At 46.0% G+C, this 72,089-nt stretch overlaps 2 protein-coding genes across 5 annotated transcripts; one reads left to right on the top strand and one right to left on the bottom strand.

The window, feature by feature from the left end:
• Positions 1-24,322: 24,322 nt before the first annotated feature.
• LOC136620524 (class I histocompatibility antigen, F10 alpha chain-like) lies at positions 24,323-69,684 on the bottom strand. Of its 4 annotated transcripts, none has more exons than XM_066595360.1 (8): positions 69,532-69,684; positions 56,280-56,540; positions 46,348-46,626; positions 34,330-34,602; positions 31,095-31,187; positions 29,498-29,527; positions 28,365-28,410; positions 24,323-27,927 (listed from the first exon to the last, which is right to left on the bottom strand). In XM_066595360.1, the coding sequence occupies exons 1-7, from the start codon at positions 69,587-69,589 to the stop codon at positions 28,367-28,369; spliced, it is 1,038 nt and encodes a 345-aa protein (XP_066451457.1). In that variant the 5' UTR covers positions 69,590-69,684; the 3' UTR covers positions 24,323-27,927; positions 28,365-28,366. The 4 variants fall into 4 exon arrangements, with proteins under 4 accessions (XP_066451457.1, XP_066451458.1, XP_066451459.1 ...); XM_066595361.1 differs by having other exon boundaries at positions 28,365-28,404; XM_066595362.1 differs by lacking the exon at positions 31,095-31,187.
• LOC136619653 (tigger transposable element-derived protein 1-like) lies at positions 62,125-63,947 on the top strand. Its single transcript, XM_066594422.1, has 3 exons — positions 62,125-62,366; positions 62,880-63,825; positions 63,888-63,947. The coding sequence occupies exons 1-3, from the start codon at positions 62,125-62,127 to the stop codon at positions 63,945-63,947; spliced, it is 1,248 nt and encodes a 415-aa protein (XP_066450519.1).
• Positions 69,685-72,089: the final 2,405 nt, after the last annotated feature.

Genomic DNA, 72,089 nt, shown 5'->3' with positions numbered 1-72,089 from the left:
TAGGAGGAGCAATACCCGTTGGTGAGTTCCCCAAAAATCTCCCTCCACCCTGCCTATTTGCCTGGCAGGTGTAGTTTCCAGGGTAGTCAGTAATACTCTCTCCGGTGCAAAACACTTAAGTAGTTATAGAGTATTCCTTCTTCCACTTCTCACGGACAGTGTAATTAGCGGAAATGTTCGTGAAGAGACTGATAAACCACTCTTCAGCATCTACAGGGAGATTTAGGGGGACCATCCCCAAGTGTGGTCGGGCACTACCGCACACGCAACAGTTAGACTTGTTGCTCCTGTTAGCATTGTACCTCATCAACTCCAACCAGAGATTCTGGTCAGAGTAGCCAGTCGCTACTGTCAAGGTGTCCTCAAAAGGTAGGGTCGGCTATGATCATCATGTTCGTCAAGGTCTTTATCTTACGGCGGAGGGGGTTAATTATGGGCACGGGACTAAGTGAAGGCTTCCATTTGGGTGCATCTACCATACCCCTTATTTTAAACTTCCCTAAGGGATCTGTCCTCCCGTACCGGTATGTCCCCAGACTGTAAGTCCCCCCCATTCCCCGGGCTTGGATCTCCCATGGTTAGTGTAACAACCGCATTAAAACCAAGCAACATACTAAGTTCAGCCTTCCAATACCTGCTGTCCTTATTATTCTCAAGGAGGGTTATACGACTAATTAGGGATTTCCCGCTCTTATCTTTCTTATTTAAGGCACTTCGCGGTTTATAGGACCAGTCTATTCCTGTGTTACATCCCACTAATCCCCAATAACGGCAGTCTTCTCCCCAGACGTTATCAGTGGCGCAAACATATTGTATTCCCCGGGTATGTAAGTCATATAACCAGCTGGACTGAGCTAAATCTGGCCTGCGGTGGGATCTTGCGCCTAGACACGGGACCACAGTACAATAGTCGAAGGAATATGCGGCTACTTGAGCATTGAACGAGTTATACCAGAAGGTAACCATACCCTCATATTCTTCCGACTACGGATTCCAGTTGCCACCCTCCTCTCTCACTAGCCCTAACCAGAGTAATGTCTTTGGCACAACTAAGACTGGTCTCCCGGATCTGAAGCTTTCTTACAGTATGAAGCATGGATCCATGTAAGTCTTTCGGCTAGTTTCACAGCTGTGGCAGTAGTCAGAAGCACCTGGTAGGGGCCATCAAATCGGGGCTCAAGAGGGTGCTTCCTGAGGAACTTCTTGATGCACACCCAATCCCCAGGCTGCAAAATATGTGTCCCAGTGTCTGCCTCTGAGTCTGGAAGAGAACACCTGTGCATAGGCTTTGGTTAGTTCTTTAACAACGGAAATCACATACTTAGTCAACACATCAGATTGCAATTGTAACTGCTGAGGATAGTGGCAACCTAGCCTTGGGGCTAGCCCAAACAATCTCGTAGGGAGATAATGCATGATCCCCCCTGGGTTCATATCTAACACTGTATAAGGCTATTGGATGACAGTCTTTCCAAAGTGGCGACATTTTTAAGTATCTAAAGATGGTACAGTATGTAAAAGGCCTGGGATACACCCAGAGCAGACATGACATGTTACATTCACCTGCGAAGTTTATACCTCTGTCTGACTCTGAATCACTTCTGGTACCCCATATTCACAGTTTACCTCGTTCATGAGCTTCTTTGCGGTTACCTACTTGTTTGCCTTGGTAACAGGGTCGGTCTCCAACCTGTAAAAGACATCAACAACAAGAAGCACGTATTCATACTTCCCAACAAGTGGGAGCTGAACGTAGTCAATTTTGCAATCCCTGAAATGGGTAGAGTGGTCCCGGCAAGTGTGATGTGGCAAATTTACTTCTGCCCTGTCTCACCCATGGCATAGATCATGCTAAACTGGACAAATGATGCAGCAGCTACAGAGAACCCAGGAGTCGCCCATCCTCTTTCAAGCATCGTCGTCATTGCTGCTTTACTAGGTGGGTCTTTCCGTCCATCAGCTGGGCCATCATGGGATACAGGAACTGTGATAGGCAAGTGCTGTTGACTGTTCACCATACACGGTCCTGTTTCTGCTGCTCCCATATTAGTCCATTTATTCTTTCCTGCCTTGCTGGCTTGTAACTGTAAAAGTCTTAAGCATATCAAAGTCCAAGTTTTTGTCAAGTCCAAAGTTTTTACCACTGACTCATGCTGTCAGTATCTTTTCTTCTTTCTTCCACAGCTTGAGGGCCACTGCCTTTACTGTGCTGTCGGCGAGGGTGTCGTCTCTCGCTTCTCCAGTGTAGGAATCAGTGCGAACTCTCAACTTTGTCAGGTAGAAGTAGGGCCTTCCATGAGACTCTGCACCGCTGCACCATTCTCAATTGGTTGTCCTGCTAAGGTAAAAACTGTCTGGCCTTCGATATTGGGCCGTAATCATGAGCTATGCCAAATGCATACCAGGAGTCAGTGTAAAGGGTTGCCGTCTTACCTCTCGCCACTCTACTCGCCTCAGTGATGGCCTTCAATTCCACTTCTTGTGCTGAGACATGCGGAGGAAGAGCTTCTGCTTCTAGGACATCTTGTTGTGTGACCACTGCATATCCGATGTGGAGTCATCAATCCTCACCCTGGTACCATCTGCAAAAAGCTCAACATATGCATTATCAACAGAGGTTCCAGTAACTGTTTGCATACCTGCAGTTTCTTACTGTATTAGTACTAAATAATCGTGTTGATGTTCTATTTCACATGGCTCGGAATCTTGTAGCACAAAATCATTTATTTATTTTAAACCCAATAGCTGATCTACAACACCTAGATCATCTATGACCCAGATCACCTATGCCTCCCCCCTTTTGAACCAGAATACTCAATAAAAAAAGAGTAATCGTGTTCAAAACTAGTACAACGTTGAAAAAGGAAACCAAGAGGCACAAAAACAAGCACTTTGTAGGTCAAGGTGACATTGTATGCAGCGAAGTCTGAGCGAAAATATCCTTTAGATTTTTTTTCTCTTCAGGTCGCAGTTAGCATTTTTTAACATAAGGGGGCGCAACACAAGTAAAATTTACGTCACCCAGTGTAATAGTATTTTAGGGAATGTCCAGCGTTTAACTTTCACTCTCCTGTCGGAATATAATTATAGCTTCAGTGTAGACTGACACTAGAATATACAAAAGACTTAAGGAAAAACTAAAGAATACGGATGAATTAACATCCTACTCTGGGCAATTCAGTCCCTCTTTCTCACATAAAAAGTAAAATTACTTCATCAAATTGCGTGAAAAAGTTTGCTGGGTGACTATAGGGAAATTATTCCATCTGTAGGAGCCTTCCATAACATCATCTGTCTGAGCATCCATTGGAGAAGCGGGCAGTGGAAAACAGAGCCCCTGGGAACATGAGAGAGCGTCCCCTGTCATGTATTCCTGGCCTCTGTCCCCCATGCATCAACTCCAATCTTCCATACACTATAAACCAGCTTAGTCATCTACTATGTCCCAAGCTGCATCTTCACAAAGGTTTGTTTCCTTGAACTTATCACACATCCAAAGTGGCCGCATCTTGGAGCGTAACAAAGTCCGGTCAAACAAAACCTTACTTCAGACAATCATGATGTTAGCACTGGATACAGTGGCATTGGGGAATGTAGGCCTCCCAAGTGCAGCAAAATGGCCACCAGAGGCAGAAAGGGGCGGGGCTACAAATCCCCCAGGTGAGGCAAGATGGCTGCCGGAGGAAGGGGCGGGGCCAGGTCCTGTCCCGGATGGGGAGGGACCGGAAGTAACATCACACACCCTGAAAGTGAGCACATGGGGGGAAGTAACTTCAGGGTGGGGGCAGGGCTCACCACATTTGCTGCAGAGTCACACTATGTGGGGTTTTAAACATTGCAAGTGCGGCCGCCATTACAGGGAGGGTCTGTAGTCAACACAAAGGCATTACATTGTTCATAAGCAATACACATACCCCACTACATGCTTTCCCCTCTTGAATCTCTTAACTACGTTATACCAAAAAACTAGCTAAAACGCCCTTCTTTCTGCTGGACTTCCTGCTCATCTTCTGAAAACTTTCTACAATCTATCTTACCATACTCATTTCTGCTTATCTGTCCATAACCTGACATTTCTTTCTGCAACTTTTCCTGATCCTTTTCTTTGTAAAGCATTTCTACATGTTTTGCATATTCCAAAACATCCTGTACTGATCCCTCATTCTATTCTGCCTGCTTATTCTATCCTATTTGAACTTTCTAGACACAGTAAAACTCCTTTCTACAAAACACAAGACAAAGGGAACAGAGGGGTTAATTGGGAAATGCTTTCAGTGGCTTAACTTCAGTCCACTCTCTTATCAATAACCCTCCCCCAATAATAAACACTGCACATTAATTCTATAATACCGAACAGACGGGATTACTGGAGAATACCCACAACGGCTCAAGGTATATATCTCACCTACCTTTGTAACAACCCACCCTCTACTAGTAATCCCCAACAGCACTCCCTGCACACAATCTGGACAGGACATTTAGCTATACACAGAGACTGACGATTATATTCAGTGACCAAAAACCTCAACAATATCCTGGAGACGTCGGCCGTCACAAAGCACGGCTATAATTCCCGCGTATATAACTTTTCACATATGAGAACATAACACGCTCAATCATACAGGTAAATATGCGTATCATAAATTTTCCTAACCTCACACTAGTTGCCTAGGAGTAAGTGTCTCTGGCGTGTTCCCTCAGACTTAAACAGCCAAGTCCGCCCTTCTGACACATTAACCCTCACAGAATTTATCTCTTGGTCTTGTATACACAATTTTTAACCGTCTCAGACATAATATACACAGCATACAAAATACCCCTTAGGCAGGTTAAAATGGTGTTTTTTTCCGAGTAGAAAGAACTATATTACCTGCCTTTCATTGATTTATCACTCTGGATCAGAAACAGGCAGATTAGCAGTTAGAAATCAGCTCACATTGGTAGATTTTCATAAAGAAATCTTACCGTGTTCTGTAGATTTTCGGGCCCCTGAGTTCTGCGTGCTATCTGCCGATCTCTGTATTTTTCCAGAATGAAAGAAATCAAAATCTCTACTCGGCTCACCCAGAGACGCCACTGAGCTGGAATATGGTTTCTCCAGCAGGCTTCGGGGTATTTCTGTAGCTTCCAAATTGTATAGTGTGCACACATCATCGACCAGATCAGACACAAATTATTAGTCTAAACCGGGAGAGTCTCTACAATGTGTAGAGGCTAGGGCTTTTTATTATACCACATGACACCTGCCCTTTAATGGGCGTGCAACAGATTACATCAGTAACATATAAGATTCTCATTTGTCGGATCATATAGAATCTCCCGTCTCTCTGCCCACCCTTCCTCAAGTCTTGATGTAGCTTGGACTTTGTCCTAGCTGAAGGCATTTCTGTGTGCGTGGCAACCCATTGTTTAAGTAAATTCAGTGGGGGGGGGGTGGTGGAAGAGGGCTAGGAAAACACTCAGTATTGGACGAGTATACATATAACACTATGACCTTTAACTCTTAGAGGCTGCTTGTGCAACTTTATGTACTCAGCTAACATTACACCACACATCTTTCACCATCCCATTGTCTAGCAAATACCATGATAAGATTGTGTGGCCATCAACCTCCACTAAGTTAAAAGTCATTACAATAGCATAATACATTTGGTTTATACAAATCAATAGACATTTTATACTGACTAATCATCATGTCTATCACAATCTGAGCTTGGTCACCTGTCCGTTGGTAGATGGGCCAATGTAATTCGATCACATAATATACCAAGAACCTTGCATTATTTAATGTGGTTAGAGTATTGATTATAGGTATGTATACCTCTGATAGTACATTTATTTTGCTTGCTGTTGCCATTTTGGTTTCTGCTTCTCTCCTGTATTCCGTTAGGGACAGTGGGGCCGTTCTTATCAGGCCGTTCTTATACTGAAGGTAGTTGGAAAGCAGGAGATGTCACCAGAGACTGATGAGACTGGTCCCTGGGTCCGTGATCACCACTATCCAAAGTGCCAAAAAGTCAAATAAAGTTCAAGTTTCACCTCCTCTCATGGATCGGAAACCATGAGGGGAAGTGAAAATACTCCTTCCCATCCTCCGGGATGTCCCGCAGTGATCTGGTTCTTCCAGGACCTCGCTTCGCCTTCTGCACATGCACGCCTGACGGAAACGCCGAGCGTGTGCACAGAAGGGCTCGCGCCCCCAGGAGGTTTAAGATCCCTCTGCTCCCGGCCAGCATGTGCAGCCTGGAGCAGAGAGATGTTACCGGGGATCGCTGTATGCAGTTCCCAGTCACAAGATCACTGTTATTCAAAGGATAACAGTGATCGTGTAAAGTTAAAAAAAAGTGTAGAAAAAAGAAAAAAAAAGTTTAAAAAGTTAAAGTTTCATCTCCCGTCACGGATTATATCCGTGAGAGTGGATGAAATGATGTACCTAAGACCCCGGATTTATCTGTAAACCTTACCCCCGCTTCTGCACATGCGCCCGTTGTGAAAGTGGCGGACGCATGCACAAAAGCCGCAGATTGCTCCTGGCTACCAAACGTAGCTGAGAGCCTGGAGATTTTACAGGGTGCCATGATATGCGTTCCCTGGTCATGTGATCGCCACTATCTAATGGATAATGGCGATCACGTAAAGATAAAAAAAAGTTAAAATTTCACCTCCCATCATGGATCCAATTCATGAGGGGAGGTGAAATTACTTACCTAAGGCCTTCAGCGATGTCCTTCGATGGGATCTTTATCTGCTGACCTTTCCCCAACTTTGGTGCATGCGCCCATTGGCAAAATGGCGGACGCAAGTGCAAAAGCTAAAAAGAAATCTCCTTTCTCCTGGCTACTAAACGTAGCTGAGAGCCTGGAGCAGTGACCGAGGGCCGCGGTCCCCAGTCAGTTAGCCAACGGATAACGGCAATCACATAAAAGTTAAAAACAGTTGAACTTCAATGCTCCTTTCAGTTTGGGCCCCGCTGTGCAGCCAGACATAAGATTAGGGCCACAATGGGTATATTTCTGAACACAGGACAAACAGGGGGATCCATTTTGGGGTGCAAGTCTTAATTTATATGTGTGCTGTACAAAAAAAACCTGTTTTTAAAATGACATAATTGCCAAAAAAAAATCGTAATTTTTTCCTTCTTCTTTGCTTAGATTCATTCAAAAACTGTGGGGTCAAAATAAACGCGGTACACCCTAGATAAATTCAGTGAAGGGTCTAGTTTTCAAAATGGGGTCACTTGTGGGGGTTCTCTGTCGTTTTGGCCGCTCAAGGGCTCTACAAGTGGGCAACGGGGCCTAATTCGCCTTCAAGCAAAATGTCTGTTCTGAAAGCCACTGACTACTCCTTTCGGTTTGGGTGCTGTTGTGCATATGGACATAATATTAGGGCCACAATGGGCATGTCTCTGAACATGGGACAAATGGGGGTATTCATTTTGAGGCCCAAGTCTTCATTCATATGTCTGCTGTACAAAAAAAATGTTTTTTTAAATGATTGCTAAAAAAATAAAAATTGTAATTTTTCCTTTTGCTTTGCTTATATTCATTCAAAAACTGTGGGGTCACCACGTCCCCAGGCGGAGAGTTCCACAGTCTCACTGCTCTTACAGTAAGGAACCCCTTTCTGTGTTGGTGATGAAACAGATCATAGGAGAGATCCTTGTATCGTCCCCTAATGTATTTTTACATAGTTATTTGGTCGCTCCTTAGGGTGAATACCCACTACAGTTATTTTTTACTGCGAAATTCGCTGCGTTTTTTTTTCCTGCAGGGGTCTATGGGACTTGTAATGTTAAAATCGCGATCGCGCAAAATCGCGGTTTACCGTGAAATCGTGATTTTGCGCGATCGCGATTTTAACTTTACAAGTCCCATAGACCCCTGCAGAAAACAAAAATGCTGCAAATTTCGCAGTGAAAAAAACTGTAGTGGGTAGTCACCCTTAAACGTCTTTTTTTCCAGAGTAAATAATCCTAATTTTGATGCCTCTCTGGGTATTCCAGTCCCTTCATTCCACGTATTAGTTTAGTTGCCCTTCTTTGAACCCCCTCCAGCACTGCAACATCTTTCCTGAGCAACGGTGTCCAGAACTGTACGCAGTATTCCATGTGAGGCCTGACAAGTGCCTTATATAGTGGGAGGATAATATTCTCGTCCTCACCCCTATATCTCTTTTAACCCCTTGAGTGGCGGGTTTCCTACCACCCTGTCGTGCCCACCAGGGCAGGTTTTTTAAAATAGGCTAATCATTGAATTTCAACTAATTTTGCAGTTGCGTCTCAAGAGCCATAACTTTTTCATTTTTCCATTGACATGGCCATATAAGGGCTTGTTTTTTGCGGGACAAGTTGTGATTTTTTAAACAGGGGGGAGGAAAAAAAGAAATGGGGAAAAAAGAAAAAAAGGGGCCATGTCATTAAGGGTGTTAAATAATGTATTAACTTCCTTCTCTGGGTCATTATGACGCATGGATACCACATGTGTGATTGTATTTTTGATTTTTTACAAAGTAAAGGGAGACAAGTGTTTTTATAATTTTTTTAAATTTTTTTTTTTTGTCCCTTTAGGGGACTTCCACAGGGACCCATCAGGACCCCTGAACACATTTCGGGGGTCCGATGGTGACAGCCCTTTACATGCTGCAGTCACATAGACTGCAGCATGTAAAGGGTTAACACAGCAGAGATCGGAGGTTTTCTCTGATCTCTGCTGTAAGAGCTGGTACCTAGCTGTCCTCTGACAGCTAAAAACCAGCTCTCCCTGCCACAGAGACCATCGGCTTGCTTCTGACAAGCCGATGGTCTCTATGGCAACCTGTAAACTAAGCAGGAGATTGCCGGCATATCGGCAATATCTTCTGCTGGTTTTTCAAAGCCCTTGCTTTGTTCTCTGTGGGACTGTGCAGGCAGGGCACAATGTCACAGCTTGTGGCAGTGTGCTCTGCAGCTCCCATAGTGATACATAGCCCGGAAATCTTCCAGGCTATGTTGCTATGAGCAGTGGAGCTCGTCCCGGAAAATTTCCGGGCGTGCCACTCAAGGGGTTAATGCACCCCAAGACTTTATTTGCTTTTGCAGCAGCTGACTGGCACTAGTTACTCCAGTTAAGTCTACAGTCCACTAGTACCCCCAGGTCTTTTTCCAGATCACTTTTCCCTAGCAGTGCCCCATTTAGTGTATATTGGTGACATCCGTTTCTCCTGCCCATGTGCATAATCTTACATTTATCAATATTGAACTTCATTTGTCATTTTTCTGCCCATCCCCCAGGTTATCAAGGTCCGTTTGTAGCCGTATATTGTCCTCCATTGCATTGATTATATTTAAAGATGAGCGAGCATACTCGCTAAGGGCAATTGCTCGAGCGAGCATTGCCCTTAGCGAGTACCTGCCCGCTCAAGACAAAAGGTTCGGGTGTCGGTGCGGGGGAGCGGTGAGTAGCGGCAGTCAGCGGGGGGGGAGAGGGAGAGAGAGATCTCCCCTCCGTTCCTCCCCGCTCTCCCCCGCAGCTCCCTGCCAGCCGCCGACACACGAACCTTTTGTCTCGAGCGGGCAGGTACTCGCTAAGGGCAATGCTCGCTCATCACTAATTATATTGTATAATTTTGTGTCATCTGCAAATATTGATATTTTACTGTGCAGCCCCTCTACCAGGTCGTTGATATATATATTGAACAGAATGGGGCCCAATACTGAACCCTGTGGCACCCCACTAGCAACGGTGGCCCAATCAAAGTATGAACCATTTATTACCACCCTCTGCTTTCTATCTCTGAACCAATTCTTTACCCAGATTCACAAGTTTTCACCCAATCCGAGCTGTCTCATTTTATATATGAGCCTATTATGCGGCACAGTGTCAAATGCTTTAGAGAAGTTCAGATATACGAGATCGATAGACTCTCCCAGGTCCAGCCTAGAGCTTACTTCATTGTAGAAGCTGATCAGATTGGTCTGACACGATCAACTCCTCATGAACCCATGCTGGTGAGGAGTTATGCTGTTGTTCTCCTTGAGGTATTTTAGGATGGCGTCTCTCAGAAACCCCTCGAATATTTTTCCAGTTACTGAAGTGAGACTTTCCGACCTGGAGTTACCAGGCTCACTTCTGGACCCCTTTTTGTTTATTGGAACTACATTGGCAATGCACCAATCCAGTGGTACAACCCCGTTTTTCATAGTATCCATAAATATAAGAAATAGCGGTCTAGCTATCACATCACTTAGTTCCCTTAGTACCCTTGGGTGTATTCCATCTGGGCCTGGCGATTTATCGATTTTACTCCTCTTTAACCGGTTCCGTAATTCCTCCTGCGTTAGGTATGAGATATTTTGCGGGGGGTTCATTTTATTCCCCTGCATCTCATGTGGCATTTCCTTTTCGTTCGTGAATACACTTGAAGAGAAACTATTTAATAGGTTTGCCTTCCCCCGAATCGTCTTCTATGATTTCTCCTGCATTATTTGTTAAAGGGCCAGTGCTCTCAGTGCAAATCCTTTAACTCTTAATATAATTGAAGAATAGTTTAGGGTTGTTTTTGCTCTCTTTGGCGACAAGTCTTTCTGCCTCCTCCTTAGCAATTTTGATCTTTTCTTTACATATTTAGTTTTTTTCCCTGCATAATTGTAGCGCTTCTTCGCTGCCTTCTTGTTTTAGTAGTTTAAATGCTTTCTTTTCTTTGTTTATTGCCCCCCTTACAGTCTTGTCGAGCCACATCAGTTTCCTTCAACTTGCAGTTCTTTTATTCTTAAAGGGTATGAGCTGTTCACATGAGGTGATTAGGATCTTTTTAAACTTTTCCCATTTGTCCTCTGTACTGTTATTTTTGAGGATGTTGTCCCCATTAATGTTACCAATAGTAGTTCTGAGCTGATCAAATTTTTCTTTACTAAAGTTTAGTGTTTTTTGTCGCTCCCTGATAAGGTTTCTTATTGAATGACAGCTGGAAGTTAATTATATTGTGGTCACTGTTCCTCAAATGCCCCTCAACCTGCACCCCCATTATTCAGTCTGGTTTGTTAGTTAATACTAAGTCGAGAATGGCCCTCCCTCTCTTTGACTTCCGCAGAAGTTGGGTAACGTAGTTATCTTTAATTGTTCTCAAGAATTTATCACCCTTATGAGATTTGCAGGTCTCGTTATCCCATGTTATATCCGGATAATTAAAGTCCCCCATAATAATAACTTCATTATGGTTTGACATCTCTTCTATCTGCCTTAATAGTAAGGCTTCAGTTTCTTCTGTTGCTTTTGGTGGCCTATAGAAAACCCCTATCAGTATTTTGTAATTTTTTTCTCCCTGTATTTCTACCCACAGGGATTCGACATGGTTCATCTCCTGCACCTATATCCTCCCGTAGCCTCGGCATTAAGTAGGATTTAACAGACATACCCATCCCCCTTTCTGGTTTCTACGGTCTCTTCTGATGAGTTTTCATCAGCCATTCTCACTTCAAGCTCGCCCACTTTACCGATCAGACTTCTTGCATTCGTTGCCATACAATTTATATGGGTATTTTTGTTCTTTGAATTCATTTTGGTACTAATGGTACTTTTGGCTGTTCTGTCAGTTCTAACTGTACTAACCCCACCCCCTGCTCAACCCCCATTCTCACTACTTGGACCCAGTTCGCTAGCTACACTAACTACCCCCTTGTTTCTCTTTTTTCACTCTCCCCAGTCCCTAGTTTACACACTCCTCCAGCCTTCTAACCATCTTCTCCCCCAACACAGCTGCACCCTCCCCATTAAGATGCGACCTGTCCCTACGGTAGAGCCTGTAGCCGACAGCAAAGTTAGCCCAGTTCTCCGGGAACCCGAACTCCTCCTTCTTACACCAACTCCGGAGCCAATTGTTTAGCTCCCTAAGATCCTGCTGCCTTTTTAGTGTGGCTTTAGGTACAGGTAGTATTTCTGAGAAAACTACCCTGCAGGTCCTCGCCCTAAGGGCTCAGTCAGACGGGCGTTTTTTCGCGCGATTTGCGGATCGCATGACGGATGCGTGACCGGTGCGCGCAAGTCGCCCGCAAATCGCCCGAAAATCTGCTCCTAGCCGCGTTTCATTAGAAACGGGCCGGAGCTCTCCAGCGCATTGCATTCAATGGAGACGGCAATACAGCCGTCTCCATTGAAAGCAATGCGCTGCGGGCGAGCCCGGGATGAATTGTCGGTAAGGGCTTAAATATATAAGCCTTTACCTGCAATTCATCCTAAAATGTGTAAAAATAAAAAATATATATGTACTCACCTTCTGCCGGCAGCCGAAGCTCCGCGCGGCCGTCCTGCAGTGGGTGTGAAGGGGGTGTGAGTCAGACCTGCCCCCTGATTGGCTCAGCGCTGAGCCAATCAGAGGCATGCCTCACTCACACCCATTCATGAATTCATGAATGGATGTGAGTCAGACCTGCCCCTGATTGGCTCAGCACTGAGAGGCAGCAGTCACTCACCCATTCATGAATTCATGAATGGGTGTGTGAGTGAAACTTGCCTCTGATTGGTCAGGGCTGTGACCAATCAGAGGCAGATCATTCAGCAGGCGGGGATTTTAAAGCCCCGCCGGCTGAATAGTGCCGAGAAGCAGTTCAGGAGAACTGACAGCGGCCGCGCCTGGACTCCGGCTGCAGCGGAAAGGTGAGTATACAATTTTTTTTTATTTTAACACATTTTAGGATGAATTGCATGGAAGGGGTTATATATTTAACCCCTTCCCGACAATTCACCCCGCGCACGCCGGCAGCCCATTGCTTTCAATGGAGCGGCTGTATTGCTGCTCCATTGAATTCAATGGGCAAACATCGTTCTTCTCTGCCACAGCTGTTACAGCTGTGGCAGAGAAGAATGATTTGTCTTCTATATGTTCTCAATAGGGTCGGCGCTGCTGCCGCCGGCCCCATTGAGCGCATATACAGAAGAGAACAGGAATCGCAGATCGCAGATAGGTGCGATCTGCGATTTTTTGTTCTATAATTTATCGGACGAGCGCATAAAAAGCGCTCATGTGTCCGATACCATTGCAAAGCAATGGTTTTAAAAAATCGCCGGACGCATGCGTATGCGCAAATCGCGGCAATAAACTCCCGTGTGACTAAGGCCTAAGCTTGGACCCTAAGGGCTCATGTCCACGGGCAAAATGAGATTTAAAATCCGCAGCGGATCTCCCGCGCGCGGATCCGCACCCCATAGGGATGCATTGACCACCCGCGGGTAGATAAATACCCGCGTATCGTCAATAAAAGTGATTTTAAAAAAAATGGAGCATGAAAAAATCTGAACCATGCTCCATTTTCATGCGGGTCTCCCGCGGGGACGGCTCCCGCGGGCTTCTATTGAAGCCTATGGAAGCCGTCCGGATCCGCGGGAGACCTAAAATAGGAATTTAAAGCATTTACTCACCCGCAGCGGGCCGCGAAGCTCTGCTCTTCCTCACGGCCGCATCTCCCTTGCTTCGGCTCGGCGGATGTGCCCGGCGCATGCGCGCGGCACGTCGGCGACGTGCCGCCGGCGTCAGGAATTCATCCGCCGGCCGAAAATGAAGATCCGGCCGTGAGGAACAGCTGACCTTCCCCGCCCGCTACGGATAGGTAAATGCTTTTAAATTCCTATTTTCAGCGCTCATGTCCGCGGGGCAGGAGGGACCCGCTGCAGATTCTACATGTAGAATCTGCAGCGGATCTGATTTTCCCCGTGGACATGAGGCCTAAGTCCCTGAAATCATTTTTGAGGGCCCTCTATTGACCTCTAATTTGTTCATTGGTGCCAATGTGTACCATGACCGTTGCATCCTCACCAGCAATCTGTCAATCTGATCCACGATGTGTCAAACTCGAGCGCCAAGAAGACAACACACTGTTCGATGATACCGGTCTTTATGGCAGATTTCCCTATCTGTCCCCCTTATAACGGTGTGTTGTCTTCCTGGCGCTCAAGTTCGACACATCGCAGATTGGGTTGAAAGATTCATTGGAGGGGCTGGTGAGGATCTAGCGGTCATGGTGCACATTGGCAGCAATAAACAAATTAGAGGTCAATAGAGGACCCTCAAAAACGATTTCACGGACCTAGGATCCAAGCTTAGGGTGAGGACCTCCAAGGTAGTTTTCTCGGAAATACTACCTGTACCACAAGCCACACTAGAAAGGCAGCAGGATCTTAGGGAGGTAAACAAGTGGCTGCAGAGTTGGTGTAACAAGGAGGGGTTTGGGTTCCTGGAGAACTGGACTAACTTTGCTGTCAGCTACAGGCTCTACCATAGGGATGGCCTGCATCTCAATGAAGAGGGTGCAGCTGTAAGTAAAGCTAGAACTGGTGGAACAGCTAATAGGACCAGAGATAGAACAATGAAAATAAAGAATCACAACCACCATATAAGTTCTATAGCAACAAATGCAAGAAGTCTGATCAGTAAAATGGGTGAGCTCGAAGCAAAAATGTCTGAAGAAAATTACGATATAGTGGAACAACGGAAACATGTGTAACGCCCTGTGAGAGATGCCAAAAATTATCAGGGGCTGTAATACCCCAATACACATACACTCACAGTGCGTATGGCTGGAGGCCTAATCCTTGTCATGGTGTTGCCGAGTAGTAATACAAGGTGGATATTTGTAAAGGTATATATGTCAAGTCGTGACGCCACTGTTCCCTCACTGTTATTCTATACGGCGGAGTAATAAACACAGAGGCTTGTGTGTTGTACCTCTTTACTTGAAATAAACTGGTAATGACAGGCAGTTACAGGTACAGTTCACTTGCATAAAATTACAGTCAGAAGCTCAGAGGTTGAGAGGAAAACACAGGAACAATAAGGCCCTATAGTCCACGTTATCTATATGTCACCGGTCCTGGAAATTAAGTATACTCCGGAGGAGGTAGAAGGTAGGAGGCGCTCCACATACACTCTAGCAGACAATTACTGAAGAAAGGCTTAGCCTAGATGCACCCCGCACAGCATCTGTGTGGGTATCACAATCACGTACCTTTGTGTGGTGATCCTAATAGCGGACGGCGACACAAGAAAAAGAGGCTTGTAGTGTGAACGGGTACCTGGTTAAGAGAACTGGGGTTTGTTAAGCTCTCTGTCTCTCTCTCTGGAAGGGACTTATTCCTCTCACATCCACTCTCCATGTGGCACAGGATGTTGTTCCTCCTCTTCCATCTTCGCCAACATGGAAGCTGATGGTGCTTCCATGCGGCTATGTGTTAGCACTCAAGATAAAGACAACCCAGAACTTGGAACTCCTTTTCCACTCTCAGACACTCACATTTATAACCTCACTTGTACCACATGACACAGTAAGATCGATACATTTACCTGTAGACAGAGCTAACAGGCAATGATTTTATGAGAGTTAACCCTTTAGACACTGCAGCTGTGCAACACACATACAGAAGATTGACATAACAGATTTGCAAAGTACATCTACATAAGACAATACATGTATAACAATTATTAAGGGGACCAGGATGACTTTTTGAGACACTACAAATGGTTTGATGATAAGTACGATTGGGCAGTGAACTTACAGGGTTACAATCTCTTCAGAAAAGATCGTGGGAAGCAGAAAGGGGAAGGGGTGTGCCTGTATGTTAAATCGTACTTCATGCCGAAGCTACGAGAAGATATAGATGTATGAGATCAACACGTGGTATCTCTGTGGGTAGAAATACAGGGAGAGAAAAATAACAAAATCCTGATAGTTAATACTAAGTCCAGAGTGGCCCTAACAAACCAGACCAAATAATGGGGGTGCAGGTTGAGGGACACTTGCGAAATAGTGACCACAATATACTTAAATTTCAGCTGTCATTCAATAGTAAGCCTTATCAGGGATAGACAAATAAAACTAAACTTCAGTAAAGCTTCAGTAAAGCAAAATTTGATCTGCTCAGAATTACTCTTGAGGACATTAATTGGGACAAAGTCCTCAAAAATAACCGTACAGATTACAAACGGTAGAAGTTTAAAAACATCCTAATCACCTCATGTGAGCATTTCATATACTTTAAAAATAAAAGAAATACAAGTAGAAGGAAACCAATGTGGCTAGACAAGGGGGGCAATAAGCGAAAAAAAAGAAAGCATGTAAATTACTAAAACAAGAAAGCAGCAAAGAAGCGCTAAAATCATAAAAGGAAAAAAACTAATTATTTAAGGAAAAGATCAAAAATGCCAAGGAGGAGAAAAATAACCCTAAACCATTCTTCAATTACATAAACAGTAAAATGATTTGCACTGAGAGTACTGGCCCCTTAACAAATAATGCAGGAGAAACTATAGAAGACGATGGGGTGGGGGTGGGGGGAGGCAAATCTATTAAAGTTTTTTCTCAAGAATATTCACAAATGAAAAAAATGTCACAAGAGACGCAGAGGAATAAAACGAACCTCTAACTAAGTGTTGCATGCCTTAAGACCCATTTAGACACAATGCTTATCGCTCAAAAGCCATCTTTTGAGCAATAATGGCTTTCTAAACGCGCGCCCATCATGCACTTTTTGTGCACTATTCATTCATCGCTAACTTTTAGCAAGCTGAAAGCCAGCCATGACTCTTATCAGCGCTGCGCGCTGAATTCTCAGCTGGAGACCGCTGATACTATTCTTTCAGCTGGTATCCCATTTGGAGCTCTCAGAGGGATACCAGCTGATAGCTCCGGGGAACAAAGCAGCTGGATGCAGATGACAGTGCTCACGCTGACTTCTGCATACAGCAGACTGCTTAATTTACATGCTAATAAACTCTTAAGTAGCTGATTAGCTACTTAAGAGCTTATGCAAAGTGATCGCTCAAAACTGTCACTCAAACTGCCATTTGAGCGATCTTTCCGTCTAAATGAGCCCTAACACAGAAGGAAGGGCAGAGCTGGTTAAGAATTATTCAAAATTGACAAATTGCCGGGCCCAGATGGAATACCCAAGAGTTCTAAGAGAACTAAGTAACGTGATAGATAGACTGCTCTTTCTTATATTTAGGGACACCCTTGAGACCGGGGTTGTACCACTAGATTGGTGCATTGCCAGTGTGGTCCCAATATACAAAAAGGGGTTTAAAAGAGAACCTGGTAACTACAGGCCGGTAAGTCTCACTTGGAAAAATATTTGAGGGGTTTCTGAGAGACGCCATCCTAGAATGCCTCAAGAAGAACAACAGCATAACTCCTCATCAGCACGGGCTCACTTCATGTCAGACCAATTTGATCAGCTTCTACAATGAAGTAAGTTCTAGGCTGGACCTGGGAGAGTCTAGAAAAATCTAGATATACTAGATCAATCAAGTATTTGACACCGTGCCGCTTAATAGGCTGATATATAAAATGAGACAGCTCGGACTGGGCGAAAACGTGTGTAGCTAGGTAAAGAACAGTCTCGGAGACAGAAAACAGAGGCTGATAATGAATGGTTTGTACTTTGATTGGGCCACTGTTGCTAGTGGGTTGCCACAGGCTTCAGTATTAGGCCCCATTCTGTTCAATATACTTATTAATGACCTTATAGAGGGACTACACAGTAGAATATCAATATTTGCAGATGATACAAAACTATACAAAATAATTAATACAAAGGAGAACAATATACGGCTACAAACGGACCTAGATAAATTGGGGGCTTGGGTTAAAAAATGGCAAATAAAGTTCAATATTGATAAATGTAAGGTTATGCACAGGGGCAGAAGAAATGGATGCCACCCATATACACAAAATGGGGTACTGCTAGGGAAAAGTGAGATGGAAAAAGACCTGGGGGTACTAGTGGACTGTAGACTTAACTGGAGCAATCAATGCCAGTCAGCTGCTGCAAAAGCAAATAAAGTCTTGGGGTGCATTAAAAGAGATATAGGGGTGAGGGACGAGAATATTATTCTTCCACTATAAGGCACTTGTCACACCTCACATCTAGAGATGAGCGAGCATACTCACTAAGGCTAACTACTCGAGTAGTGCCTTATTCGAGTACCTGTCCGCTCGTCTCTAAAGATTCGGCTGCCGGCGGGGGGTGGGGAGCAGCGGGGGAGAGCGGGGAGGAACCGAGGGCAAATCTCTCTCTCCCTTTCTACCCCCCCCCCCCCCGCTTCCCCCTGCTCACCGCCGCAACTCACTTCTCACCCGCGCCAGCAGTCGAATCTTTAGAGACGAATGGGCAGGTACTCGAATAAGGCACTACTCGCTTGAGTAGTTAGCCTTAGCGAGTATGCTCGCTCATCTCTACTCACATGGAATACCGCATACAGTTCTGGACACCGGTGCTCAGGAATGATGTTGCAGTGCTTGAGGGGGTTCAAAAAAGGGCAACTAAATCAATAAATGGAATAGGAGGACTGGAATACCCAGAGAGGCGGTCAAAATTGGGATTATTCAGCCTGGAAAAAAGATGGTTAATAGGAAACCAAATAAACATGTATAAATACATGAGGGGACAATACAAGGGTCTCTCCCATGATCAGTTTATACATAGGACTGCGACGGTAACAAGAGGGCATCCGCTACGTCTAGAAGAAAGCAGGTTTCATCACCGACACAGAAAAGGCTTCTTTACTGTAAAAGCAGTGAGACTGTGGAACTCTTCGCCTGAGGAAGAGGTAATGGCAAGATCCATAGAGGGGTTCAAGAGGGGACTAGATGTCTTTCTAGAGCGCTATGATATTACAGGATATAGACTTTAGGTGACCAGCAGGGTTGTTGATCCGGTTCTTGGAGTCAGGTAGGAACTGAAACGTTGATCCATGGATTATTCTGACTGCCATTATGGAGTTGGGAAGGAATTTTTTCCTCCTTATGAGCAAAGTTGGCATCTGCCTCATTGGGGCTTTTTTGTCTTCCTCTGGATCAACAAGACAGGGGGTTGAAACAGGCTGAACTAGATGGACATTGTTTTCATTCAGCCTAACCTACTATGTTACTAATTACATAGTTTTGTATCATCCTCAAATATTGCTATTTTCCTGAATACAAGGTTGTTCATATATTTAAAAGAAGAGAACCCAATACTCTTCCCTCTGGTACCTTTTTAGTAAAAGTGACCCGATCAAAGTGTATGCCATTAATACCCACTCTCTACTTTCTATCATTGAGCCAGTTACTTACCCAACTACACACATTCTCGCCCAGACCAAGCATTCTCATTTTATATATCAACCTTCTGTATGGCACAGTATCAAGTGCCTTGGAAAAATCAAGGTATATGACATCCAGTGATTCTCCCAGGTCGGGTCTAGAACTTACTTCTTTGGAGAAGCTGATTAGATTGGTTTGACAGGATCCACCACTCTTATACCCCTAGTGATAGGGAGTTATACAGCTATTTTCCTTGAGGCATTCTAGGATAGCATCTCTTAGAAACCCTTCAAGCATTTCACCAACAACAGAAATTAGTCTTACCAGCCTATAGCTTCCTGGTTCACTTTTTAACCCCTCTTTGAATATCAGCATCATATTAGCTATGCACCAATTCAGTGGAAGAGACCCCATTGCTATACAGTCCTTAAATATAACAAACAATGGTCTATCTATTACATTACTTAAATCTTTTAGAACCCAGGGGTGTATGCCATGAGGATCTGGCAATTTGTCTATTTTGATCCTTTTAAGGGTGCGCTGCACTTCTTGGGTTAGACTGGTGACATTTAAAGGAGAGTATACTTTATCACTCTGCATTGCACCTGACATTTTATTTTCCTGAGTGATATACTTGTGAAAAAACAGTTTAATAGATTTGCTTTCTTCTCAATACCCTCTACAATGTTTCCTACATTATTTTCAAGAGGCCAACGCTGTCAGTATTTATCTTTTTACTATTTATATAATTGAAGAACAGTTTAAGGTTCATTTTCTTTGTCAGTAACTGTCTCTAGATTTTTATGGTTCAAAGAGTTTTATTGGGTTTAAACTTAAAGTTGGCAACACTCTGCCTCGAAGACCCCACACAGGGGGATATAGTCAATTCTTAAGCTATCCAGGGGCTCCACACCTTTTCGAATTGCTGGAGTTTGTCTTGTCGTATGGCTATGAGTTTTTCATTTAAAAGGGTTGTTGATGCGGGTTACTAGGAGTTCGATTGGGAGTGTTAGTTTGCGCCACTGCTGTGTTATCAAAATTCGTGCTGCCATTGTAATATATTGTAGTAGTTTGAAGGGGGCGTTGCACATTCTGGCTGGTTTGTTTCCCAGCAGTAGTACAAAGGGGTCAGGTCTGAGGGTCGTCCTGGTCACAGAAGCTATAAGATGGGAGACCCTTTTCCAAAAGGCCTGCGCCACTGGGCATGACCACCAGATGTGGAGTTGAGAGCCCACATCATTACATCCTCGGAAGCACAGATTAGAGGCCTCAGGGTAGATTGCATTCAATCTCTCTGGTACTAGGTATGCCCTATGTAGGACTTTTATGGATGTCCCTGTCAAAGAGACTTGCCAGCTGTATTTGCTTATGGTATTGCAGCAGTGGTGCTACCGTAGTAATGATAGGGAGGAGTGTAGGTCGGATTCCCACTGTAACATGAAGGACTGTTTTGTAGTGATTTACTCAGCATATTGTAGAAATGGGAAAGAGTGCCTGGGTGAGTGGGTCAGAATTTACACACGGCCTCCATGTGGGTCATTTCAGTCTTGGTTGAGGAGGGTAAAATAGTGGACCAGTAGTGGAAGACTTGTATTTTTCTCCACCATTCTTGTGGAGGTGGCCTATACTGATTAGTGAAGGCAGACATTGAGATCAGTTTGTCGTGTATAAGGAAATCATACAAAGACGTCAGGTTGTTTGTTTTCCACCATGTAAATTGAGTCGCGTCTTGGCCAGGTGAGAATTCTGGGTTGTGTAGTAGGGGGGTAAGTGGGGATGGGGTGGTTGTGGAGTTAAGCTTGAATCTAACTTGTCTCCATAGTAGAATGGAGAAAAAGTTGAAGGGTGTATTCGTTCTGAAACTGGATGGGAGAGGGGCTTTTGTCCACAGTAGGGCTGGCCAGGTGTGCGGGGAGAACTGGGTTTCCTCAATTGAGGTCCACAATGGGGACTGGTGACCAGCATAGATGGGTGGGATCTGCACCAGGCGGGCAGCTTTATAATATTTCAGAATGCAAGGTACTGAAAGGCCACTGTATTTCTTGTGCAGACACATTATGGATTTAGAGATTCTGGGTCGTTTATGTGCGCTCGGAGGTCTGAGGCTGGGACAGGGTTGGGAAGGGTTCTGAACAGGTAAAGCAGTTTAGGTAGTAGGGTCATCTTGATGTTATGGATATGACCAATCCATGAGAGATATGGGCAATCCCATCTCTCTAGATCTAATCCTAGTTGGCGGAAGAGTGGATCGTAGTTGCACTTGTATAGAGAGTCTAGTGTATTTGTAAGCTTGATCCCCAGATAGGGTAGATAATGGCGTTGAGTTTTAAATTGAAAGTTGGTTTCGATTAGTTTTTGTGTGTTTAGGGGGTATTGCAGTGGAGGATTTCTGACTTTGTCTGGTTGATTTTAAGTCCGGAGATGAGACTGAATTTTTTAAAATAACGCTAGCAGGTTAGGTAGGTATGTTAATGGTTTAGGTAAAGTTAGGAGTAGGTCGTCGGCAAATAAACTCAGCTTATTGTTGGTGGTACCTACCTGTATTCCCGTGATATTGGGATTTTCTCGGATAGCAATTGCCAGTGGTTCCATTGCCAGTGCGAATAGAATGGGTGAGAGTGGGCATCCTTGACGGGTGCCTCTCATGATTTGTATTGGAGATGGCTCGGTCGATGGAATTTTAAAGTATGCCGTATGTTTAGAGTAGAGCGCTGAGATTATTATTAGGAATGGGCCAGTAAATCCCAATTTGTTAAGGACTAATTGAAGGTAGGACCATGAGAGGGAGTCAAAGGCTTACTCTATATCTAATGCTAATACCGACATGGGGGTTTTGGTGTTGTTTGCAATATAAATGAGATTAAGAATTTTTCTTACATTGTCGGGGGCTTGTCTACCTGGAATGAAGCCTACCTGGTCCCGATGTACTAGTGAATGGAGTAGCCTGTTAACCCTATTAGCTATTATGGAAGTGAATAGTTTTGAGTCTACATTAAGAAGGGAAATGGGTCTGTAATTAGCGGGAAGAGTGTGGTCTTTTCCTGGTTTTGGGATGGTTGTGAAAAAGGGCTTGTAAAAAGTCTGAATGAATGTGGCCTTTGCGGAGAATGTAGTTAAAAAGTGCGGTTAACTGGGGTTTTAATATTGGGGCGAATTTTTTATAATATAGGGGCGTAAATCCGTCCGATCCTGGGGCTTTGCCTCGTTTGAGGCGTTTGATTGCCCAGTCAATATCCTCTTCGGTTATGTTGGTGTTGAGATCCGATAAGCCGGATTCTGACAAATGCGGTAGTTTAAGTTGCGAGAAGAAGTTGGTGATGTGGTTCTCCAATGGGGTTTGCTGGTCTTTATATAGTTTTTGGTAGTATTGATGGATGGTTTTGTAGATCTTAGCGGGATTGGAAGTGAGTTGGCCCCGCCTAGTCTGAATTTTATGAATTGTGTTAATGGTTTGCTTTTCCCTGAGTTTTCTCGCTAAGAGTCTGTCCGGTTTGTTCGCATATTGAAAGTACGTTGCCTGCGTCCAGACAAGTGTTCTTTCTGTTTTATGGGACAATAGTACGTTTAATTCCAGTCTGGCGTCCTGAATGGATTTTCTTAGGTAAGAGATGGGGTGTTGCGTGTAGACTATTTCTAATTTGTGAATTTTGTGTTCTAGAGTAGTTTGGGCTCTGGTTTTCTCTCTTTTCTTCCGTGAGCCATAGCTATCAGAACATCTCGTATCACAGGTTTGTGGGCTAGTCAGCGGATGTCTAATTCTGTGTCTTCAGGAGTTTGTGGTGAAAGTACTCTTCGAGTTTCTGCTGTAGAGTGGTGGTTATTATGGGGTTGGTGAGGAGGGCTTCATTTAGTTTCCATGTATATGGGATTCGTGTTTGGGGAGATAATAGAAACTTGGCTAGGACTGCATCATGGTCTGACCATGTGCTTACCAGATGACGAGAAAAAGATAGCAGGGGGAGGGCCAGTGAATTAGTGAGGATCCAGTCCAGTCTGTAGTGGTGCTTGTGTACTGGTGAGAAGTAGGTGTATCCTCTCTTGGTCTGATTGAATTCCCTCCAGGTGTCTGTTAATGTTAATAGCTGGAAGGTTTCCTTGAACCTGTTTCTCAGTCCTCTGTCTCTTGTGGGAGGGACCGGGGAAGTGGCATCAATATTATGGTCCTTGGTAAAGTTGAAGTCTCTAGATTTTTATTGCTTCTTCACTGCCTTCTTGTTTTAGTGTCACTGAAGGAAACCACTAAGTCTAAAACATAACTTTTATTATAAAATAATTAAAAGAACATTGCGTGCATAGATAAATCTAAAAATATTTCAATTGGGTGATCACTATCACTCTCACTGATTACTTCTTGGGTATGTCCAATGTGTGAGACAATGTGGGCTGGCCTCTACTCCTGTATATTTGAATCTTGGTCAGTATTAGAAGTAATATTTGATATCACTCAAATTGCTGATCTACAAACATTGTTGAGGATTAATTCCAGAAGTTCATTTCCTTTCCCCAGTTTGCCAGCAATTCAGTAAGATCCACTTCTATTAATATTGCCTATTGCTATGTGGATCAAGATACAAGGATCAAGTATAATTGAATCTACAATCCTCTGGTCTTGCAGTGCATGATATATGTGAAATTCACCACAATAATTATATATGCGCAAGGCCAGCTTTGATGATCCCCGTCTAACATGGAGTAGAGTCCCACTTCCCCTAATATTCTCAATTAAGACTGGTGATACAAAACTTTAATCCAGCTTAATTTAATTTAATTAGGAATGTGAAACACTGAATGAGATGTGAATGATTTTCAACAATGATCTGCTTGTCTAAGCAGGCTCTCCGAGTGCAAAAGAGTTAGCGCTCATTCAAATGATAATCGTCTTGTCTATAAGGGGCATTAGTAATAGGGTTTCAGTGGATTCTGTCATATTTGCTAGCATATAGCAAACCCCTATGAGGATTACATTATTGTTTCCCTCCATGTATTTCTACCCATAAAGACTCCACATGTTCATCTGTCTCGCATATATCTTTTCATAGTATAGTCAGGAATTAACATAAAGACAAACTCCTCCCTCTTTCAAGTCTTTACAATCTCCTCTGAACAGACTGTAACCCTGTAAGTTCCTCTGCTCAGTCCCAGCTTTCACCCAACCAGGTCTCAGTTATTCCCACTATGTTGTAGTTTCTTAGATATTATTACTTACAGTTCATCAACTTTATTGGTCAGACTTCTAGCATTAGTCACCATGCAGCGCCAGGAAGACAACAGATGTGATCTTTGTCCAAATGTACTTTATTGATAGATTTAATCAACAAAAGGTCAGTAAACAGAAAAAAGTGCAAGATGGATTTATTTCAGACCCGCACAGTAGCAGCGCTTACATTGTCCTCCTGTTTACAGATGTAGCAAGGTTTAATTTGACTGACATTCCTTTCTGAGACAAGTTAGATTATGTTATTCAAAACTTATTTTGCTCTTAACATAACAGAAGCCATTGTAAAGCAATTTAAGTGTAAACAAACTGCAGCACAGAAAGTTATCATAACAGGTAAATCAAGTAAAACTTTGCAGCATCTGTACTTGTTCACACAGTGATAATTATCCCCATTCTGTAGGCAAAAACAACATCTCAGCAAGCCTATACATCCATACAATAAACTGGTTATTGCATCTATATAGACACATGGGTGGCCGAGATGACATCTAAAGGGGGCTTATGGAGAACTCTCAGGTGTATACCAGCTGAGCGCTCCGAGAAGACAATTGCTGTATGCAGAAGATAGCGGTCCCGCTTGTCTCAATACACCGTGAAGCCTTCTTTTACACACTTATGCAAACTGAACGCTCAAAACTGTCACTCAAACTACAGTTTGAGCAATCATCTTGCCATGTACATGCACACAACGATTATCACTCAAAAGACGTTTTTTCCAGCGAGAATCATTGTGTCTAAATGGGCCTTTACTGACCCCTCATTAGTCTCATGGTCTCCTGGCATCACTATCGGGGGTCCCCAAGTAACCCGACCCCCACTCACCCTCTTCACGCAGGAACGTAAGGTGCAAGGAGCGTTGTTTCCCTGTATTGTAGATGTGACATGACTAATCCGTGCAGAGCGGCCAGCGGGGGGCGCTCCTGAGCTGGATCTTGTATGGGGTCTGCAGTGTGAGGACTGGAGGGATGAAGAACTATTCTTTAGTCTATTTACAGCAGACATCTCCCTGTAATATGGAAGAACGGATAACTGTGCCTCACATCAGATACAACTGTTACCTGTGCGGTGTGACGTCTCCTGCGCTGATATCACGTTGTACAAACACAAAACAATCCACTAAATGACATCAAATCATGAAATACAATAAAATGTAACTGAAATCCTTACTGAAAATATGAAGAGCCTGAAATAAAGCAATATAATGCTATATAAGCCGATCCTGTCCTCCATGTTATAAGCTGTAAGGCACTTTTATTGTACATTAGTGTAAGATAGTGAAAACTGTAAAGCCTGAACCCCGAAACCTTATTGTAATTATCAAGGGAATGTAAAGGAAAGATCAGCAGAACGTGAGACGTCTGATCAGAAGAGAACCGGCCGGATAACAAATGTATCACCAATGTCACTTACTATTGGATCCTCTTAATAGTTCTCCCAGGAAAGCTGATCTCCCGGGTCCGACCGCTGAAACTACCGCTGACCAGTCATTATCGCTGGGACCGGCTGGTGGGCACACATTCCCTGCAGCGGCTCTTTATGGCTGATATAGGGGCATCTCAAGTAAGAGCCGAGGAGTCAGTAAACCGAACCTCTGACTCCTTCATAAATGGCTCATGTATAATAAATAGTAATACATGTACTGCAGTAAATGGTAACATCAGGATTATTATACGCTAATATATAACATCTTTATTTGGAGCTGGCATATTTTTATTGACTTCACCCACAACCTGATGTTTTCTCCACAGCCCTAAGAGGACGCCTTCTGTGACATCCATATGTTCTAGCAGAGCAGATGGTCAAAGGTTGCAGATGGTCAAAGGTTGTCAAGTTGGGACAACCCCTTTAAGTCAGCCTCTTTAACCCCTTTACAACCAATGACGTATAGGTACGTCATTGAGTCGCGGGGTATGTATGAAGAGAGGTTGCATGGCAACCTCTTTTCATACAGTGCGGGCGTCAGCTATAGCATTACGTCATACTGCAGGAGCGATCAAAGCATCGCATATTAAAGTCCCCCAGGGGGACTTCAAAGCAATGTGAAAAAAAAAACAATAAAGTTTTTTTAATTGAAAAAAAAAGTTGTAAAAGTTTTAAATCACCACCCTTTTGCCATATCTATTATGAAAAAATCTAAATAATAAATTAAAAATATGTATTTGGTATCGCTGCGTCCGTAAAAGCCCGAACTATCAAAGTAGTGCATTATTTTTCCCGCACGGTGAACGTCGTCCGAAAAAAAAAAATAAAGAACACCAGAAATACACTTTTTCAGTTACCCTATCTCCCAGAAAAAAATGCAATAAAAAGCGATCAAAAAGTCGTATGCATTCCAAATTGATACTATCAGAAACTACAGAACATCCTGCAAAAAATGAGACCTTGATAAATTATGTCGACGGAAAAATAAAAAAGTTATCAGCGCGCACAAAATGACCACAGAAAATAATTGAAAAAAATTAAATGTCTTTGAAAAAAAAAAAGAGGAGTATATAAAAAAAAAACTATACAAGTTTGGTATCGTAGTAATCGTACCGACCCATAGAAAAAAGTTATCATGTCATTTTTTTTGCTGTTTGTGCGCCGTAGAAACAAGACGTACTAAAAGATGGCGAAATGTCGTTTTTTTTTTTTCATTTTACTCCACTTAGAATTCTTTAAAAGTTTTTCAGTTCATTATAAGGTACTTTAAATAGCACCATTGAAAAATACAACTCGGCCCGCAAAAAACAAGCTCTCATACAGCGACGTCGATGGGGGGAGGAAAAAACGAAAATGGAAAAAGAAAAAGGGTCGCATCATTAAGGGGTTAAAGACCTTTCCACACACAGAAAATCCCCCTCCCTCTAATATGTCCTCAGAGCAAAATGGATAAAGATCCATTTACACACACAGATGATTGCTCAGAATTAGTCAGAAACTGACAGTTGTGAGCGATCATTTTGCATTAGCTACTAATGGGTTAATCAGCCCATTAGACAACAAGCAGCGTCATTTGCATGTATTTAGAGAACAGTGGGTGGTTTGTTCTCTAAATACATCACTATTGTTCTCCAGTGGGACAGCAGCTGAAAGAATGTTATCAGCACTTATGAGCGCTGCCCGCTGAGAACTCAGCATTTGATCCGAGGATGGGTTTTATGCAGAGCTGAACTCAGTGATGGACAGAACTGCCCGGTAAGTGCCCAATGGGAACACATTTACACACAGCGATTATCGCTCAAAAGATGGCTTTTGAGCGAATTAGGAGCGATCTTCGTTGTGTGTAAATGTACCTTAAGACCCAGATAGTGGAGACCTCCGGTGACACCCTGACGGCACATAGTGATTATTAAGAAGTCATCAGATGAATATTCCCATCAGTGTCCCATCATATCAATGACCCGTCAGGCGCCGGCTGGACGCTCAGTGAACACTACAAATCCCAGCAGTAGAGTAACCTCTATGGGGAACAGAAGTGGCAGAACTTAGGAACTTCCACTCTCTTCAGCTTTGGGAGATGTTCCTGTGGGTGATATTGCCAGAGAGGCTGTTATATACGAGGATTCAGCTGAACAGACTGAGATTCTTGTATCCGCAGGATCCTCTTATATCACACAAGGAAATAATGACAGATTTATAGGGGAGAATTGTTGGATCCCAGAAGAAAACTTGTCCGGTTCTGTAATGAGAGAATAGTAGAGAACATTCCCATCAGAGGTCATTGTACGGGGCTAAGAATACCCTAAATGCTCAATAACCTTCTAGAACAGGAGACAATACAGTATAATATTACATGAGTGTTATTACAGCAGGAAGTGAGAACCAACATATTGTAAAGGACCCGACGGCTCGGAGCAGCGCAGTATATAGCTTATATATAATGGACAGAGCTGTAGATAGAATTATATCACATGCTTCGCACCGGTCCTGAGCTGTTATCACACTAAGCTGGTTTTCATTGGAAACGGTCAACAATCTTGTCAGCAGACGCCTCCAACAGCTGAACTTCTATACTTCAGTCACAAACATACAGCGCTTTCCTGGATATCCTACGCAGCAGCACATTCCACATCTCATTACATGGCGGCAGCACTTATATAAGACATTATCACTCACCGTTAGGCTCTGGCGGTATTATTAGAGTCAGATGATGTTTCTGAAGCTGCAAAAATAGGAAATTATGTAAAAGCGACATTCCACATTAATGTTTTAAGCTAAAATGTAAAGTTTAGGAACTTTGTAAATTCTTTGCTTTACAGTTTTTGTACAGATTGTTTGTTATTTTTTCCTCATTCATGGATGGCAGAAAATCCTTCTGATTTAGTTTCGTCCAGACAGCGATTATCTCCGTTCTGCGGACGGTCATGTGACTTCACATGCATAGTATTTTCCTGACATCAGTGGGAAAATATCTGGCCGGCCGTGACTTTACCCAACAAATCTGCCAAGGCGGCTCCCATATTACAGTGATGTCCGTGGAGGAACAATACCTTTGGGCTAATATCACATGGGCGAGTGCGATATCGATCCCTGAATCACAGCCCATATCGCACTCGCTAACATGCAAGTTCACCGCAGATACGAGGCGTTTTTATATCAAACCCACCTTGCATCACATTGGGGAAGTAGCAATCCTCCGCCGTGGCTGACAGCTGTGGAGGATCGCAGAGTGTCTCCCATTGTTTTTAATGGGGAAGACCTGTTATCGCACGTTGCATGAAGGTGCCATCGGCCGCATTGAAAACAATAGGAAAATGTGATAGGATGTGCTGCGATTTATTTTTTTCCTGCACCGCGATGCGGGAAAAAAAAGAAAAGTCACTCATGTGTATAACCCCAATCAAAGGAATGGGCTTAATATTTGTGCGTCTCACAAAGCACAAATCTTGCACAATTTTCTCAGCCATGTGAAAATGGCCTTAAACTGAGGATTATTATAAAACTTCACTTAAAGGGGTATTGTCATCTCAGTCGGCCCTGGCGGATATGGGAATACCCATCTGTATGCCACGGCCAGAGAGGAATCAGATTACAGTAACAGGATGGATGTTCGATGTCTTTCTGTATCTCTCATAGACGTGAATGGAAGCCAACAATACACTTCACTGTCTCCACAACTTGGGAGTCGCAGTCACAGCCGCTCTCATATACATCATATACTGTCCTCCATACTCCATCACTAACAGCACATTAGTCATCGTCACCAATAGTGAGACCCCCCAGCGGAGCCGCAGACACAGAATACTCACTGCTGGCCGTCTTGTAGCCGGCTTTATTTCCTAAAATGAGAAGAGGAGATGAAATTAGGAAACCTGAAGAGTCCATTATAATTGGTGACAGATGAGAGAGGAATTCTGGGAACAATCAGCCGACTCTTATGGAAATGTCCAGTCACCCACCCCCCCACCCCTGTTGGGGGACAGATGGGGCTTTTATTCGTTTTGGATATTGTGCTGATTATCTTGATCCCGAGGAATGAAGTACAAACTAAGCCTGATGTGCGCACCGGAGTCTGAGGAGGGCAGATTTATCATAGTGGCTCATGGGTGAGAAATCTGGCTCATCTTTAGACTCCTTTGACGGACCTTACAACACTTATTTTGGCTTAAAGGGGTTTTATCATAAAATCTATACTGACATATTCTTTCCCAACCAGACTCCTTACACCATCTTCTCCTCGCTGATCTTCTCTAGTCCCCCCCGGGTCATCTCACCTCCGGCCGCTCGGATCCTCTTCTCCTTGTTATGAAGCCTGCATTCCTCGCATTCCTCTCCCTGCAGGTCAGTGAAGGTCACGTCTCTGTGACTCAGAATTCACTGGCTAGGAAGGAATGCTGATCTATTGCAGAGACAGTACGCATGCGCGGTATCTGCAACAGCTCGGCACTCCCTGCTAGGCTGTGAACTAGTGACATAACGTACATTGCCAGGGGGGACTGCAGGAGATCAGAGAAGTTCAGCGAAGAGAAGATCTGGTAAGAAGACTGATGGGGGAGGAATAGGCGAGTGTAGAATTTTCTTATTTTTTTTACTGACAGAACCCCTTTAGGCAGAATTCTAGAAGACTTGGAGCGGTTTCGCCATCGGCATTCCACTGCGGTTCTCTCTCCCCATGGAAAGGAAAGAGGCCACAGCAGAAACGAAAAAAGAATTGACATGACGCGGAACTGAATTCCGCACCCTTATGTCCGTGTCCGCCCGCCTTTGCCGCAATGGATTGGCCGCAGCGTGTGCACGAGATTTTTGCAAAATCTCGTCCAGTCTGCTGACTAATCCCGGGTTTAGGAGCCGCGGGTGGAGATTCCGCCCCGTATGAACCCAGCCTTAAGGTGCGTTTAGACGGAAAGACTAACATTAAAAATCATATAATTGAACAACAAATCAGAGTCGTGCGCTTCTCATTCATCATTCAGCTTCAGCCGACATAAAATCATCGTCGGCTCGTTGGCTTCTCGTTGCGGTTAAACACGGATCAGTCATTATGTTTCACAGGAATGAGAAAACACTAAACGATAAGTGAACGAGAAGTTCACGATTCCCAACGGTAATTTGTCTAAACAGACTGCCTGAGTGTGAACTGATGACGTCACCGGCTCGTCCGCTCCTGTAAATGAGAATCCCCATAACAGTCCATGAGGCTATTCACTAGGCTGATGTTTCACACAGACTGATGATCTACATGAAATCCATCTGCTTGTTGTATTCTCATCCATTTCCACAGCCTTGAATAGCGCACAATGTGAGGGATCCGTGATCATCATGGGCTTCTAAAGGGTTTTGCTCCCGGTTTTTCTTCAGCACAACATGTATCCGGCGGTGTGAATATAGCGCTATACTGATACTTACTTCTATATAGGAGAAATCCAACAACCGCAGCAACAAGAAGAGCGACGACCACCACAGCGACGACCACCAGTGTCACCCAGGAACTCGGAGGTTCTGGTTAGAAAACAGAAGGGTAACGATGAGTTGCGAATTATACTGAGAGCTTTATGTATCAGAGATCCACACGAGAGTCTCCCCCGCTGTAGTAACGACATACGTGTAGTGTAATAGTATCACATACATGTGCAGGATCTAGGTTTAGATCTCTTCACATAACTCCCTCTTATGGCCCATTCACATGACTATTTTCCGGGACAACATGTGAGGGGCGCTCAGCCACATTATTCTAGTCACAGACACAACATAGAATATATGCAAGTTATTATACTTAAAGACAATTTCAAATTCCAACATCATGGAAGAACTTGGGAGTACAAATTTATGACCATGTTTGATACTATCAAAAACAAAATGAATCTCGGAGGGGAGGGGGGGGGGTTTGCTTCAGTGGAGAATATGAGCAGAGGTAACACACTGGCCTGGTGACCCCCTAACACCAATTTAGAGGCCAGGCAACTTTCCTCTCCCTTGTCACTGGACTAGGTATTTACTGTTCTGCTCATCCCTTTCTGGTATTTATCTAAGTGCAAATTAATGACACCATGTCTGTGCCCTCCCATGTGATCATGTGTATATCTATTTATATAACTGCATCTTCAGATCTGTTCCATTTGCCTGAGGAAGAACCCTGAGTAGGTTTGAAAGCTCGCTGTAACATCATGTTAAAGTAGTGCCTGCACTCCAAGGAGGAGAAGTAAGAATACGTAATGAATAGTTTAAATATAAAGTGCAGATGGACTCATCTGGTGTGGGGGCTGTTGGATGACCTCACCTATGGTCCATGTAGGCAGTCACAAAACCTCACAGAGATAATCCTGTCAAGGAAGATGACCGGGAGAGCGTCAATGGAAATACCCGGGTTGTGGGACCTCGGTTGTAGACAGCGGGATAATCACAGGGTGAACAGAGTTATAATTCACAAAGTGAGAAAGGAAAATCCAGCGCTGCTATATGCTGTGTGGATACAGGGAGGAGCGGTAGTAATGTGTAAAAACAGGGATTTATCAGGTTTATGATGCTATTTTTAAGCACTACTGTACATGTATCTCATGGGGTGTGAGGGGTTAAACTGTGACTGGTTTACTAGATCCTGAGTCAATAACACGTTCAACAAGAACAGATTCATTGGGATATACATACAGACGGGTCTTTCTTTAGCTTCACTCTTAATGCAACTTTGAATTACTTTACAATGGACTTTGTTATGATAAGAGATCAGCCCCATTTACACGCAAAGATGATTGTTTAAAAAAACAGTTTGAGTGATCATTTTGCATAACTACTAATGAGCACTAATGTCCATTAGCAGCTAATTAACATCATTTGCATGTTACTGATCCGTCAGGAGATGTAATTACAGAACAGCAGGCGGTCTGTTCTTCAATTACATGCCCTTTGCTCTGCTGAGAGCTGCCAGCTAATAACAATGTTATCAGCGCTGCCCGCGGAGAACACAGCCTGCGGTCCCTGCTATAAGCAGGTCTTCATGCTGAACTAAAAATCATTGTTTGGCTGAAAAGCAAACGATGGCAGCATTTACACGCAACGACTATCACTCAAAAGGCATCATTCGAACAAATTTTGAGCGATAATCGTTACGTGTAAATGGGCCTTAATGAGTTAAGATAAGATAACTTTCTGCAATGATCTCACAATCAGGGTACAATGTGTCACATCTGTATGTCTAGAGCTCAGGGGATTATCGGACCCCTAAAATGGGGGAGGGATCAGTAGTGGAACTATTTAGCTGTTTCCCATTAAATGGGATGTCTGACCGCTGCATTGTCTCCTCGCAGGTCCTTCTCCCCCAACACCAGTCCTATCCCCCACATGTCATTACACACTGCTGCTGGTACCGTAACCATCAGTGCTGCTCTAGAAACATCCTTACTAATGATCAAAGCACCCACAACAGATCCAGATGACATGTGCGGCAATACGACTGCTATGTTACAAAGCAGCCGGGGAGAGACGGAGGGTGACCCATGGGGCGAAGAGCAGGAAGTGATGCATTCTTCTGGCTATGTCACCAAGACAGAGAGCGGACCTCGGGGTTTGTTGTAGATTTCGCCTCCAGTGGGTAATCTGTTTCTCTCCTGCCCATATAAAAAAAAATCTTTTTAGGTGACCAGACGGTCCTTTAACCCCTTGAGTGGCACGCCCGGAAATTTTCCGGGACAAGCTCCACAGCTCATAGCAACATAGCCCGGAAGATTTCCGGGCTATGTATCACTATGGGAGCTGCTGTGACAGTGTGCTCTGCCTGCACAGTCCCACAGAGAACAAAGCAAGGGCTTTGAAAAACCAGCAGAAGATATTGCCGATCTGCCGGCAATCTCCTGCTTCGTTTACAGGTTGCCATAGAGACCATCGGCTTGTCAGAAGCAAGCCGATGGTCTCTGTGGCAGGGAGAGCTTGGTGCTCTTACAGCAGAGATCAGAGAAAACCTCCGATCTCTGCTGTGTTAACCCTTTACATGCTGCAGTCTATGTGACTGCAGCATGTAAAGGGCTGTCACCATCGGACCCCCGAAATGTGATCAGGGGTCCTGATGGGTCCCTGTGGAAGTCCACTAAAGGGACAAAAAAAAAAAGTAAAAAAATTATAAAAAAAAAAAATAAAAACACTTGTTTCCCTTTACTTTGTAAAAAATCAAAAATACAATCACACATGTGGTATCCATGCGTCATAATGACCCAGAGAAGGAAGTTAATACATTATTTAACCCCTTAATGACATGGCCCCTTTTTTTCTTTTTTCCCCATTTCTTTTTTTCCTCCCCCCTGTTTAAAAAAATCACAACTTGTCCCGCAAAAAACAAGCCCTTATATGGCCATGTCAATGGAAAAATGAAAAGTTATGGCTCTTGGGACGCAACTGCAAAATTAGTTGAAATTCAATGATTAGACCATTTTAAAAAACCTGCCCTGGTGGGCACGGCAGGGTGGTAGGAAACCCACCACTCAAGGGGTTAAAGGGAACCCATCACCTCTGATCACCACAAACTAAGTTATTCCCTTTACTAAGATGCCGGCGATCGATCAATAGATCATACAATTATATATCACAGTAGTGATCGCCAGTCATGACATATTCCATAGTCTTCTGTCATCCAGCCAGTAAGGATACAACTCACCCCACACAATGTTCAGCGGCGCCCCCAGGCTGCTGTGATCCACATAACAGGAGTAACTGTCGTCCTCGCCGGGCATCACATCCGCACTGACCCTGATCTGATAGGTGCCGTCAGGATTGGGGAGGACATGTGTGGTCTCATATGTGGGAATGTCGTCCACCCCGTTCTTCATCCACTTCACATCCACACGTCTGGGATGGAATCCGTACACCTGACAGTGAAGCATCAAGGTGCCATCTTTATGCTGACCGGATACCTTCACCGTTGGCTGAACTGAGAGGGAAATGAAGAATATAGAATGACAAGAATTAAGACGACGCATCTAAACATCTTCACTCGGTAAGAACGAGAGCCGACCCTCCAGTAGCTGGGCATATGAATAACATGCATGGGGGCAGTACTGAGTCACTGACATTCTGGGGACTCTTTCTTGTGTCAGGCCACATAGTACGTGTAGTGCACCAGACCAGTGTATGCCATATCTGTGTGCAGGTATAGTACTCAGCAGCGCCCCCCTCAGTATAAGGAGGGGTGTGAGTGGTTGCTCATCAGTACCTTCACCTGTGCGGTGGCTCCTCCATATAGCAGTCTGGCTGTCTGCATGTTGAGGGATGTGGTGCTTCTACCTGCCCTCTTGTATTAGTACATTGGTAATTATATGGCCGCTTCCTGTGATTGTGTTTGTTAATATATTCAGTGCCTATTAGACTGATGGACTTAATGTTACACTTATCATAATTAGTCATATGGATCTCACAGAGATATATAACTCACTAGATCTGGACTAGTTACAGGCCTCTAAGTATCTGATGTCATTATCACTAAGGGGACACGGTACTTATGCCCCCCGGCCCTTCTAGAACAAGAGGTGAGTTAGCCCCTTATCCCGGTAGTCTGTTGGGTTTTCTAGTTTCTACATCATACATTTGTATAATGCACCAGGGTGGGGGCAGAGGAACGTGACATCATCTGCCTCCAGGAGACCCTCTGCTACACCCCCTCTGCTCCTAAATATCTTCATCCCCAATATTTGTGGGTCTGCTCCTCAGTAGCTTCTATAAAACACCAAGGTGCCCCTCAGGAGGAGGGAGAAGAGCGGCCGTCTCACACTGCGATGCATAAGGGACAGAGGAGCTATAGGGGCTCATGCTGCAGCGATTTACACATACGCAGTCCAGCAGAGTACAGAGTATGGCACTGCGCATGCCCACAAATCAGAGACATGCGCAGTATTTAAAAAAAAAAAAAAGTAATTCCCTGCTCTGAACATGCGTATGGAAACGCTGGCTGTACACAATGTATTCTGTATGGACAGTGTATTGTTAGGCAGCCCATACAAGGGCTGCATACGATGCGCAGAGAATAGGCTGGCTGCGATTCATTCCTCTTGTGTATTGATCCGCAGTGCCCACACGCCGGTGTACATGGAGCAATGAGGGTCCATTGACTTTCATTGCCTCCATTCACCATGTATCATGCGTGCAACACACGTGTAATTCATGGTCGTGGGCATGAGCCCTTATGTATCTTATTCTAAAGGATGATTAGATGGCAGCCGATAACCGGGCAGTTATGGTCATGATGGCCGACATTCTATAACTTTGCCCCAGTGAATACTTATTGAGGGGACCCGACATCTGCTGTAATCATATATGACTGAGACAGCATTGTACAGCACCGCCATAGACGAATAATGTGATAGCCGCTGTTTGTCATGATTGTATATCGGGAGGGGTATCATCTCTCCTTAAGGAGGGACCCTAGGTGTGTGAATACCTCTGCAGCGCCACCTGCTGTTCCATCTTCCTTATTTGCATATATTTCCCAGAGAAGCATGCATGGCCTTTAAGTCCCTGACTCACCTCCTAGGTGTCTTCACACACCTGGGGCTCTCCTTAAGGATAGATAATACCTTCCCGACCCGCATCACAGGCCTCTCACTAGCCAAACCAGGATCCTACTGCACACTGATGAGGGGCAAAAATCCTGAAACAGCTGTCTGTGTATAGATTCTGGCTTGGCTTTCAATTCCCAATCATTGCTTTAAAGACTTGTTTAAAGGGTCTGACATTGATTTAAAAGAATGCTGCCAACCAATAGGTGGCGCTGCAGAGGTATTGTTCCATCTTCACGATGATATAGACATGAGAGTCATAGGATTAATGCAGTAATAATTTGACCCCATCTAGTCATGGGCAATGAGGCGGAGGATGGTTGTAACACTGGGTAACATAGTAACATAGTTCGTAAGGCCGATTGAAGACAAAGTCCATCTAGTCCAACCTGTCTCTCCTGTGTTGTTGATCCAGAGGAAGGCAAAAATCCCCAAAAGCAGAAGCCAATTAGCCCTTTTGGGGAAAAAATTCCTTCCCGACTCCCTAATGGCAATCAGACTGTTCCCTGGATCAACCCCTAATAGTTCCTACCTGCCTGTATACCAGGATTGACACTTAACCTAATATTTATAACCTATAATATCCTTCCTCTCCAGAAAGACATCTAGTCCCCTTTTAAACTTCTCTATGGATTTTGCCATCACCACTTCCTCAGGCAGAGAGTTCCACAGTCTAACTGCTCTTACAGTAAAGAACCCCTTTCTGTGTTGGTGATGAAACCTGCTTTCTTCTAGACGTAGCAGATGCCCTCTCATTACCGTTGCAGTCCTGGGTGTAAACAGATCCTGGGAGAGATCCTTGTATTGTCCCCTCATGTAATTATACATAGTTCTTTGGTCACCCCTTAGCCATCCTTTTTCCCGGGTATATAATCCCAATTTGGATGCCTCTCCGGATATTCCAGTCCCTTCATTCCATGTATTAGTTTAGTTGCTCTTCTTTGAGGGTAGTCATGAGGTATACAATGTCTTATAGAACTACCATCGCTCTCCCCATACAAGGGATGTGTAAGGCGGATGAACTTCATAGCCATGGCCACAAGGGAACTGAGACCCCTCGCCCTTCCATTACTCCTTCAGAAGAGGGTAATGCGATAGAGTATAGTTGTTGTTATAGACTGGATATGTGCTAGACCGAGGCAGGAGAGACAGAGTCAGCCATCACTAAAATTACTCCTCCTATGGAATGGGGTAATGTGGTGGAAGACGGCAGTCGTGAAGGAGTAGTTATGGGGGACCTGAGACTCACAGTCCTAGTATTAGTCTTCATATAAGAGAGGGTAATAGTATAGAGGATAGAGATCATTAGTGACCGGACCCGTGCGATGCCCACGATATGAGGAAGAGTCACACAGCTTACTATTACTCCTCCTATGGAAGAGAGTAATATGGTGGATGCTAGTAGACCTCATCCAGTAATCATGCAGAACATGGAGACCCACAGTCCTACTATTACTCCTCCTGTAAAAGGGGGTAATGAGATAGAGAATGGCTGTCATTATTGACTGAACCTGTGTGATACGGAGATGGAGAGTCAGACATCTTACTATTACTCCTCCTATGGAAGGGAGTCAAGTGGAGAATGACAGTAGTCATTATTGAATAATCATGCAAAATCCAGACCCGCAGTCCTCCCATTACTCCTCCCATAGAAGGGGGTAATGAGATAGAGGATGCTTGTTATGATTGATAGTGAAATAGTCACACAGCTTACTACTACTCCTCCTATGGTTGGGGGAAATGTGATGAATGACGGTGGTCATCATTGACCAATCATACTGAATACTCCTCCTGTAAAAGAGGGTAATGAGATCGAGGATGATTGTCATGACCAGCTGGTAACTACTTGTCCCTGAAGTATAATTGTATAGTCATGGAGGATCTGGAGTCTCGCTGTAATTCAGTTACTTCTCCTATGGGAGTAATGTGGCTGCTTGATGCTTGCCATAACAGTGCATTGCTGGTAGGCATATACTGGCTGTACAACTATTATTCCCACTAGTAGTGAGGGTAACGTCTATGTGTGGTAGTCCAAGGTAATTATGGTGTACGGGGACACCTACCCGCCAGGCCCTGGGCTCATCTGATGGTCTAGCTCTGTGTTGCTCCTCTCAAATGCCCGTTAGGGTAGAGGTTACCCAGTTTAGGCCAGTGATCATCGAAATGCTGATGGTTGTTTATGATGGGAGGTGTAAATGGAATGCGAATCCTGCTGTACCCCGTGGAGCTACCATCACTCTGATGAAGGCTACTGAAGCTGGTGGAAGTGGTGAAGTACTGGACCCTCGTCTTATGGCTAGTTCCGGCACGAGAAGACTAACCAGTTTTGCTAATTGTAAAAAAAAAAGTAATAAAAGTTTAAATCACTCCCCTCCTTTTGCCATTAATCTATAATAAACGAATCTAAATAATAAAAAATACATATTTGGCATTCCCACGTCCGTTAAACTCTGATCTATCAAAGTAACGCATTATATACCCCGCACGGTGAATGACATCCAAAAAAACTAAAGAACACCAGAAATGCACTTTCGGTCACCCTGTCTCCCAGAAAAAAATGCAATAAAAAGTGATCAAAAAGTCATTAGTATTCCAAAACGGTGCCAACATAAACTACAGGATGTCTCACAAGAAATGAGCCCTCACAACTATGCTGATGGAAAAATAAAAAAGTTATTGTGCGCAGAAGATGGCGGCAGAAAATAATTTAGAAAAAATTAAATGTCTTTGAAAAAAATAATAGTACAGAAAAAGCGATACAAGTTTGGTATCGCAGTAATCGCACTGACCCATAAAATAAAGTTATCATGTCGTTTTTGTTGCAGTTTGTGCGCCGTAGAAACAAAACGCACCAAAAGATCGCAATTTTTTTTTTCATTTTACTCCACTTAAAATTTTTTTTTTTACGTTTTTCAGTCCGTTATATGGTACAGTAAACAGTATCATTAAAAAATACAAGTCATCCTGCAAAAAACAAGCCCTCATACAGCGACATTGATGGATAAAGAAAGGAGTTACGATTTTTTATAAGGGCGATGGAAAAAACAAAAATGAAAAAAAAAGGGCTGAGTCATTAACGGGTTAAAGACCAAACTCACTTAGCATGGGAAGTTTCACTTCTTTCCTGCATCAATGAAAGGTCCAGCCCCTCTTGTGGCCTATATAGGCCTGGAAGCCGGGAGCTCAATTGAAGCTCTGTCCGGCCAAGAACAGCTCCGTCGGAGGTTTGCATGCAGATGCCAGGCCAGGTAAATGTCCTATACAGAGAACACACAGAAGGGGATCATTCCTCCCTCTCCTTGCGCTCCAGAAGCCCGCCTCCAATCATGGCCTATACAAGCCTAGAAGCTGGTGGTTCGATGTGAGAGTAACCCAGCTGGAGGTGGGTCCACTAGCGACCGCAGGACAAAGGGAATGGCTGGAGCAGCTGACCTATAAAGAGCCATGCGGGAACATGGACAAGTTCCACCCTCTCCCCGTGCACCCACTGGAGGCGCTGCAGGAACCTTAGGTGACCCCATGGCTGGTGGGAAGCGGAGAGGTTAGTGCCACTCTGTTCCACTTTGTCTTCATGGTGGAAGCAGTAACATTGTGTTGGATGAAGCATTGTTAGGGCTTTTACCCACTATTTTTTTTTTGCGCTGTGAGAGCGAGTGAAAACATTAAATGCTTTCAATGAGGCCGGCAGTAGCAGCAGCAGCGCCAGCCCCATTGAAAAAATAGGGAGTGTATCGTGGACTTCTGCCACAGCCATGACAGGGGTTTCCTTCATGCCTGCAGGGATCACGGGGATGAAGGAATCCTCTGACACAGCTGTGGCAGAAATCCAGGATGCTATCCCATTGCTTTCAATGGAGTCAGCGCTGCTGTTGTCGGCCTCATTGAAAGCAGTAGGTTGCAGGCAACCCCCACAGCATGATTTTCGGGGAAGAGCTTGAAATATAAGCCCTCCCTAAAAATCATCCCTAGCTAGTGAACAAATAAAATTATATATTTACCTCTCCACCGCTCAGGCGCGTCCTCCAGCTGGCTCCCCTGCTGTCAAGCTCTTTCAGTAGGCGGGGATTTAAAAATCCCCGCTTCCTGAAAGGGCTGTGCTGATTGGCTGAGCACTCAACCAATTACAGGCAGCGCTTAGCCATTCATTGATATTGCGCTCGCCAACATGCGATATTCCCTCGGATGTGAGATATTTTTAGCTCAAAACCGCCTCACATCCCTTCAGGGAAGTAGTGATCAGCCGCAGCAGAGGACTGCAGAGTTTCTCATTTTGGTTCCAATGGGGAAACCTCGGATCGCACCGTGTGCACCTAGTCCTGTCATGGCAACAGGACGCCAGATACAGGCGTCCTGCTTTGCCATCAGTCCCGACATTGACGAGCTCCGGCAGCGGGAGCCAGCTGTCAGTGATAGTCGGTCTCCTGCTGCATCAGCTGGGAGTGCATCAGAGCAGCAACCCCTGCAGTTAACCCCTACCTCTATGTAGATCGTGGCATGTAAGGGGTTCACAGAGGGACCGTGCTTCCCCTGTGAGGTCATCGGTCCACCGCAATAAAAATCACGGCGGGGCCAGTGAGTTGCCATGGCAACAAGGCACCGGATCTATCTCTCAGCAGCTCGGTGAAGGTGTATGTATCCCACAGCCAATCGGGAGCTCTGGGCGTAACCTGGGCATTACCTCTAGCTCAGCCTGGTCACACCTACAATTCCGGTGTAGACATACTACACTAATAAATTCCATAGAAGGGGAGGCACTGGTATGAGGTGATCAAGGCTCTTGACAGAGTTGAAACCGGTCCTTCCTTTTCTGTGAATATGCACATATTTTAAACAATAAAGCAGCAAGTTTGTCATACCAGTGCCTCCCCTTCTATGGAACTTACTTGTGAAAGAAAGCCAAAGTGACCGCAAGGCTGTACAAGCACTTGGAGACGCACCTGCTGCATGGAACCAGGAGCTAGAAGCCGTCTAAGGTGGGATAAAAATCTTTTTTTCTAAATACTACACTAATACCATGTTGGGCCACGCAGATTTAGAACTTACATAGTAACATAGTATGTTAGGCTGAACTAGATGGACACTGTCTTTATTTAGCCTGTTTCAACCTCCTTGTTGATCCAGAGGAAAGCAAAAAACCCCAAGAGGCAGAAGCCAATTAGCCCTTTCGGGGAAAAAAAAATCCTTCCCAACTCCATAATGGCAGTCAGAATAATCCCTGGATCAACCTTTGATAGTTCCCGCCTGTCTGTAAGACCCGGATCAACAACCTGCTGGTCACCTAATGTTTATATCCAGCAATGACCTTCTGCTTGAGAAAGACATCTAGTCCCTCTTAAACTCCTCTATGGATTTTGCCATCCCTACGTCCTCAGGGTGCGTTCACACGAGCGCATAAACGGCACGTTTTTGCGACCAAACGTATATACGTGACCATCTGAGGCAATGGTTCCGAATGTATTCGTTCACATGAGCGATTTTACAGCGCGTAAAAACGGCAACCCGCGGAAAAACGGACATACGCGACCGAAATACGTGTCGGCGAATATTCGATGGCCGAAAAGACTGTTTGAAAAGTAGGAACAAACGAAAATACGCTTTCTAGCTCTGGTCGTGATCGGCGAAAAACGTTCTTTCCGGCGATTATACGCTGCGCTCGTGCGAACGTAAATACGCCTACGCTCGTGTGAACGCACCCTCAGGCAGAGAGTTCCACAGTCTCACTGCTCTTACAGTAAAGAACCCCCTTCTATGTTGGTGATGAAACCTGCTTTCTTCTAGACATAGCGGATGTCCTCTCGTTACCGATGCAGTCCTGGGTATAAACAGATCATGGAAGAGATCCTTGTATTGTCCCCTCATGTACTTATACATAGTTATTTGGTCGCCCCATAGCCGTCTTTTTTCCAGAGTGAATAATCCCAATTTTGACGCCTCTCTGGGTATTCCAGTCCCGTCATTCCATGTATTAATTTAGTTGCCCTTCTTTGAACCCCCTCCAGCACTGTAACATCTGGAACAGGGAGTTCACGATGGCAGGTAGGCTTGTTACCTGGCCGGTAATAAACTGTCATGGCGGCCAATAGTTGCTGCTCAACTATTCATAGGTTTACAGTCCGGCAAACTTTTGCATGCACCATGCTGCACCTCCACCTCCCAGTCCTCTGCCCATAGGGCTGCTACACCCTACCTTCCCCTTTCTTAAAGGGGTAATATGCGCTCCTGAATCCTATCCCCCACCAATCACCAGCCATTCCCTGTTATATTATACATCCTCTCCCTTATGGAGAATGCCTAATCAGTTGCTCTCTTACTGCCACTTCTTGTAAAGCCCCCATTTGTGTATATCCTGGTGCTGATCCTTGCCTGACTCTGACCATTCTGACTCTGGACAGTAGTACTGCTTGCTGCCAGCCCTGATGGTCAGCCTGGACCTCGTTAATACACTTGTGCTGCCGGCCCTGATGTTCAGCCTGGCCCTCCTTAATACACTTGTGCTGCCGGCCCTGATGTTCAGCCTGGACCTCGTTAATACACTTGTGCTGCCGGCCCTGATGTTCAGCCTGGACCTCGTTAATACACTTGTGCTGCCGGCCCTGATGTTCAGCCTGGACCTCGTTACTACACTTGTGCTGCCGGCCCTGGTGTTCAGCCTGGACCTCGTTAATACACTTGTGCTGCTGACCCTGATGTTCAGCCTGGCCCTCCTTAATACACTTGTGCTGCCGGCCCTGATGTTCAGCCTGGACCTCGTTAATACACTTGTGCTGCCGGCCCTGATTGTAGCCTGGACCTCGTTAATACACTTGTGCTGCCGGCCCTGATGTTCAGCCTGGCCCTCGTTAATACACTTGTGCTGCCGGCCCTGATGGTCATCCTGGACCTTGTTAATACACTTGTGCTGCCGGCCCTGATGTTCAGCCTGGACCTCGTTAATACACTTGTGCTGCCGGCCCTGATGTTCAGCCTGGCCCTCGTTAATACACTTGTGCTGCCGGCCCTGATGTTCAGCCTGGACCTTGTTAATACACTTGTGCTGCCAGCCCTAATGTTCAGCCTGGACCTTGTTAATACACTTGTGCTGACGGCCCTGATGTTCCGTCTGGCCCTCGTTAATACACTTGTGCTGCCGGCCCTGATGGTCATCCTGGACCTTGTTAATACACTTGTGCTACCAGCCCTGATGTTCAGCCTGGACCTCGTTAATACACTTGTGCTGCCGGCCCTGATGTTCAGCCTGGCCCTCGTTAATACACTTGTGCTGCCGGCCCTGATGTTCAGCCTGGACCTCGTTAATACACTTGTGATGACGGCCCTGATGTTCAGCCTTGCCCTCGTTAATACACTTGTGCTGCCGGCCCTGATGTTCAGCCTGGACCTGGTTAATACACTTGTGCTGCCAGCCCTGATTGTAGCCCGGACCTCGTTAATACACTTGTGCTGCCAGCCCTGATTGTAGCCTGGACCTCGTTAATACACTTGTGCTGCCGGCCCTGATGTTCAGCCTGGACCTCGTTAATACACTTGTGCTGCTGGCCCTTATGTTCAGCCCGGACCTCGTTAATACACTTGTGCTGCTGGCCCTGATTGTAGCCTGGACCTCGTTAATACACTTGTGCTGCCGGCCCTGATGTTCAGCCTGGACCTCGTTAATACACTTGTGCTGCCGGCCCTGATGTTCAGCCTGGACCTCGTTAATACACTTGTGCTGCTGGCCCTGATTGTAGCCAGGACCTCGTTAATACACTTGTGCTGCCGGCCCTGATGTTCAGCCTGGACCTCGTTAATATACTTGTGCTGCCGACCCTGATGTTCAGCCTGGATCTCGTTAATACACTTGTGCTGCCTGCCCTGATGTTCAGCCCAGACCTCGTTAATACACTTGTGCTGCTGGCCCTGATGTTCAGCCTGGACCTCGTTAATACACTTGTGCTGCCAGCCCTGATTGTAGCCTGGACCTCGTTAATACACTTGTGCTGCCGGACCTGATTGTAGCCCGGACCTCGTTAATACACTTGTGCTGCCGGCCCTGATTGTAGCCTGTATTACTGCAAGACTCCTGTTCAGACTGTTGGGTACTGCGACTCGGCCCAGTGCAGCATCAGCAGCCAGACTACCGGGACTATCTGGATCAGTAACGGCTTGGAGACCCTGCAACAAACACCGGATCCAGCTTGGAAGTGTCAGGGGTGCCGGACATAAACCTCCAGTGGCCGCAATTGTGTCTTACCAAAAATATGAATTGCCAATAAAAAATAATTATGACGGGGTGGGGCACGGGGCTGAATGGTGCCACCCTACCACCGAACTGCCAAGACCCACTCCCGAATGTCCAGTCAATGCTCTTACAAGCAACTTCTCCTCCTACACTACTAATAGTTTCAGACACAAGGCGCTCTATGAAGAGGATAGCGTCATCCCCTCCCCCGTCTCCTGCACTAATACATGGGGGAAGAGTCAGGTTATCCTCTTCATGGTTCGCACTGCGTCCAGCACTACTGACAGCATGAGTGAGAAAGAAGTGGCTTGTAAGAATGGTGATGTCCAACCAGAGGTTTGGGAGTGTGGACAATTACTAAATGAGGCCACAGAGGGGGCACTTATTTAGTGGGGGCACTATTACTATGATGGATACTGAGAGGAGGGAGTAGCGACACAACAGGAAGAGTCTACAGAGAAATCTTCATGGTAATCCTATATAGGAAAGAAAAACTAAACCAGCCGTCCCCTATAACCACTGGAGGTAACCGCACTGTAATCACTATCACTGTGTAGAGCTGGGATCTGACTGGGTCTACTAGAGCTGAGCTGCTATGTCTGCTGGGTTCTACAACTTGTTTACTAGAAAAAATATATAAAGCTTTATTTGGTAATGATTCGGAGTTCTGTAATGGGGCCCCATGAGTTCTGTAATCCCCCTGACTATAGTAGGTCACGAGGGGCCCCATGAATTCTGTAATACCCCTGACTATAGTAGGTCATGGGGGGCCCCTGGACTACCTGTACATTATTATGTAGGTGTCAGCAGCTAGAGCCACAATATGAGGGGCGTCTGTTGCTCGTGACTCACTACAAGGTGAACTGGTGACACAATACAGGAGGCCTTGGCAGCTGGCACTTTAATACAATGGACCTTAGAGTACAGCGCCGGAATATAAGAATGGTGACAGACATTTTGGCGAAAAAGATGGCAGCCTTAGTGGGGCGTCATTTCACCTTTTTGCCTAGAACAGAAGAAAAGTCAGAATGTGTCCCGGTCTTACAGCTACATCAGTTACAGTAAAGAGAGCATGGAGGCGGTTCTGTTACTACCATAAAAGTAGAATAGCGGAATATATCATACTGCACCACCAGATGGCGCTATGATAGAGTCCGGCTGTATTCTGTACTGAGTGCAGAGAGGGGGGGCCGGACTGTAATATCGCTATATAATAAATACACTGCTAAACTAATATATAAATCACACTGCAGCTCCGTATCTAAGCCACAAGAGGCAGAAAAGAGCCTCGTATCATAATCCACATTATGGCCGCCTGCATTACAATACGCACTCCTATGCAGACGGCCGCGGTTTGGCCGCGCGAAATCTGGCGCTGCAAACAAACCCCGGCAAGTCCTATTTCTGTGCGGGGCTCACAGAGCCTCGCACAGAAACGTCACTCACCCGGCCGCCGTCTCCGGTCTGCGCATGCGCCGGCTTCCTGGCAGCCGCCACATGAAAGAGCCGGGGCCGCCGGGCGCGGGTGAGTACACGCTCGTCCCTGGAGGCGCTCGGGTCGGATCGCGCGGCGAGAATCCTCGCCGCCGGATCCGACCCACTCGTCTGCAGGCGGCCTATCACCCTGAGGACGGGCGGCTTATCCGGAGATCAGCGGTGCAGGAACAGGACGATGTTAGCGCAGGAAGAATATTCTAAAGTTCATTAGGGGACATATACCATACATCACACACACATATATATCACACATATATCATACATCACACATATACCATACATCACACACACATATATCACACATATATAACACATCACACACATAGATATATATCACACATATATCACACACATATCATACATCACACATATCATACATCACACACACATATGACATGATGATGAGCCTCACCTCTCCTCTCCAGCTCTTCTCTCCCGTTCTCCACATATTTCTTCAGCCCCTCCATACAGATATTCTCCAGATAATTCCTCACTGTCTCCCCCGCTCGTTCTTCCGGACTGTTCCATCTCTGTGTGGTGATCAGCGCCTGGCTCATGGTGGCCGTGTATGTCCAGGTCTGTGTGTCCAGCGCTATGAACTCTCCTCCATCATATCTGTGCTGATCATATCCTCTGATGCTGCCGTCATCATCCAGCTCACAGCCAATCATCCACTGGATGGAATGGAAACCTGCAGACATCACAGAACATGTTATACAGAACACGTATGTAATGTACCAGTCATGTGTGCAGTGTATGTGTGTGACATGTAATATACAGGTGTATGACACATACTGTACATAGTATATACACAGGTCCCTCATGTGATGTTATACGTGTCCTTCACATGTACTATATACAGTCTATAACACGGCTTATTAACAGCCGGGTGTGAACACTTGTGTGTGAACTACAGTTCCCAGCATGCCCCGCCAGCTACTGGTTGTAGTTCAGTGAGCTGAACACAGTATGTACTGCTACATCATCCCTAGTCATGTGACTGACAGGCTAGAGTAATAGTGGATGGCTCCGCCCACATACAGCACCTGGGCAGGTAACCGTCATGTTGTCTATAAGGGTGACTACCCACTACAGTTTTTTTTCACTGCGAAATTCGCAGCGTTTTCTTTTCTGCAGGGGTCTATGGGACTTGTAATGTTAAAATCGCTTTCACGCAAAATCGCAATTTACCGCGAAATCGCGATTTTAACATTACAAGCCCCAGAGACCCCTGCAGAAAAGAAAATGCTGCGAATTTCGCAGTGAAAAACAACTGTAGTGGGTAGTCACCCTAACTGATAGATGTAATGGAGAAACAGGGGGAGGAAGGGGTTAATGCCCCCATATTTGCACTTCTCTGTACATTATTATATAACTGCCTCACCGGCTCCTTGTAGTCTGAGGAGGAGCGTAATACTGTAAGGAGACTTATTACATGCCCCATGTCCTCACACCTATCACTGCGCATCGTACGCAGGAAATCTGCAGAATCATGGCGGCGATCACTAACTATAAGGGCCCGGAACTCGCTGCGGACGATCTGCGGTCACCACATACGGATCTGCGCTGCGCCTGGACCTACCGACTGATACAATAATGGTGGATTACATGTAGCGTCAGCGCCCGTCCTCACCGCCATATGGGCATCCGGGAAACGCACGCGGTTTAGTCCAAAAAGTGTCTGATTACGTAGCGTCTCACTGACCCGCAGGCCATAAGGGGTTAAATGTAGTGAAGCCGTGCGAACGTTTCTGTGCGTTTCTTATTTTTGTGGGATTGAAGCGCCGCGTTCTGTCCGCAAATACAGCGGATAATAACTGATACGATTTGTTGTTTACGTTGCAGCCAATGGGTTTAGTTTCCGCTCGTCTCGCGGCGCGTTTATCTGGGATTTCAGTTTTTCTGTATTTAGTTCCAGAACTTTCCTGACATTTTATGAGGATTGCAGTAAATACGGACGCTGCTCATTTATAGCGTATTCTAATGTATATCACACATAGGATGTAATAATGCGAATGTATCCTATAAAATGCGTTGTTTAGGCCTCATGTCCACGGGGAAAATCAGATCCGCTGCAGATTCTCCATGTAGAATCTGCAGCGGGTCCCTCCTGCCCCGCGGACATGAGCGCTGAAAATAAGAATTTAAAAGCATTTACCTATCCGTAGCGGCCGGCGAAGGTCAGCTGTTCCTCACGGCCGGATCTTCATTTTCGGCCGGCGGATGAATTCCTGACGCCGGCGGCACGTCGCCGGCACGTCGTCGACGTGCCGCGCGCATGCGCCGGGCACATCCGCCGAGCCGAAGCAAGGGAGATGCGGCCGTGAGGAAGAGCAGAGCTTCGCGGCCCGCTGCGGGTGAGTAAATGCTATTCCTATTTTAGGTCTCCCGCGGATCCGGACGGCTTCCATAGGCTTCAATAGAAGCCCGCGGGAGCCGTCCCTGCGGGAGACCCGCATGAAAATGGAGCATGGTCCAGATTTTTTCATGCTCCATTTTTTTTTAAATGCCTTTTATTGACGATCCGCGGGTATTTATCTACCCGCGGGTGGTCAATGCATCCCTATGGTGTGCGGATCCGCGCGCGGGAGATCCGCTGCGGATTTTAAATCACATTTTGCCCGTGGACATGAGCCCTTACACTTTCTGTGCGTTTTCCGCTTGCAAGAAATGTAGCTGACATTGCCAGTGTGGGCGGGGCCTAAAAACAGCGCAAAATCCACAACACAAGCAGAGAACGGTGTGGGGGGTATTCTCACTACGGAGATGCTTCCACGGACGTGTTGTGGGTTTTATCCCGACACAAATACACGTTTACATTCTGTTAAATCCACTGTGAAAATTACGCCCCCTGTGAGATCACCACAACGGGTCCGGGTGCCCCCCCACCTGTGCTGAGACCTGCATGCAGAAACCACAGACCATCCGCTATGTGTACGGCCACCCAACGGCCGGGTCTTCACACTCCACTATATCAGTGACCAAGTGATGTCATCAGACTGCAGGGTGACATCACGTGTGAAGGGAGGCCGGAACTGGAGCCTGCAGGGCAATAGGTGGAGGCGGACATGACGGGGTTAACGGGGAGGAAGGGGTTAATAGTTTTAAAAGTAAACAGGAGAGTATGAGGTAAAAGGGGAGGGGCTAGAAAGGGGGCAGTGAAGGATTATGGGTAAAAAAGAGCGCGAAAGGAGGGGGTGGAGTCATTCCGGGTGCAGCAAAGGAAGAAGAAGGACCTGGACCTGGACAGAAAGAAGAGTGAAGACCAGACGCAAGAGAAGAGAAGAAGACCAGCGGGACTAGCGAGAAGGGCAGCAGTTGAAGACCGGAGGAAGAAGATTTACAGAGGAAGACCGGAGGAAGAAGAAGTACTAGAGAAGACCGGAACAAGAAGATTTCCTGGAAGAAGACCTGAGGGAGAAGGGAGTAGGAAGAGCCTGAAGAGGACGGGGTTTACAATGGAGGCTTTGCTGGAGAGGATCCGGGCGGCGGCGGCGGAGAGAGGCATCGGGTGACTGGAGAGGATGGCAAGTGACAGTGAGGTGCGAGCGGCAGCAGTTCCAGGGAGAAAGAGGAGGCCGCGTCGGGCGCGTGCGCCGGAGAGGCTTAGCCCCGGACACGCGCCCGTGCGCCGGCGCCGCACTAGGATCCCAGCAATGGCACCTCCAGCCGTGTTGCCCCCCGCAACGGCAGGCGGGGAAGCAGGGCTGGGAGGAATCCTGCCCAGCGGCGTGGCGCAGCGTTCAGCTCAGGTGCCCGTGCTGGAAGGGGGGCGGGGCCTGCGGCTGCACAGTCGGCTCCAGGAGCAGTGAGAGGGGGGGGCCGTTCCAGCATCGCCGTTAGCAGAGAGGAGCGCCCCTGCCCCGGCTCGTCGAGAGAATCCGGGGAAGTAGTTAGCAGGGGGTCCAGAGCTGCAGGTGAGGAGCAGTGTGGACTCCGTGGGGGGTCCGGCCAGGAGGCCAGGGAGCGTGGTGAGCAGAGGATGGAGTGCAGAGGGTGAAAGCGTCAGGCTGGTCCGGGAGATGTGCCTAATGCCAGTCTTTTGAGTTTCAGCGCGGCGGCTGCGCGCGCAGCAGAGAGGCGGCAGTCGGCAGAGGAATCAGATGGACCAAGCGGGACGTAGATGGATTCCAGGACGAGATGCCAGGAAGACGGATCGGCGGCTGGTTCGCCCACAGCACCTATGCAGCCCGGTGAGTTACCCATTCTACGAAACACTTGTAATGTGGTTACTAGATTTGTGCCCGCCGGGGAGATTTTGGGGGTAGGTAGTGGTGGCGTCGGTTTTTCCGGGGCACGTGGGGGGAAAAGTGAGATGAGGGCATTGTTAGGTTGTATGTGGGAATTTTTGCGTAGGCAGGAAATTGGGCCTGCCGGATTGCCTGTTTCGGCGTATAATACGCCGTATAGTGAGTCGTCCGGAAGGGGGGTCTCAGTGACGGAGGGCCCCCCGGGGGGACTGGGGGAGATCAGGCAAGAGGTAGTGGGGGGCCAGGCATTGGACCGTCGCCGGTTGCGGCTTGGAGTAGCTCGCTGCCAGTGGCATCCAGTAGGGTAAGTACTCTGTGTGGGAGCTTGGTAGTGGTAGAGGAGTCGGCGTCGGGGGTAGCGGTGCAAACAGAAAAAGACGGGGAAGTGGTGCGATTGGACGATAAGGCAAAGGGTGAAGTGTATGTGTGCTTCGAGGGCCCCCTAGGGGCCCATTTAAAAAAGGAGGTTAGGGAGAAGATTTGGAGGGACGAATATGTGGAAATATTCTCTCTCCTGCCTTTGGAAAAATTCAATTTGGACAAAGGCAAAAGAACGGAGTACAAAAAGGAGGAGGAAGAAAAACGCAGGTGGCGTTTAATTCCTCAGACTTTCAATAACTGGTTGCAGGCCTTTGCAATCTTGGCGAGTGTCATAGGAGAGAAGGCGCCGGATAACTGCTCGGGCCTTTTCTGCTATTTAGATTCAATAGGTGAAGCGTATCGGGTTTATGGGGGTCAAACCTGGTTAAGATACGATGAGCAGTTCAGGCAAAGGAAGGCGATAAGGCCGTCAATCCGATGGGACCAGAAGGACATCGGTTTATGGCTAAGGGTTATGGCGCCAAGTCGCTATGGCCAGTCCTTTCACGGGGGAGCCGGGCCGTCAGGCCTGGCCTCTACCTCTCAAGGAGGAAACCAAGGGGGGCAGTCAGGGGGTAACAGGGTCGGTTTGTGTTGGCAATTTAATGATGGCCAATGCAAATTCGGGCAAGGTTGCAGATTTAAGCATATCTGCTCCCATTGTAACGCCGGGTCGCATGGAGCATCAAAATGCTTCAAGAAAGGGAAAGGAAAAGCCCCAGGGGGGTTTGGAAAAAGGGACGACGCCGGTGAAACTGGAAGGGATGGTCAGGTTCCTAAATAGGTATCCTGACAGAGAGAAGGCCACTTTGCTATTGGAGGGTTTTCGGGACGGGTTTTACATTCCGCCCCCGTTGCACAAAATTCCATTCTCAACGAGAAATTTGCTTTCAGCTATGAGGAATCCGGAGGTGGTCTCGAAAAAACTCGCAAAAGAAGTCAGTTTAGGTAGGATGGCAGGTCCTTTTAAGGAGCCTCCCTTGCCGGATTTTGTGGTGTCTCCTCTTGGGGTAGTCCCCAAGAGGGAACCGAACAAGTTTTGGTTAATACACCATCTTTCTTATCCAAAAGGGGCATCGGTGAACGATGGCATAGACCCAGAGCTTTGCTCGGTGGTTTACACATCGTTTGACGCGGCCGTAAGCTGGGTGAGAAGATATGGGAGAGGGGCGCTGTTAGCGAAGGCTGACATTGAGTCGGCTTTTCGCCTCTTGCCAGTGGCCCCAGATAGCATTCGCTTACTGGGCTGCTTTTGGGATGGAAAGGTGTTTGCCCATGGGATGCTCAATCTCGTGTGCTTACTTTGAAGCCTTCAGCACATTTCTGGAATGGGTAGTGAAGGACACTGCAGAGTTGCAGTCAGTAATTCACTACCTGGATGACTTCTTGTGTATTGGGCCTGGGGAGTCGCCAGTGTGTGCGACTTTGCTGGGAACATTACAGTGGGTCACCGAGCAGTTTGGGGTGCCATTGGCACCTGGGAAGACGGAGGGACCAACGACTTCCCTTCAGTTTTGGGGTATCTTGATTGATACCGAGGCTATGGTGTGCCAGTTACCGGAGGATAAGCTGAAGGACTTAAAAAGCGAGGTGGAAAGAGCCCGGGGATTGCAGAAGATTACGCTGAAAGGGCTCTAGTCATGATTGGGCAAGTTGAATTTTGCTTGCAGGATAATGCCTATGGGGCGAATTTTTTGTCGCAGAATGGCGGCAGCCACAGCGGGGGTTCGAGCCCCGCATCACTACATTAGATTGGGGAGGAATGTAAAAGGGGATTTGGCAGTGTGGGCGTCATTTTTAAAGGAATATAATGGGAGGTCCATGATCATCTCAGAGGTGAGTGAGAACTTGGACTATGAGCTTTTCCGGACGCGGCGGGGAGTGCAGGATTCGGGGCATATTGCCAAGGGCAATGGTGCACTGGGGAATGGCCAGAGAGTTGGAAGGTAGATGGTATGACAAAGAATCTCGTGCTGTTGTAATTGTTTCCAATAGTGGTGGCTATTGCGCTTTGGGGCGCTCGGCTTCAGAATATGAAGGTGAGGTTCCATTGCGACAATATGGGGGTGGTGCAGGTGATTAATTCCCTGACTGCTTCATCCCCCCCGGTGGTGAACTTGTTACGCCACTTGGTATTGGAGGGCCTGAAGCTGAATATTTGGATAGTGGCGGTGCACGTACCAGGGATAAAGAATTCAATTGCGGATGCTCTTTCTCGGTTTCAGTGAGAGCGATTCAGGACCCTGGCCCCGGAAGCGGAGGAGCAGGGGAGGACGTGCCCGTCTCATCTCTGGAGTGTGGTAAGAGAGCAGTGGGGCACCTGATTGAGAGGTCACTGGCTCAGGGTACGAGAGCTGCTTATATCGCAGTATGGCAAGAGTGTGAAGGTTGGCTGGGTCATCTTAGGTCAGGAGAATCGGAGGAGGATAGAGTGGGGGCGTTGTTGTGTTGGTTGGGAAAGGTAGAGCAGGACAATATTTCGGTGTCGTGTGTTAATCGCTTTATGGCAGGGGTGGCGTTTGGGTGTAAATTAAGGGGCTTGGGGGATATAACTAAGAACTTTTTAGTTAAGCAAGCGTTAAAGGGTTTTAAGAAAGGAAAGGGAAGAGTTGATTCACGGAGGCCAGTTTCGTTTGAATTATTAGAAAAGATTGGGTTGGTGCTGGACGGCATTTGTAACAAATTATTTGAAAGATTGTTATTCAGGTTAGCTTTTTCATTAGCCTTTTTTGGGGCATTAAGGGTGGGTGAGTTGGTTTCACCCAGTAAACTAATTGGGGGGGGGGCTTACAGATGGCGGACGTAAGAGAAGCTGATGACCATCTGGAGTTGTTTATTCGGCGATCAAAAACAGATCAGGCTGGGCGGGGACAGTTGGTTAGGTTGGGGAGGGTTCATGGTGCAACAATGTGCCCTGTGACGGCGTGGAAGAATTATATGAGGGTAGCGGGCGAGAGATTAGGCCCGTTGCTACAGCACGAGGGGGGTCAGTTTTTGTCACGATTCCAGTTTGCAGCGGTCTTTAAGAAGGCGCTGCTACAGTTGGGTCTGGATGAGTCACAATTTGGGCCGCACTCGTTTAGAGTGGGGGCAGCTACGGAGGCAAGGTTACAAGGGTTACCGGGAGAATCTATTAGGAGGATAGGCAGGTGGCAATCAGGGCGGTATAAATTGTATGTGCGCCCTCAGTTGTTGTAAAGTATTGTGGGGGGGGGGGGTAATTTTAAAAGGGGGAGCTGTTCAATATTGTTTTCTTTTATTGCAGGTCCACAATCGGCGTTAGTGTGGATTATGGGGCACTCTTATTGGGGGGCAGAGAGAGCCAGTGTTAGGCAAGATGGGAGGCAGTTGAGGTTCCCTAGGTCGGAGGCGGTGTTGAGGTGGATGGGTATTAGAGGGATGTCGGGGTGCAAGGTTTTGCACAAATTCAAGAGGATGGTTAGCCTAGACAGGGTCCTGGACATAGTTGTGGTGCACGCCGGGGGCAATGATTTGGGTAAGAGACCATTTAGGGACTTGTCGAGAGATATCAGGTACGATATCTTAAGACTATTGGCGTCGCATCGTAAAATGGTAGTCGTTTGGTCGGAGATAGTGCCAAGGATGATTTGGAAATTCGTACGGTCGGCAAAAGGTTTGGACAAGGCGAGAATCAAACTCAATAGGGAGGTTTCTCGCTTTGTCGGTAGGAATGGGGGAGTGGCAGTGCGACACATAGATTTGGAGGCTGGCACTGGGAATTATTGGAGGCAGGACGGGGTTCATTTGAACAAAATTGGGCTGGATTTGTGGCTAGAGGCAGTGCAGGAGGGGATTGAGCGCGCCTTGGTCTTGTGGAGGGCGGCGCAGGCTTGAGGGTTCAAGCCGTGCTGGCTGTGGCGGTTAGGGAGGGGTCCTTGGAGTCAATATAGGTGGGGGGTGGGGGGGGAGGCAGGGGTAGTAGAGTTACCTCCTCCCCCCTCCGGTTTGGATTAAGTAGTAGGTGGGTCTGTCGCCTCTTGGTTTGACAGGGGGTTCCCTGCAAAAGTGGTTGTTGTTGCTAGCCGGGGTATGGCTAGATAGCCCCGGGGTCGGGAGGTAGGCGACTCGAGGCGAAGTGGCGAGTCTCCTGAGTCAGGTGATTAGAGACGGGAGGCGTGGTTTAGGAAAATAGGGTCTCCCGAGTCAGGTTTTAGGAGAAGGGAGACAGTTACACCTATTTTTCCTTGGTTGGTGAGGCGACAGATAGTTTTTAGTTGGGAGCTCCAAGGATCTCTCCAAAATAGTTTAGGAATAGGTTTTAAAAGTGTATTTATGTTATATTGTTATGTTTTAATAAATTGGCTGCTGTGGCCAAAAAAATTAATCCAAAAAAGAAGTTGTCAGTGGTTATTTTAGATAAGTGGGAAAAACGGGGGTAATGGGCTACAGAAGACGACTCCGTTGTACCAAGTCATGTCATCGGACCTCCCACCTTCTAGTTAGTGGTGATACAGACACATGAGGCGGCTCGCGCAGAGCACCGCTGGGAACTGTTTTTGTTTAGCAACGACTCTAAAACAGCTGAATTCCTGCCCGAACACAAACCCCAGGAGGTCCAGACGGAGGGGAGCGTCATCACATAGCGCCATCCTTCTGTAGTGGTGGGGAATACACGTCCTTCCGCTCCAGGAGGTTTCTCTCCTCCCTCGGCTCACATTAGGACCCCCGCGTTACGGTTACCGCTGGGAATGTCATGTGACTATACCAGGCGGCAGCGGCTCACCGCCATTCACACTCAGGAAACTGGGGGGAAACTGTTGTAAACCAGAGTCACAGAGGCGCTCGGAGGTCACACCCCACAGGGGGATGTTATCACGTGGGTTTGTCCGACTGCGACACGGATGGAACTCGTACAGTGAGAGGAGCCATTATTTACTATGAATGTATTCACAGGAGGGATGTTTTTTTCATTCTGCATTTCTGTGTGTATACAGTATAGTATATATATAGTGTATATATTAGTGTGTATACAGTATAGTATATATATTGGGTATATATTAGTGTGTATACAGTGTAGCATATATATTGCGTATATATTAGTGTGTGTACAGTGTAGTATATATATAGTGTATATATTAGTGTGTATACAGTGTAGTATATATATTGCGTATATATTAGTGTGTGTACAGTGTAGTATATATATTGTGCATATATTAGTGTGTATACAGTGTAGTATATATTGTGTATACATTAGTGTGTATACAGTGTAGTATATATATTGTGCATATATTAGTGTGTATACAGTGTAGTATATATATTGCGCATATATTAGTGTGTATACAGTGTAGTATATATTGTGTATATTAGTGTGTATACAGTGTAGTATATATTGTGTATATTAGTGTGTATACAGTGTAGTATATATTGTGTATACATTAGTGTGTATACAGTGTAGTATATATTGTGCATAGATTAGTGTGTATACAGTGTAGTATATATATTGTGCATATATTAGTGTGTATACAGTGTAGTATATATTGTGTATATATTAGTGTGTATACAGTGTAGTATATATTGTGTATACATTAGTGTGTATACAGTGTAGTATATATATTGCGCATATATTAGTCTGTATACAGTGTAGTATATATTGTGTGTATATTAGTGTGTATACATTAGTGTGTATATATCAGTGCACATAGCGTATACTGTGTGTATACAGTGTAAATACAGCCGGGTGTATACTAGTATATACAGTATATATGTCTCTCACCTCCGGTCTGGTTGAAGCGCTCCATCAGTGTCCTCACATTATGTCTGAATACAGCCTCAGCTCCTTTACCAATCTGTGTCTCTCTCTCCCAGTATTCGGGTTCCTCCTTCTTTATCCACTCCGCTCGCGGTAACATCCTCCGGCTGACTGAGTTATAATTCGTAATCTCCTGATCATCCACATATCCAACATAAGAGTACTCCGGTATCCCGGGCCCCGGAGCTGAGACCACCGTGTGATAGTAGCGCAGAGAGTGACTGTCTGAGAGATACAGAGTGTTACATATCACACACGGGGCGGAGTCACACCAGCGTGTTCACACACAATACACAGAGGATAGAACCCACTGATTCCAATAGCTTCATTCTCATTACTCGTTTTTGCGCCACGCTTTATTTTTGTGCACATTTGCGCACCGAAGGCCCCACAGAAGTCTGAGAGCTCCGCAAATTCGTGATTGAGCATACTTTTGAGGGAGAAAGAACACATCTGGACCTCATTAGGCTAAATAGCCATGTGAATCCGGGAGTGGTCGTGACCCGTGTGCATGTGGAATGACGCATGTGAAAGATACACTCAAATACACCACGCTTACACTCATGTGAAGCCGCCATATACTACAATCACAGGAAGAGTTATCATGTATATATGTATGGTATGTAGGTGACAGGGTCTCAGTCATGTATGTACAGCGTGTAGGTGACAGGGTCTTGGTCCTGTATGTATGTACAGCGTGTAGGGGACAGGGTCTCAGTCCTGTATGTATGTACAGCGTGTAGGTTACAGGGTCTCTGTCATGTATGTATGTACAGCAGGTAGGTTACAGGGTCTCGGTCATGTATGTATGTACAGAGTGTAGGTGACAGGGTCTCGGTCATGTATGTACAGTGTGTAGGTTGCAGGGTCTCGGTCATGTATGTATGTACAGCGTGCAGGTGACAGGGTGTCAGTCATGTATGTATGTACAGCATGTAGGTGACAGGGTCTCGGTCATGTATGTATGTACAGAGTGTCAGTTACAGGGTCTCGGTCATGTATGTATGTACAGCTTGTAGGTTACAGGGTCTTGGTCATGTATGTATGTACAGCGTGTAGGTTACAGGGTCTTGGTCATGTATGTATGTACAGCATGTAGGTTACAGGGTGTCAGTCATGTATGTATGTACAGCGTGTAGGGGACAGGGTCTCCGTCATATATGTATAGCATGTAGGTGACAGGGTCTCGGCCATGTATGTATATACAGCGTGTAGATGACAGGGTCTCGGTTATGTATGTATGTACAGCGTGTAGGTTACAGGGTGTCGGTCATGTATGTATGTACAGCATGTAGGGGACAGGGTCTCGGCCATGTATGTATGTACAGCGTGTAGGTTACAGGGTCTCAGTCATGTATGTATGTACAGCATGTAGGTTACATGGTCTCAGTCATGTATGTGAGATGCAGCAGATGTTACATGATGTAGTTTTCTGCTTGTTGTACATGTTATGTTCTCGTCTCACCGCGCTGCCAGGAAGAACTACAAGGGGGCTCTGTATGTGATAGAATGTGCGCTCCACTGTACCTTATAGCTCCTCAAAGAGGTTCTGAGGCAGCTGGGATTATTTACTGTCTTGCACACACTGCACCTGCTGCAGAACCTCTTTTGAAAGTTTCATATCAAACTGCAATGATTTACAAGAAGCCTCTGTCTGCTTCATCAACAAGATGTTCTGCAGCAGCTGGACCCCAGTGTCAGCTCACACAGCGGCCGATGCTGTGATCATTACATCCGGGGTCTGAGCGGTACGGACCGCCAGTTGTGGCATTTATATAACAAACTATCAATCAGCCATTATATAATGTACAGTCTGTGAGGATGATGAGGGGAGGACGCAGCCGTGTAGGACTTGTGGGGTACGGATGAGAGATATCATCAGTCTTATACGATACATGACGTTATACGGCAGAGGATATGGCGCATCTGATATAATTGGCGCAGGTCGCTAGACATGTTAGATACATTTCTCCCCTCACACAGCCTTAGGGTTTCTTCACACGAGCACAAAAACACACGTCTATTAGCCTCAATGCATTCCCTATGGTGTGTGCACATGTCCGTGCTTTACAGACGTGTGCCTGTAAAGATAAGACCTGCGTGCACCATAAGGAATGCACGCATTGTCTTCAATGGAGCCACAGCTGCTGCCGGCGGCTACATTGAAGACAATGGTCTGCCGGCACCCCTAAATTATTTTTTAGCGAAGAGCTTTAAATGTAAGCTCTTCTATGAAAAAAAAAAAACATTTTAGTGTAAATAAATAAATAAAAATATACTTACCTGTCCGCCGCTACAGTCTGCATGCGGCAGATGTTTTCTTGCTGTACCTGCTACATCTGTGACAGATGCAGCAAAGGAATTCTTCATCCCTGCAGAGAATAAAGAATTCCCTACAACAGCAAAATAGTGTAGAAAAAAAACATACTCACCTTTCTTCAGATGCCGGGGCTCAGTCGTGTCCTCTCTGCGCTGTCCCCAGGTCTTCAAAGCAGCTCTTTACGCAGGCGGGGATTTACAATCTCTGCCTCCTGAAAGAGCTGCCTCTGATTGGCTGAGGTGCTCAGCCAATCACAGACAGCTGCTTCTGATTGACTGAGCACCTCAGCAATTCACAGGCAGCTCTTGCTGAATGAATGACAGGCAAGAGCTGCCTGTGATTGGCTAAGCGCTCAAAGAACTGCATTGAAGAGTCGGGGACAGCGCAGAGAGGACGTGGCTGAGCCCCCACAGCTGATGGAAGGGGAGTATGTTTTTTTTTTACACTAATTTGCATTATTTTTTAGGGAAGGGCTTATAATTAAGCCCTTCCCTGAAAAACAATTACTAGGTGCTAGCAGCTGGATCCGCTACCGCAGCTGTCATTTGTTACAGCTGTGGTAGGGAATTCTTTATTCCACGCGGGGATTAAGAATTCCTTTGCCGCATCTGTCACATCTGTGACAGGTGCAGTAGGGAATTCTTTATTCCTAGCGGGGATGAAGAAAACATCTGTCGCATGCGGCAGATGTGTTCATAAACCCCCCGGGGGACACGGCAGCAGCGGACAGGTAAGTATATTGTTATATATATATATCTAAATATATATATATATTTTTTTTTTTCTTTACACTAAAATGTTTGTTTTTCAGGGAAGAGCGTCAGCAGCCGCGGCTTCATTGAAGACAATGTGCGGACCTGCACACACATGTGTTTTTGCGCGTACAGGGTTGCGCACCTATGTACGCACATGGTTGTGTGCAGCCACCCTCATAGCGGGTGTACATACACACCAATAACTCGCACCACAAACTGACACACGTCTTTAATAAATTTAGCTTATTTTATGACTCTCAGCTGCTCCCCTATTTTCTATGTTCTGTAATATATAATATATTTGGCGCACGTCATGTGCTCCATTTTTTTTCCTCCCTTTCCTCAGTAAATCTCCCACAGTGTTTTCCAAATATTTACATGTAGCGCAGTAAGCGCTCAGTCACATGGGCGGTTTTGACACGCAAATTTTTGTGCGCATAACTGATGCACCTAGCAGCGTTTATCTGCTCAAAAAGAGTGCTGCTGCTATCCCCTGCTGCCGCTGTGACAGCTGCAGCAAGGGATTCCTTAGATGTGAAAGCCCTGGATGCTGTCACATCCAGGGGTTTCCCCTGTGGTCAAGAGGGCCGGCTGCAGCTGCGGCGGCCCAGTTGACATACAGAAGACATTGCTCTCCTCTGCTACAGCTGTGACAGAGGATTTCTTCATCTCCGCGGGGAGTCCCTTTGTTACTGAACACTGTGACAACATTGTCATGAATTCATGAATGGGTGAGTGCTGCCTCTGATTGGCTGAGCGCAAGGACCAATCAGAGGCAGCTCTCAGCAGTCATTCAATAGCTGAGAGTTGCCTCTGATTGGTCACAGTGCTCAGCCAATCATAGGTAGCCCTTTCAACAGGCGGGAATTTTAAATCCCTGCCTGCTGAAAGCTTCTCACAGCATTGCAGGAGAAGAGACGGCTGGACGCGGCTGAGCTTCGGCAGCTGCAGAGAGGGGAGTATAGATTTATTTTCAATTTTGACACATTTTTAGGATGGTTTTCAGTGAAGGGCTTATTGGCAGTCCATTGCTATCAATGGAGCCGGCTGTATTGTCGTCTCCATTAAATTTATTGGGAGAACATTGTGCTCCTCTGCCACAGCTGTGGCAGAGGAGAACGATCTTAAGTATATGTTCTCAATGGGGTCAGCGCTGCTGCCACGGGCCCCATTGAGCGCAAGGTGAAACCCCTGGATGCGACAGCATCCAGGGGTTTCACATACAAAGAACACAAGAACACAGGTTTGCCGCACTTACATGTGTTCGGCGAACCGGTGTGCTATAATTCTTGCTGCAGGCGTTTTCCGCATGTAAAATTCGCACATGTGACCGCTGACATTGAAGAGCATTGGTTCTATCTAGTGTGATCTTTTTTACATGCGGAGAAACGCCCGTATGACTGAGCCCTGACACCGCCATACTGTCACACAGTGATTGCATCATCTCTAGTGACAGAAGAACAAACGCCGAGTTCACAGGAAATAGCTGCATTTTCCCCCTCCATACTCCCCAGAATACACAGCAGATACGTGATATAATAACTGACCCCCTCCATACTTCCCAGAATACACAGCAGATACGTGATATAATAACTGACCCCCTCCATACTCCCCAGAATACACAGCAGATAAGTGATATAATAACTGACCCCCTCCATACTCCCCAGAATACACAGCAGATACGTGATATAATAACTGACCCCCTCCATACTCCCCAGAATACACAGCAGATAAGTGATATAATAACTGACCCCCTCCATACTCCCCAGAATACACAGCAGATACGTGATATAATAACTGACCCCCTCCATACTTCCCAGAATACACAGCAGATAAGTGATATAATAACTGATCCCCCTCCATACTCACCAGAATACACCACAGATAAGTGATATAATAACTGATCCCCTCCATACTACCCAGAATATACCACAGATAAGCGATATAATAACTGATCACCTCCATACTCACCAGAATACACTGCAGATAAGTGATATGATAACTGATCACCTCCATACTACCCAGAATACACTGCAGATAAGTGATATAATAACTGATCCTCCTCCATACTCCCCAGAATATACTGCAAATAAGTGATATAATAACTGATTCCCTCCATACTGACAAGAATACACCGCAGATAAGTGATATAATAACTGATCCCCTCCATACTCCCCAGAATACACTACGGATAAGTGATATAATAACTGACTCCCCTCCATGCTCACCAGAATACACTGCAGATAAGTGATATAATAACTGATCCCCTCCATACTACCCAGAATACACCGCAGATAATTGATATAATAACTGATCCCCCTCCATACTCCCTAGAATACACCGCAGATAAGTGATATAATAACTGACCCCTCCATACTACCCAGAATACACTGTAGATAAGTGATATAAAAACTGATCCCCTCCATACAGATAGTCCCTGACATACGAACATTCGAGTTATGAATTTCGGTACATAAGAACAAGGTCGTCCTCAAGCGCCAAAGGCTAATTCGCATGGCGGCAGAGTGGTGGCAGCAGCGAGCAGGAGCCACGGCTGTCGCAAACAGTAGCTCTCTCTTACTGTGCCCACGTGGTTTCAGTACAACGCGTGTTGTGAACATGTCAGGTGCCAAGCGCAAAGGAAGTGGTGATGCTGGAACTTCTAAAAAACACCAGGCCATCACGATAGAAACAAAAGTTGACATCATAAAAAAGAGTGGAGCGTGGTGAGAAGATGTCCAATGTTGCTCGCTCATACCAGATGAATCGTTCTACCATCGGTACCATTCTCAAGAACAAGGATAGGATCATGGAACATGTGAGAAGTTCGGTGCCTAGGCACTCTACTATTATTAGTAAGAAACGTGGAAAAGTGATAGAAGAACTTCTAAATCTTCTGAGCATTTGGATGGAGGATTGTCATCAGAAAAGAAAGCCACTAAGCTTAATGCTGATTCAAGAGAAGGCTTTAAAGGGGTTGTCCCGCGCCGAAACGGGGTTTTTTTTTTTTCAACCCCCCCCCCGTTCGGCGCGAGACAACCCCAATGCAGGGGTTAAAAAAGAACACCGCACAGCGCTTACCTGAATCCCCGCGCTCCGGTGACTTCTTACTTACCGGTTGAAGATGGCCGCCGGGATCTTCTCCCTCTGTGGACCGCAGCTCTTCTGTGCGGTCCATTGCCGATTCCAGCCTCCTGATTGGCTGGAATCGGCACGTGACGGGGCGGAGCTACACGGAGCTACACGGAGCCCCATTGAGAAGAGAAGAAGACCCGGACTGCGCAAGCGCGTCTAATTTGGCCATTAGACGGCGAAAATTAGACGGCAACCATGGAGACGAGGACGCCAGCAACGGAACAGGTAAGTGAATAACTTTTGATAACTTCTGTATGGCTCATAATTAATGCACAATGTACATTACAAAGTGCATTAATATGGCCATACAGAAGTGTATAGACCCACTTGCTTTCGCGGGACAACCCCTTTAAGTCTTTTTGAAGATGTAAAGACAAAATATGGGGAAGAAGCAGCAGATGTGACCTTTACTGCAAGTCATGGATGGTTTAACCGCTTCAAGGCACGTAATAACCTCCATAACATAAAAGTGACAGGAGAGGCGGCAAGTGCAGATACGGTAGCAGCCCAGGAGTTCCCTGCCACACTTAAGGAAATTATCAAAGAAGGTGCGTTTTCACCTCAGCAAATATTTAATGTTGACGAAACAGGCCTTTATTGGAAAAAGATGCCAGACAGAACCTACATCAGTAAGGAAGAGAAGTCTATGCCTGGCTTCAAACCCGCAAAGGACAGACTGACGCTACTGCTTGGTGGAAATGCCGCAGGAGATATGAAGATCAAACCATTGTTAGTGTATCATGCTGAAAACCCAAGAGCCCTGAAAAATATAGCTAAGGCCTCACTTCCTGTTGTGTGGAAGAGTAACCGAAAAGCCTGGGTCACTCTTGCTATGTTTCAAGACTGGTTTTATCACCATTTCATCCCCGAGGTGGAACGGTACTGCCGGGATAAGAACATTCCCTTCAACATTCTTCTCCTTTTAGATAATGCACCGGGCCACCCCCCTTTTCTAGATGACTTTCATGCAAATGTGAAGGTAGTTTTCCTGCCACCCAACACTACCTTCCTACTCCAGCCAATGGACCAGGGGGCCATTGCAACCTTCAAGAAATACTATCTCCGTCGCACGTTTCGTCAGGCACTGAAGGCAACTGAGGGTGAGTCTGGGATGACATTGCGTGAATTTTGGAAGAACTTCACTATCTATAATGCCATAAAGAACATTGATGCTTCATGGCATGAAATTTCCACGGCCACCATGAATGGGGTTTGGAAGAAACTGTGCCCCATGTTTGTCCACGATTCCCCTAGTTTAGCGAAGCTACAGGCAGAAGAACAAAATGTAGTCGACAACTTAGTAAGCTTGACCTTCATCTTGAGGAACAGGACTTCCATAAATATTTTGCTGTGCATAAGCAGGAGCTGACAAATGAAGATCTCATGGAACTGGACAACCAGAGGAAGGAGGAAGAAAAATAGGACGAACTGGAAGTGGAACCAGCACCGAAGCATTTCCAGACCAAGATGATGGCAAAGGCATTTCAAATGATTGAAGACTCTCTGGCACTCTTTGAATCACAGGACCCAAATGTGGTACGGTACAGCAAGGTTGCAGCATCTGTCCATGATGCACTTCATTGCTACCGCGCCATATACGATGAGAAAAGGCGGCTACCACCCAGGCATCCTTAGACCAGTTCTTTAGGAGGATGGAGAGATGCGAGGAGTCTCATCATGACGCTGAACCAGTGCCATCGATGTCAGGTGTTACAGCATCCACGCCAACATCTTCTCACCCTCCCTCTAATGTTGACGTCCCATTACTACTAAGTGCTGATGACTCATCCTCTCCAATTGTTGATGCATCATGGTCTCCCATTTCTGCTGCTCCACCATCGCCCAACGTCTCCTCCACTTCCAGTCAGTAATTTCCCACAGAAAGCCAGTCCATGAACTCCAGCTGTGTCACCTTATCAAAGTAAGATCCTAATTTTGTTACTATTTTTACACCCAACGATTCTATTACTTGAATGTGCATTTGTTTGGACATATGAACAAAATGTACTTGCGAACCGGCTCCGGGAACGAAAGCTGTTCGTAAGTCGGGTACTAACTGTACTCACAAGAATACACCACAGATAAGTGGTATAATAACTGATCCCCTCAATAATCACCAGAATACACCGCAGATAACTGATATAACAACTGACCCCACTCCATACTGACCAGAATGCACCGCAGATAAGTGATATAATAACTGATCCCCTCCATACTGACCAGAATGCACCGCAGATAAGTGGTATAATAACTGATCCCCTCAATAATTACCAGAATACACTGCAGATAACTGATATAATAACTGATCCCCTCCATACTCCCCAGAATATACCACAGATAAGCGATATAATAACTGATCACCTCCATACTCACCAGAATACACTGCAGATAAGTGATATGATAACTGATCACCTCCATACTACCCAGAATACACTGCAGATAAGTGGTATAATAACTGATCCCCTCAATAATTACCAGAATACACTGCAGATAACTGATATAATAACTGATCCCCTCCATACTCCCCAGAATATACCACAGATAAGCGATATAATAACTGATCACCTCCATACTCACCAGAATACACTGCAGATAAATGATATGATAACTGATCACCTCCATACTACCCAGAATACACTGCAGATAAGTGGTATAATAACTGATCCCCTCAATAATTACCAGAATACACTGCAGATAACTGATATAATAACTGATCCTCCTCCATACTGACCAGAATACACTGCAGATGAGTAATATAATAACTGATCCCCCTCCATACTCACCAGAATACATCACAGATAAGTGATATAATAACTGGCCCCTCCATACTTACCAGAATACACTGCAGATAAGTGATATAATAACTGATCCCCCTCCATACTCACCAGAATACATCACAGATAAGTGATATAATAACTGATCCCCCTCCATACTGACCAGAATACACCGCAGATAAGTGATATAATAACTGACCCCCTCCATACTGACCAGAATACACCGCAGATAAGTGATATAATAACTGACCCCCTCCATACTACCTAGAATACACCGCAGATAAGTGATATAATAACTGACCCCCTCCATACTGACCAGAATACACCACAGATAAGTGATAATAACTGACCCCCTCCATACTCACCAGAATACACCACAGATAAGTGATATAATAACTGACCCCCTCCATACTACCTAGAATACACTGCAGATAAGTGATATAATAACTGATCCCCTCCATACTCCCCAGAATACACTACAGATAAGTGATATAATAACTGACCCCCTCCATACTCACCAGAATACACCACAGATAGGCCGCCTGCACACGAGCGGAAATCCCGCCGCGGGATTTCCCGCGGGATTTCCGCCGCTGAAAGTTTGCATAGGAGTGCATTAAAATACGCACTCCTATGCAGACTGACGCGGTTTGGCCGCGCGAAATCTCGCGCGGCAAATAAACTGCGGCATGTCCTAATTTTCTGCGGGGCACGCACTCACCTGTCCGCCGGCTCCGGTCTGCGCATGCGCCGGCTGCGCGGCAGCCGGCACATGAAAGAGCCGAGGCCGCCATGCGCAGGTGAGTACGCGCTCGTCCCTGCAGGCTCTCGGGTCGGATCGCGCGGCGAGAATTCTCGCTGCCGGATCCGACCCGCTCGTCTGCAGGCGGCCATAAGTGATATAATAACTGAGCCCCCTCCATACTCCCCAGAATACACAGCAGATAAGTGATATAATAACTGATCCCCTCCATACTCCCCAGAATACACTGCAGATAAGTGATATAATAACTGATCCCCTCCATACTATCCAGAATACACTGCAGATAAGTGATATAATAACTGATCCCCTCCATACTCACCAGAATACACTGCAGATAAGTGATATAATAACTGATCCCCTCTATACTCACCAGAATACACTGCAGATAAGTGATATAATAACTGATCCCCTCCATACTCCCCAGAATACACAGCAGATAAGTGATATAATAACTGATCCCCTCCATACTCCCCAGAATACACTGCAGATAAGTGATATAATAAGTGATCCCCTCCATACTATCCAGAATACACTGCAGATAAGTGATATAATAACTGATCCCCTCCATACTCACCAGAATACACTGCAGATAAGTGATATAATAACTGATCCCCTCCATAGTGACCAGAATACACTGCAGATAAGTAATATAATAACTGATCCCCCTCCATACTCCCAAGAATACACCGCAGATAAGTAATATAATAATTGATTCTCCTCCATATTCGCAGAATACACTGCAGATAAGTGATATAATAACTGATCCCCTCCATGCCCCCAGAATACACTGCAGATAATGGATATAATAACTGATCCCCTTCATACTGACCACAAAACACTGCAGATAAGTAATATAATAACTGATCCCCTCCATGCCCCCAGAATACACTGCAGATAAGGGATATAATAACTGATCCCCTCCATACGGACCTGAATACAGTGCAGATAAGTGATGATATAACTGACCCCCCTCCATACTCACCAGAATACACCATAGATAAGTGATATAATAACTGACTCCCCTCTATACTACCCAGAATACACTACAGACAAGTGATATAATAACTGATCCTCCTTCATACTACCCAGAATACTCTGCAGACAAGTAGTATAATAACTGATCCCCCTCCATACTACCCAGAATACACTGCAGATAAGAGATATAATAACTGAACCTCCTCCATACTACCCAGAATACACTGCAGACAAGTGATATAATAACTGATCCTCCTCAATTATCCCCAGAATACACTGCAGACAAGTGATATAATAACTTATCCCCTCCATACCCCGCAGAATACACTACAGACAAGTGATATAATAACTGACTCCCCTCTATACTATCCAGAATACACTGCAGACAAGTGATATTATAACTGATCCTCCTCCATACTCACCAGAATACACTACAGACAAGTGATATAATAACTGATCCCCCACTATACTCCCCAGAACACACTGTAGATAAGTGATATAATAACTCACTCCCCTCCATACTCCCCAGAATACACTGCAGATAAGTAATATAGTAACTTATCCCCCTCCATACTACCCAGAATACACTGCAGACAAGTGATATAATAACTAATCTTTCTCCATACTACCCAAAACACACTGCAAATAAGTAATGTAATAACTGACTCTCCTCCATACTCCCCAGAATACACTGCAGATAAGTGATATAATAACTGATCCTCGTCCATACTCCCCAGAATACACTGCAGACAAGTGATATAATAACTTATCCCCTCCATAGTCCACAGAATACACTACAGACAAGTGATATAATAACTGATCCTCCTCCATACTACCCAGAACACACTGCAGATAAGTAATATAATAACTGACTGTCCTCCATACTCCCCAGAAAACACCGCAGATAGGGGATATAATAACTGATCCTCCTCCATACTCCCCAGAATATACTGCAGACAAGTGATATAATAACTGATCCTCCTCCATACTCCCCAAAATACACTGCAGACAAGTGATATAATAATTGATCCTCCTCCATACTCCCCAGAACACACTACAGATAAGTGGTATAATAACTAACTCCTCTCCATATTCCCCAGAATATACCACAGATAGATGATATAATAACTGATCCCCTCCATACTACATAGAACACACTGCAGATAAGTGATATAATAACTGACTCTCCTCCATACTTCTCAGAATACACTGCAGACAAGTGATATAATAATTGATCACTTCAATACTACCCAGTATACACTGCAGATAAATGATATAATAACTGATCCTCCTCCATACTCCCCAGAGCACACTGCAGATAAATAATATATTAACTGATCCGCCTACGTACTACCCAGAATACACTGCAGATAAGTGATATAATAACTGATCCCCGCCAAACTACCCAGAATACACTGCAGATAAGTAATATAATAACTGATCCCCCTCCATACTACCCAGAATACACCGCAGATAAGTGATATAATAACTGATCCCCTCTATACTACCCAGAATACACTGCAGATAATAATAATAATCTTTATTTGTATAGCGCGAACTTATTCCGCAGCGCTTTCAGGCATGGATAAATGCAAAACAATACAACAATTACAATGTGAGGTACATTGGGTTAGACACAAATGGGATGGGGGTGGTACAGGAGGTGCAGGGGGTGGGGAACACAGGCAATAGGAAATTTCATGTACAGATCATTTATTATAAGGCAAACAGGGTGGGACACCATAGGGAGGGGCGAGGGACTAGGTCAGGAGATTTGGTATGCTTCCCTGAAGAGGTGCGTTTTTAAGGCACGTCTGAAATTTCGTGCACGGGGTAGAGCGTTCCAGAGGATGGGTGCTGCTCTGGTAAAGTCCTGTAGGCGAGCATGTGAGGTTCGTATTACTGGGGTGTTTAGTCTGAGGGTGTTAGCCGATCGAAGTGAGCGCGCTGGGTGGTGTACTGACAGCAGGGAGGTGATGTATGGTGGTGCAGCGCCATGCAGAGCTTTGTGAGTGAGGTAGAGGAGTTTAAATCTAGTTTTGCAGTGGATGGGCAGCCAATGCAGCGACTGGCATAATGCAGCTGAATAACGACTGGATAGAAAAATGAGCCTAGCTGCTGCATTTAGTATGGATTGGATTGGAGTGGAGCGAGTCTAGTGTGGGGGAGGCCGATGAGTAGTGAGTTGCAGTAGTCAAACCGGGAGTGGATGAGGGCAACCACGAGTGTCTTTAGCGTGTCCGTGGTTAGGAACGGATGTATTTTAGCAATATTTCTGAGGTGCATGTGGCATGTTTGGGCCAGAGATTGGATATGGAGGGTAAAGGAGAGGTCAGAGTCCAGTGTGACCCCAAGGCATCGGGCATGCCGTCTGGGGGTTATGATGGTGCCAGACACTGGAATGGTATAAGTAGTATAATAACTGATCTCCCTCCATACTACCCAGAATACACTGCAGATAAGTGATATAATAACTGATACCCTCCATACTCACCAGAATACACCGCAGATGAATGAAGGAGAAGCACAATGAGGGGGAACATCTTCATCATCCTAAAACTTTGGAGACCCCGAGTGACGAGAACATAAAGAACTTCTCCCAAGACAAACAACTAGTGCCGTCAGTCAGTGACTCCGCAGACTGGGGGCAGAGCTCAGCTCTGATTGGACGGAAGGTACCCTCTCCACCAATAGTAAAATAAATCTGCGGCTGGTCATCAGTTACCGGGCAGAGTGAGGCCAGAGAGGTTAGACGGCGGAGAAAGTGAAAGTAAGATGTTGGGATTTTCCAGAAATAATGGAGATTTCTAGAGAAGTGTGAGGAGCTGATAATGAGGAGTAAGCCCGGCAGGGAGGTCTGCTCTGTCTGTGGGGTCCGCTGTGATCACCATGGTGATGTGTAATAATAACGCCTCTGTCCACCATTGTGTCGCTCTCCTCATCAGCTTCTCATTGCTCTGTGGAAGACAGAATGGCGCGGCGAGCTCCGCGGTTCCATCCGGCGACAACAAGCGATATCTGACTGATGATAAAGGGGAATGATGATGAATGTGACGTATCTGTGAGGACAGAAGCCTGACAGCGGTGTGACCAGAGCCGGACGGACACCGCCGTCACCACGGAGATATATTCATCGCTGAAGACGCCATTTACTGTATAATCACTGCTGACATCCATGTAATGTCCTGTACAGAGAGCAGCGGCCGTAGGAGGAGATGTCACCACACCGCAGTACCCAAGTACTGCAGCTAACTGCTGCTATAGATACGGACATTATAGCAGAGCGTGTAAGAACTGCAGAATGGCGCCCTCCTCAGGGAGCGTCCATACAGGACGGGATATACAGAATATCTGCCAGAAATCTGCAGCAGCGGGAAAACATCACAAACAGCTTTGGTGAGATGTTTGTAAAAAAACCCCAGCAGACCCGACCCGTATAGACGGACCCCCAGCAGACCCGACCCGTATAGACGGACCCTCAGGCCGGTCTCACACGGCAGGATTTCAATTGCGGATTTCGCAATCGCCGTCTGCACTGAGGATACGTGGTAAAACGCAGGCACACTCACGGTTACGAATTGTGTATTTTGCAAACACAGGAAAAATCGCAGTATACTCTATTTTAACTCAGATTCCACACGGACGGCCTCCATGGAAGTCAGTGGATGCATCCTGCCGCTGGAACACAATAAACATGGCGTATGAACGGTGTAATTGCTTTGAACTCGGTATGAGAATACATAGAAAAGGAGGGAATCTCACTAGAGATGAGCGAGCACCAAAATGCTCGGGTGCTCGTTGCTCGAGTCGAGCTTTCCGCGATGCTCGACAGTTCGTTTCAAGTAACGAACCCTATTGAAGTCAATGGGTGACTCGAGCATTTTTGTATATGGCCGATGCTCGCTAAGGTTTTTGTTTGTGAAAATCTGCAAAACCTACGAAAGTGATGGAAACGACACAGAAACGGATAGGGCAGGCGAGGGGCAACATGCAGGGCGGCATCTCAGGTTCCCAGGTCCCACTATTAAGCCACAATAGCGGCAAGAGTGACCCCCCCCCCCCCTAACAATTTTTACTTTGGACAAACCCTCATTAGCAAGGCACACCTTAGCTAAGCACCACACTACCTCCAACTAAGCACAAGCACTGCCTGCGGGACACACCGCTGCCTCTTCTCCTGGGTTACATGCTGCCTAACCCCCTCTCCCCCCCGCATGACCCTGCGTTCGCAGCGCACACAAAAGTGTCCCTGCGCAGCCCTCAGCTGCCCTCATGCCACACGCTCACTTCATAGCTACACCACCCTCATGTCTATTTCCACGTTCGTCCGCGATGAGGAGGAACCGGAGGCACACACTGCAAAGGGTTGGCAGGGCCAGGCAGCGACCCTCTTTGAAAGGGGGGGGGGGGGGGGGGGCGATAGCCCACAATGCTGTTGAGAATTGATAATAGATTGACGTTCCATCTTCATTACAATCCTGTGCCTCCTCCGTCAGGAGCTGCAAACATGGGCATAAAGGGGACTCCGCTGCCAGCCCAGCACTTCTACACATCTCCACAATGCAGCAATACTCGGTGTGGGAAGTATGTGAGCAGGCCCTGGGTCAGCCTCTGTCCCAGCAAACACCTTGTGTGGCCCAAGGTGCTGCGAGTGACATAGCAATGGGAATCCATGTGTCCACACACTACTCATTCTGTTTGGGTGTCGGATACCTCATCGACAACACAAGGGGTAAACCATCTGCACTCTGCACCCTACCCAAGTCTGTCAGTATTTTGGGGACAGACAGGTAAAACACCTCAATGGGAAGTCTGTGTGCACCCACAGCATGGGTGGCTGGCAGGAACCCACAGATGGTACATCAAGAAATCCCATTGCAGTGCCCCGGATAGCTGAGGTTACGTGAGAGGAAATATATCTTGGCTGCGGCCCACACTCCATGCCCTAGACATTCTGGGTTTTTTCAAAAGTGCCAGGCAGGTACAACTCCACTATGGCAAGTCTGTGTGCACCCACAGCATGGGTGGCTAGCAGGAACACACAGACGGTAC

The sequence above is a fragment of the Eleutherodactylus coqui genome, chromosome 3 (genome assembly GCF_035609145.1).
Source record: "Eleutherodactylus coqui strain aEleCoq1 chromosome 3, aEleCoq1.hap1, whole genome shotgun sequence".
Lineage (NCBI taxonomy): Eukaryota > Metazoa > Chordata > Amphibia > Anura > Eleutherodactylidae > Eleutherodactylus > Eleutherodactylus coqui.
The sequence above is the reverse complement of the archived record's forward strand: the minus strand, read 5'-3'. Positions and strand labels throughout refer to the sequence as shown.

Excerpts from the sequence above, each read along its gene's own strand:
- LOC136620524 (XM_066595360.1), bottom strand. The coding sequence starts at position 69,589 with ATGATGAAGATGTTCCCCCTCATTGTGCTTCTCCTTCATTCATCTGCG. Across the intron at positions 31,188-34,329 it reads GCCGCTGAACATTGTGTGGG|AACCTCCGAGTTCCTGGGTG; the intron begins GTGAGTTGTATC and ends TTTTCTAACCAG. Across the intron at positions 28,411-29,497 it reads CGGCTACAAGACGGCCAGCA|CTTCAGAAACATCATCTGAC; the intron begins GTGAGTATTCTG and ends CTATTTTTGCAG.
- LOC136619653 (XM_066594422.1), top strand. The coding sequence starts at position 62,125 with ATGTCCAATGTTGCTCGCTCATACCAGATGAATCGTTCTACCATCGGT. Across the intron at positions 62,367-62,879 it reads CAAGAGAAGGCTTTAAAGGG|TCTTTTTGAAGATGTAAAGA; the intron begins GTTGTCCCGCGC and ends AACCCCTTTAAG. Across the intron at positions 63,826-63,887 it reads AAAATGTAGTCGACAACTTA|GAGCTGACAAATGAAGATCT; the intron begins GTAAGCTTGACC and ends GTGCATAAGCAG.